The following is a 72089-nucleotide window of genomic DNA, read 5'->3' as shown; positions in this document are numbered from 1 at the left end:
TAACCCTCTAATCGAGCTTCGTAGTACAGGCCCGGGGCCCCTGGATTGGGCTTCGCGGGTTTGTTTACCGGCGTTGCTATTGTTACCGGTCTTGCATGTTCCAACGGTTTATTAGGTATCTAATAAATCGCTGTCTAATCAAAACTTCATTCACTGCCTCTTCCGTGGTCATTACAATATTATGAATAGACTGGTATAATAATAATAATTATACCAGATACATTTTCAGTCGCACCGGTGCGCCCAAATAAAATATTTGGTCGCACTACCCCGAATTCTAGGCGCATGTGCGCCCAAATTAGGCGCACTCTGGAGCCCTGTCTATGCATACAAACACTTAAATATATATATATATTGACGCTACAAGTTGATCAGCAGTGAGCAGTGTTGCAATGGCCGTTCGTTATGCGGAAATCAGAAAGCCGTTGTCAGTCCTGTGTGTTCAATGTTCCATACGTCACCCGACCGGAAACGGAAAGGGGGGTGGTTGTAGTCTTTTCCCTTGGTTCTCCGTATCAACAGTAGGGCTAGAACCGAATGTAGACTACAACCAACCCCCCTTTCCCTTTCCGGTCCGGTTTCATTTACGAAATGCCGATTTTACCAAATAAAACACGACAAACTGTATTTCGCTACGATCCTTGATGAGGAACATCAACGAACACCACTAACCACTCCATGAGTTTCACAATTCTGAAAACGAAGGTTAAGTGGTGTTTGTGAAGGCCCATAGACAGCCATTGTGAAGCAGGCAGGGGTGATTTGAAATTAGCCAAATACTGGAGACAGGACCAATATAATTTTTTTTTTTGTGTTAACCACTCTATTTCATCCTAGACATACCAGAAAGGGGGCTCAATGTTAAAAATACCGGAATTGTCCTTTAAGTCACCACTAAAACTACTACAACTGCACTAAATATATGATTTATGACTTAATTTTGTGCCATCATTGAATGATGTATATGAGCCATTTGTACTGGAAGAAATACTACCACTCACGTGGCTACAGGCATATATATTTATGCAAATATTTTTTTATTTAGAATTATTTTGTAGCTTCGGTTAGTGAGGTCCCCCCTTCACTTTAGGCGTCTTTGAGTGTTATTAATTATTATTATTCTTCATGTTTAACCTCTGTTTTCCTATTATTCCTAGTCTGTTTTACATAGTTTTGAATGATGACTATATGCTCTGTAAGGTGACCTTGGGTGTCTTGAAAGGCGCCTCTAAATTAAATGTATTATTATTATTATTATTATTATATCCGATTAGTTGAAGTGTGTGGTCATGTGGCCTTCTGATGGTGATGATGAAAAATCGTGGCCCTTTTTATCATGAAGGCTGATCTAAACTGTGTTTGAATCTAGACTCTGTGGATCTTGACTCCGTCTTCGGTTTCAGGTGCAGCAGCGGAGGCAGGAGCTGGAGCAAGTGTTGGGCATTCGGCTCACTTGAGCACATGGCCGATCCAGCGTTCTAGATTTCTCAGGCCTTCACTTCCTCTTTTTGGGATTTCCACACGTTCAGTGTTTCTGCTAGATTTGTTCTTTTGTGTAATCCTTAATCCGATTTTTGCTTTAAATTGCCAAACAAGCTCACGTTTTATACGATTATCTTGTGGAACCAAGGGCCAGCAGCGTTTCCGTGGTTATCTCGCCCGTTGCCATGGTTTCTAGTCCCATGATAATAATTTGACCACATACTTTTTGGGGGCCATTCTGTGATATTATATATGAAATATATAAAAAATAGTTTGACATGCTTTATTCACTTTTTAATGTTGAACCTAAGCCAGGTTCAGGCCGACTTGGCCTTGTCTCATATGTATGTGGTACGGTGTGCTGAGGCAGTGGTGCTTCCTTTCCTGCTATTTTTGTGCGTGTGCGATCAGCAACAGTTGTCTTGTGTTGGTCCTACTTTGGAAAAGCCATACTCTGTAGAGGGAAATCCAAGCCAACATTTTGTCCTATCAGTGAGTGAGCGGGTGGGATGAAATTGGTGTTTCTATCAGATATATCCATTTTATTGCAATGTTATGTACATGTTTGTGATTGGTTAAACAGTTTGGTTTATCTACTGATTTTTTAATTTCTTATGCAATATGCAACAATAATCAAAGGCATCTATGGAGGGTCTTGTTTATTTGTATTCTTTGTGAAAATCTGTTTTTAGGGGGGTCCACTTGTGTCCAGCTGTTCTGACTCAATAGAGTGGAGGGGTTGAGATTTTTTTGTACCACTTGAATGTTGCCGTGCTGTTCCAGTGTGTTGTGTTGAGTGTCCATGTCTCCAAGCCAGGAAAGGGAGTTCATGCTAGGCTAAGTCTGGGGGGCTTCCTGGAAGCTGTAACGCTTGAGTCGTATCCCCTGAGGTGGAACCGCTTTTGATTACACAGGAATGTAAATGCAATCACATTGTAGTAATGAACCATCTCGATCCGTGGTTCGCCGTGTTTTGGAATCGTTCTATGTTTGGGGAAGAATTGTGAAGCTAGCCGGACCCTTGGATGGGTCTAAACAGTCCATGTTGTAGCACTGTCTAAAACTGTTCTAATGAAACCGTTTGGACTTTGTGAAATGGTGCTGTTTAAGTTCTTTATTTTTCATATAAATGTTAATGAGAAATGTTTGCGTGTTTTATGGTTCATCAAATGAACCATATTATCTTTTTATACCTTTTTGATATATTTTAATAAAATATCCAACAGAATATTCTGTCACAAATTATTATGAAATTGACTTATATAGGCTATACTGTTTTCTTTCGCAGGTAACTTTGCAGGATTCTTTGTTGGTGCAATTCCAAAACGTTAATAGATGTAAAATAGGGATGATGAAGATATTAATGACGATACTTTTGTGGTTATTTTCTTAGGTTTTTCTTACTTTATTTTTATTCTATTTCTCATTTATGTTGCTTTCTGATGTGTATTCTCACCCTATGAGAGTAATACCTGGCGTTATAAAGATTCAATGTTTAACCACTAAAAAACATTACCGTCTAACACTGTTTCTATGTGCTACTTGTTGTAATATAATAGGCTTTCATGTGGCAGTATTCATGCCCAGACTAGCTGTTTTTGGAGGTTTCAGAGGACAGTTTTAAATTGGCTAGACTGGTCAAACCTGTATCTGATTCTCGTTACAACTAACAAAGGCTTTTCTGTAATTGCATGCTGTACACATTCCATTCTGCACTTAATGCATTGGATTAATCTTGATTAATCAATACACTACAATTATACACTTCTATAAAAAAAAAAAACTATTATATAGTATGCTGCATATATTCTGTAATACTATGGGTCTGTGGGTGGGTGCGAGACCCATCTGAGAACGTGAAGGGTATCACCGCCTGTAGGGGGCGCCGTGGGCAACAGTCAAAGTATGTCATCGGAAGGATAAAGCGGATGTACGGGTCTGCGGCGGAAGTAGAACCTTCAAGATGAAGATGGACGTGGACGGAGTTGATCATGTAAGCGTCTTTATTTTATTTAAAATGCATCATCCTTGCTGATTTTTCTCCAAGCCAGGCCAGACATGTAGCGTTACACAGGAGGCGGCGGACGAGGCGTTACGGGACGGACTGTGTGTTAATAGGGTTAATGAAGGCAGCTCTACGCTGTTTGCTGTATCATGGTAGCTATCAGGCTAGTGTCAACACAGGCTAACACCTCAGAGCCACTGGTCATGTTTCTGCTGTACAGATCAACCTTTTGTAGAAATGAAACGTATTGAGTGTACACAATATGTGTGTAGGTGAGTCTGGTTGGTCCTGCTGTCCAAAAACAACCCGTCTTCCACGTATGACGTGATCTCAATTCATTGTACCAACAAGTATACATCACTATCACTTTTATACAATTCTACATCACTGACTATACCAAGAATACATCACTATCACTTTAATACATGAATACATCACTATCACATTTTATACCAAGTATACATCACTATCCCTATTTATACCAAGTATACATCACTATACCAAGTATACATGACACCATCATCACTTTCATTATTTATACAAGCCTTCAGCACTATCGATATTTATAAAAGTCTACATCACTATACAAGTCTACATCACTCATTATTTATACAAGTCTACATCGCTATCTATACAAGTCCACATCACTATCACTTTAGTACCAAATCACATCACTATCGCTATTTATAAAAGTAAACCTATAATCCAAACGAGTTTTCTGATTTCCAATGCGAGTGCCTGAAGCTCTGTAGCGTTACTGTTCAGAGATGAGGAGTTTGGGGGGGTCTTAATCTGCTCCTTCATTATTGCCTTTTTTCACTTCTGGCAGATGGAAACGGGAGACTGCAAAGGAGGGTCCGGCCTCCGACAATATTACCTGTCCAAAATAGAAGAACTCCAGGTGAGCGACACGTGAAATGTATTTGTATCCCTTCTCTTGTGTGAATTATTTGACGTGTTGACTCAAATATCAATTTTAACGCTAATCCTCGCTGTCAATCCAGCTGACTGTGAACGACAAGAGCCAGAATCTGAGGCGTCTGCAGGCACAGAGAAATGAGCTCAACGCTAAAGGTATGTCATACTGCTGAAACTCCAAATAGTTTGTAACGCAGCGTTCTTAAGGCGGTGCGAATAATCAAAAAGAGCCTTTATGGTCTAGGGGTGTGAACTGAGTCTGTTACCAAAAATTGTCAATGGTCACACAACCCCTTTTTTTTTCGTGTACACGGTTAACCGTTTTTATTTTTTTTAAAGTGGACCGCAGTCGAGCTATAGGGGGATTATTTGTTTATCAACACAGCGGATGTGCGAGCAGAATGATCGCAAAAAGAAAATTTGTTTGATCGGTTGCCATGGTTATCTCTGTGTGATTAATTTGCAGTTGCGGTGTTAATTAGGATGTTGTCCGCTTACTGTTAGATTAAACTAATCAGAAAACGCGGTTATATGCTATAGACCCTATAGTATCTGTGGTATAAATGCTGGGACGTATTTCGAATTCTAAATATGTGAACTTTATGTTGAAAGTATGGGCCGTCGCGATTCCCCTTGAAACAATGGTGTGGTTATTATTATTTTTTTACGGTTTTCGTTTACTGATTTTTCCTAAACGGTTATGATTTACTAACCGGTTACACGTGTACCCATGCACACCCCTATTATGGTCTGCAAATGGTATTGTATCTACATGAAGATACTGTCTCACGTGATGCCCAAATTTGTAGGACACGCCTATTTTAGAGAAAGGGAAATTAGTTTGTCTGATGCCATACTTTACATAGCCAGATACTTCAATGTATTGATTTTCTGTTAGGGTGCACTCACACTAGGCCACCTGGCCTTGGCCGTATTCACACCTAACCGTGCTCAACTGGCCCCATTTTTCTCTGGCCATCTGGCCGTGGCCGTTGGCCGTCGCAAATGCGGCCTGGCAACGGTAGGCTCTTGTACATGCGTCATCACGTCGTAACACGTCATCACCAAGCGTCCGCTGCATGGACCATAATAAAGTCTGCCGCCGGTCAGAGTTTTAACAACAATGGACAACAACACAGAGAACACAGTTCGCACTTTGCTGAGTCTGTTGCTTATCGTCTGCCCAAATGGCTAACATACACTCGACTTCTCTATGGGACCAACGTGAACCAACAGTTGAACTGCTTGACGCCATGTTTACCGTTTAATGGGAAAGAAGGCTCGTCGCCTTTATTATGTCCATGGTCGTCGCATGGACTATACGTCATCCAGCTCAGGTTGCGTAGCCGTGCGTGTGCGCTAGGGCTGGCCCGAATGCCATTTTTCAGGCTTTGAATATTCGTTGGTTTTTCCGAGCGAATATTCGAATACTCGTTCCAGAAAAAAACACCATCAAAAACAACATTAATAATCCCTATATATTCCATGGAACCGATTTTGACAGTATCTGCATATTTTGTTGAAGATTTAATAGCTTTTAAACGTTAATTAGTAGGCCTAAGTAGGTTGAAGTTCCTTAGTTTTTCCCTGTGAAAGCGAACAGCTGTTGCTCCATTCCAAATCAGCTGTTCTCTGCCATCTCAGCCCTTACGGGAGCTTTTCAATTCATCCTGGAACGTGCATCTTTTCAGGGAATTTGTACAATAAATCCATAACAAATACCGAATATTGATTGTCTTATGTGTCCATATTATATTGACCGGGCATTCCCAAGACGCTCACGCTCTGCAGCAAGCCAGTCACAGTTGATTGGTGCGGCGCTGTACAGCGAACGTAAACAAACAACTAAGCTAAGGTTTTAAGTATTACTTTTCCTCCAGAGATCCCGCTAATGTTGTGTTATAAAGTAAAGGGAAACAAGATATCTATTCTTCTTCCACCTCTCTCGCTTCTCTGCTTGGTTTCGCTGACGCTTATAGTTTGCCTCCCTCGCTCTGGTAACGTCACGTACGTGGAAAAAAAAAAAAAAACGAAGCTCCGAATACTGATTTAAGCTTTGAATACTAACTTTCCAAACAAGTATTTGAATAATTCGGGCCAGCCCTAGTGTGCGCGTGTCGGCTCATTAGCATTTGTACCGTGGCGGCCCGGCACGCCATGATAAAGAGAGCCACGATAATATAGAGATATGTATCCAGCTGTTCTGTCGAAAAAAACTATTACGTTAATATTGTGATCGTTTGATGCTGAAATCGCGATAACAATTCGATTAATCGCTCAGCCCTACGCTGTGTTACAGTGTGTTTGCTGCGCTAGGCTAAGGGTTTTGCCTGCTGTATTAGTTTGTTTTCTGCGCTAGGCTAAGGGTTTGGCCTGCTGTGTTAGTTTGTTTTCTGCGCTAGGCTAAGGGTTTTGCGTGCTGTGTTACAATGCGTTTGCTGCGCTAGGCTAAGGGTTTTGCATGCTGTGTTACAGTGCGTTTGCTGCGCGAGGAGCTGCAGCTGCTGCAGGAGCAGGGCTCATACGTTGGAGAGGTGGTCCGTGCCATGGACAAAAAGAAAGTGCTCGTCAAGGTAAGGATCAATCCCTCACATATTTTTTTATCATCTAAAGCATGACTATGTGTGAGCAGTGTTTGTAATAACGCTGTTTAAAAGAACAACCTTTGGTAGCGGCGTTATTTTTTCAGTAATGGGATAATCGATCTAATAACTGTTTCCGTCGTTACAGTGCCGTTACTGTTACTGTACGTTAAATGCAGTTCTTTACTATGAATTGATAGAATAAACTGCGTAATCCCTGGCTGGAGACCGGGCGGGTTAACAACGAGATAAGTGATTATGATTGGCTAAGGCAAAGTCATGTTTATGGTAGCTTGTGTGTTTTTACAGCTTGTGTATTTTTACACACAAGCTAGGACATGCGTGCCACACACGCACACACCAAACAGATTCAATTAAGCAGCAGAAATGGCGAGTCCGGAGCAATTCAATGAAAGTTGGCATTTTCTGTAGTATTCCGGCATATGTTCCAAAGCCTTTCCAACCAATCAAATATCTTTTAAGTTGGAAGTATGTCAGGGCCTTGAATGGGGAGTTCAGCCATTTAACACATTAAGGCCAAGTGAAAACTGCTCAGAAAAATCCAAATTCTTAACCTTTCTTTCAGTAGCGCAAATAGTTACTTTCCCTGGTTAAGTGTTACTTTCATTATAGAGGTAATTCAGTTACAAACTCAGTTTCTTTTTGGAATAAGCAGTGAGTAATTAACGAATTACTTTTTTAAAGTAACGTTCCCAACACTGTGTGTGTAATGTGTAAATATGTCGATTTAGTCCATTAAAATACTGGTTGGCTTTGTAATCTATTTCAAGTAGAATGTTTATTGCATCAGTTTTCAACCGTCTGTAACCATGTGGTTTGGTTCTAGGGAGAGGACTATCGTGTATTAACTTTTCTCTCTTCTCCCCCGGCAGGTGCATCCAGAGGGCAAGTTTGTTGTGGATGTGGACAAGAACATTGACATCAATGATGTAAGAGCTGTTCTTGTGTGGATCTTTCTGGAATGTAGCTGTGGTTTTTATTCACATTTAGTTTAACGATTTAATCTAATGTGACGTACAAGTTAGGCTGAAAACAAGAACAAATGTGGAGTAGCTACAAAATATATTTTGTATTCCGGTTCAGTTGATATCACGATTTTTTGGTCCGGTTCGGTACGTTTCTGGTGATATATATATATATATATATATATATATATATATATATATATATATATATATATATATATATATATATATATATATATATATATATATATATATATATATATATATATATTAGGGGTGTGACGATACACTCGGCTCACGAGACGAGCCACGATATTCGGTTCACAATCGAGACGAGATTTTAAGAAAACTACAATGACAAAATATATGACTGGACCAACAGACTTTTATTTAACCGAGTTGCCCATGCATTTTGAAATGTTTTATTATAACTCTTAACATTCATGAAATTGAAACTAAAACAAAAATTTATAAAAGTTGAAGTAAAATAAATTAAATTAAATAATTCTCTTTTTTTTTCAAGTGCAAACAATATTATGTGCAAAACCAAATCAAAGTTCTACTCCATCAATACAGAGTGCAAATAGTGCAAACAGTCTGACCAAGTATGTCACTGACAACTTGGTATTGTCCGTGTCTTATCAGTCACTCTACTGCCATTCATAATTTCCGCCGGGTACCCCAAATGCTGCCAAACAAATCATTTAAAAGTGGCGGGGGCATCTTCGACGGTAATACGGGTATTTTCCGACGTCATTCTGGCTGCCTATGGCTGCTTCCCCTCCTTCTCCTCCTCTTCTTCTTTCCTTCTCCTTCGTGAGAGTTTCTGGCAGGCGAGATGTATCAAAGGCGACTATTACTGCCCCTACCAGGCCACAAATAGATAGTTTTGGATAGCTCAGAAATCTCGCGAGACAGATTTTTACGCGACGGGTAATATCGTCGAGGTTAATCTCGCGAGAATCTCGTGGCACGAGATCTTGTCACACCCCTGGATATCTATATGTAATTTATATACTATATAATACTATATATAATATATATATATAATAATATATATAATAATATATATAATATATATATATATATACCTATATATATATATATATATATATACTAATAGATATAATTATAAGATTATATATATAATATGCGTTATATTGACAGCACTTTTTTTTATCACGCGATTAGCGCTCCTTTGGCTTGGCAAACGTTGTTGTTTTTTCACCTGCTGTCTAGCAACATCTAGTCACGTTAGAAAAACTACAACACCATACCAGATCTAGCTACACCGGAAACAAAACAAAAAGCACGGCGCACAAACTTGTTGGGGCAAGCAAGGATACGGAGCGGCTGAAAAACTCCTTAAAAGTGTGTGCGTGTTTGTGTGTCACTCTGTTCGAGCCTGCATGAAAGTTCAAAGTCGTCATTAGCTTTTAGTTCTTTCTGACCAATCGCAGTTCAAGGCCCACCTGGTTTGTACACCTTCGGGAGTGGCCACTCAGTTACTCCCCTCTAGACAAAATCGACTTGGTTGGGATGATGACAGTTTGTAAGTGTTGCGTCTGTTAAGTAAGTGAGAGGTTGCCGGTGCACAGCTCAGACTACCGGACGGCGCTGCAAGGAACTTTTATGAACGCAATATTGTTATCCCGCAGTAATCAGCCCGACAGCTCCGAAACGCTAACGGCCCACTGGGAATTCTCCCGACTCTCCCGATTAACACTGTCAGTATTTCCGCTAGAAGAAATTGGTGCCGGTCATGTGACCGGGAAGGTTTCAATGTTTCATTTTAAACAAATCGGTCGAATTTTGTCCGTGTTTATTGCGCTTAAAAAAATTGATAGGCAGGCTATCTAAAGAAGTGTGCGATCATATTTTGATTCACCATGGTTGTTAAATACCGGTACTCCGCAAAGCTTGCCGCCGGCTTTTCGGCTAAACTTGCGCCGCCGTTTAGTTCATAAACCTACGGTAGTCTATAGCGATCAATTTGAGCGAGTGCACGAAATGTAACAACTTATTTATTTATCACACAGGCTACGCTACAATCAAAACCCTCATTGTTTTACATGAATTGGACTAAACAAATGACCACTGTAGCATATTTAAACACAATTCAAATGAAACACATTCAAAGTATTTCTGCTCAATGTAAGAGGTTGAATCTTCCCCACGTGACTGAAGTTTGTATACAGAGCGCATGCCTGTATGCGTGCAGGGTTGATGCGCTCCACTTCTTTCTGTGGAGAACCAGCGCCTTGAATATTCCGCATAAAACGAAACCGGATCGTTTTCGCCCGTTTCGGTTCCGTGTGGACGGGGCCTTATTTCCAATCGGTCATTCTGACCGGAGACATTTAGAATTTTCGGTCCTCCTCATTTTTTTCCGGTCAAAGACCAGTAATTACCAGACAACGGGAACTCTGCTGTGTGTGTGTATGTGTGCTTTATTGACTTTAAAATAGAGCTGTCCCGATGAAGACATGTCATTGCTGCAGCGGTCTGATTGGTTTAATACCGGTGTTGAACCACAGAACCGCAGCAGTGACTAGGTCCTGTCCTGTGTTCAAAGAGGTGATGGTGCTGCCATATGGGCCCCGGTTAGGTCCTGTCCTTTGTTTTAAGAGGTGATGGTGCTGCCATATGGGCCCCGGTTCGGTCCTGTCCTGTGTTTTAAGAGGTGATGGTGCTGCCATATGGGCCCCGGTTAGGTCCTGTCCTGTGTTTAAAGAGGTGATGGTGCTGCCATATGCGCCCCGGTTTGGAGCAGGGCTGGAAGTTCTAGCGTGGCGCATACTAGGAAATGCTCTATTGTAGATGAAGGAACGGAGGAGGTGGAGTGGGAATAGTTGGTTGGTGAGGACTAGGGATGTGTCGGTCGCGACTGATTCGTTACAACGAACGAATCCCGAACGTGAAACGACAAGAACGGGTTCCCAAAACAAGAAGACGACTGGTTCTTTGATTCTTTTTTTTAACATCACCAAACATATTGGTCACGTAAATAAAATATACAAACGAACAGGATCTCCCGCTCGCCCGCGACTTATATTGATTGAGTCTACAACTTCCCTCAAAAGATTCAGCCAATGAGAGGGTAGCAATGGTGTTGGAATGGCACCTGGGTAACCAATGACAAGGCGGTACCGTCGAATATGCGCGCTTTCTCTCTCCTCCTGACGTATCTTGGGTCATACCATGTCGACTCCCATATATTCCCCCTACATTTTTCGAAAATAGACATTGACCTCCATCTGTTTATTGGATAAACGCATTTCCCAATCCCAGGAGTCTTTGCTCCATTCTACGTCAATTTAAGAACAAACAAAGAAATTATAACTGCAGTTCGTATTTTTTATTTATGACCATGCAAGTTCTGTAATGCCTGAACAATGAAGAATTAAATGTAAAGTAAAATAAAATTATCAATGTAAAACCATGAATGAAATATAGAGAGTAAGCAAGTGGTATAAATATTGGTGGGACGTTCGACATACTATATAGCAGCATCTCCAAACGGCGGACTGCGGTCTTGACGGTCCTATCCGGACCCACGACCAATCAAAAAAATATATATATAAAAAAAAAATTTTTTAATTTTTTTTTAAGATGTAATCTGACGTAACGAACGAATCAAAACGAACGAATCAAATAAACAAATCGTTATAGTGAACTGAACTGAAAGAACTAGTTCCCGGAAAAGAATCATTTTGCCCATCCCTAGTGAGGACAGATGTCCAGACGTTCGATGTAGAAGAAAAAAGGAGCAGCGGCAAAAGCATTTGAGAATGATTTTAAATTGAGTCAATTTTTTAAAACGACAGATGGATGGTACATGACATGGCATGACGGAGCCGAAACGGGCGTACACGATCCGGTTTCGTTTTATGCGGTTCAGGAATATCCCCGTAAAGAGGAGTCATTGAGAAACCGCATCGAGCTGTAGAAACGTTGTAGTAAATGATTATGGCGCTGGTTCTCCACAGAAAAAAGTGGCGCGCATACAGCCTGCGCGCTGTATACAAACATTCAGTTACGAGGAGATTCAACCTTTTAAATTGAGCAGAAGTACTTTTTAATGTACAGTTAATAATTACATTTATCAAGGGGGGGGCCTTTTTTCTTTAAAGCTACAAAAAGAATACAAATAAAATTATAAATAAAAAATTCAACGCAACTCTGACGTCACCCAACTGGTGGGGGGCTAATGACGTCATCGTTTGCATTTCAGCCGTCCACACGAATCCTAGGACGAAACCGGATAGGTCCGGATAGTTTTGAAACCACCTCCGAGGATGGTTTCAGAAATGTGCGGTTTCGGGCTCCGGATCCGCCGGCTCCGTCTGGACGGTCGACCGAAACCCTTGTGCGGTTTCACCCAAAAATCGGCTCCGTGTGGACGGGGCCTAAGAATCGGCGAAAGAAAATGGGAAACCAATTCTTTCAGGGTGCAACCAAATAAAAAAAGTTAGTCTTGAGCTCTGCTTGGACAGCGACAACACATCCTCAGACACAGCGACCCAAACGGTTCGGATGATGTACCGGTCCATCCCTAGTTTGTATTATTCCTAGATTTCCTTTAAACGCATCAGTAGTTCCTAATGGACCCCCCTTTGCCCAGGTGACCCCTAACTGCCGCGTGGCTCTGCGTAACGACAGCTACACCCTGCACAAGATCCTGCCAAACAAGGTAGACCCCCTGGTGTCCCTGATGATGGTGGAGAAGGTGCCCGACTCCACCTACGAGATGATCGGGGGCCTGGACAAGCAGATCAAGGAGATCAAGGAAGTGATCGAGCTGCCGGTCAAGCATCCTGAGCTCTTCGAGGCGCTCGGCATCGCACAGCCCAAGGTCGGTGAAACGAAGCAGGAAAAAACCTCAGGGGCTGGGGGGAACTGACAGCTTAATAACTGACCGTTTCATAGTGTTACTAGAGCTGGGGGGAACCGACAGCTTAATAACTGACCGTTTCATAGTGTTACTAGAGCTGGGGGGAACCGACAGCTTAATAACTGACCGTTTCATAGTGTTACTAGAGCTGGGTTGGACTGACGGCTTAATAACTGACCGTTTCATAGTGTTACTAGAGTTGGGTGGGACTGAGAAGTTAATGCAGTAACTTTCTATTTCATCGTGTCACTAGAGCTGGGCGGGACTGGCTAATAACTGTTAAATTTTGTAGTATTATGAGGGCTTAATTACCGTTATTTAGCTTAACGACAGCTAAATAACTCGGCTACTTCTAGTCTTGGTGGTATGGATGCGAAACACCCTCTAGGTGCGAGCCATCCCATATAGTCATGCATCACTTGGTCATAGCGCTGCTACGGGCTACCGCTATTGCCCTGCAGTGCGGTGTTGACCGCAGCATAACGTCATGCGTGTCTCTTCCCCGACCCCAGGGAGTGCTTCTGTACGGCCCTCCTGGCACAGGGAAGACCCTGCTGGCCAGAGCCGTGGCCCACCACACGGACTGCACCTTCATCAGGGTGTCGGGCTCGGAGCTGGTCCAGAAGTTCATCGGAGAGGGTGAGGGGTGGTGTGATGTCAAGCACCTGGTTTATTACAAATAGTTGGAGTTATTAATGTGTATCTCCAGTCATTTGGTCACAATTTAAACCTCAAAGACATTCAGACTCCTGCCCACCAGTCGCCATATTCTCTAACAAGATATTCAGATTATTCTGACAGAATCCTCTTTCCAGAGGATGTTAACCCTTGTGTTTCTCCTCCCAGGCGCCCGCATGGTGCGAGAGCTCTTCGTCATGGCCCGCGAGCACGCCCCCTCCATCATCTTCATGGACGAGATCGACTCCATCGGCTCGTCGCGTCTGGAGGGCGGCTCGGGGGGAGACAGCGAGGTGCAAAGGACCATGCTGGAGCTGCTCAACCAGCTGGATGGCTTCGAGGCCACCAAGAACATCAAGGTTCACACACACCTGCACGCACTCACTTACGTGTGTTAGAGCTGGGACGATTAGAAAATCTTCAAAAATTCGTCGACATGAATAATTTGCGTCGACGCGTCGCCTCCCCCCCCCCCCCCCCCCCCCCCCCCCCCGCCACTCTCACTCCAGTCGTGGCGGTAAATATGCACCAGAACGCTAGTCGCCAATCGTTTAAATTCATAACAATGGCGGCGGCAAGCAGTAGCGGGAGCACAGAGGCTGGTGGTATAAAACTCGGCCAAAAGCCGAGCTCCGAGGGTTTGTTTACCAGCGTTGCTATGGCGACCGGTCTTGCGTGTTCCAGCGGTCTATTAGGTATCTAATAAGCTGTCTAATCACTTCATTCAATGCCTCTTCCGTGGTCATTACAATATTATGAATAGACTGTCGGGTTCGGATTTTTTACTCTGGTGAAAAGAGAACTTTTGTCATGTTATGTAGTTCTAGTCTAGCTGTTGACTGTCGGAATTCCACGATCTAGCAACCAGTTCTAAGTAGTAAGAGAACTTTTGTCATGTTATGTAGTTCTAGTCTAGCTGTTGACTGTCGAAATTCCACGATCTATCAACAAGTTCTCAGTAGTAAACACACACTACAAGTTGACAATTTAAATTACATAAATCCTTTTCGAAGTTGGGTCTCTGAGGTGGTGTCACGTTAAAATTGTACCGGGGGCGAAAATTGTACCGGCCTACGTCATCGTTTGTTTACATCCTGACAACCTGCCCGGCAACAGACGACGCGATGCAGAAAACATGTTTCCAAACGACGAAATAACATAATACAGATAGCGGATCGCTATCTGTATTATGAAAGATAGCGATAACACTTGTTTTTACTTTATATTTGTATTGTATGTAATTGTTTAATCGAAACAATACAAAAAAATTGCCCGCGAAACGGGCGATCGCGTCAAATGACAAATGTTTGGCCCGCGAAACGGGCGATCGCGTCAAATGACGTAGGAGGGTTCTTGAAACATAATACAGATAACGGATCGCTAGATAACACTTGTTTTTACTTTATATTGTATTGTATTGAATTGTTTAATCGAATTTAGCTAGTAAACTGAGTGTTTTAAGCAGGTTTCATAGTCTAGAATGTTCAAGAACCTTCCTACGTGATTTGACGCGTCATTTGACGCGATCGCCCGTTTTGCGGGGCAATTTTTTTTATTGTTTCGATTAAACAATTAAATACAATACAAATATAAAGTAAAAACAGTGTTATCGCTATCTATCATAATACAGATAGCGATCCGCTATCTGTATTATGTTATTTCGTCGTTTGGAAACATGTTTTCTGCATCGCGTCGTCTGTTGCAGGGCAGGTTGTCAGGATGTAAACAAACGATGACGTAGGCCGGTACAATTTTCGCCCCCGGTACAATTTTAACGTGACAGTGGCAGTGCATTATTTTTCAGTTTGCACAATGAGAGAGGGAGGAAGGAGTAGAACAGTATTTTTATAGTTGGTATATTCCTCCTGATTGACTTATTTTGTTCATTTGTTAGATACTACATATGGCATCAAAATGCGCTATTTTGCAGTTTGCACAATTTAAGTGCCGTGTTGCACAATGTTATTGCACAAAAAAGTGGCATGTTAAAGAAATGTTTAATAAATGTTGATATTTTAACAACAAATATTTTGATATCCATATTGTGTGAAAAGTTACATTGATGAAGTAATGTGAAATAATCGGTAACTGAAAAAATAATCGTTAGATTAATGGTAAAATTAGTCGTTAGATTAGTCGACTAATCGAAAAAATAATCACTAGAATAATCGTTTGAAAAATAATCGTTTGGGACAGCTCTAGTGTGTGTTTACTCTCTTTTTAAAGTCTGCTCTCCAGACTAACAGTGATGTAGCGTGGTTGGACTAAAGTCTGCTCTTCAGAAAGTGATGTAGCGTGGTTGTACTAAAGTCTGCTCTCCAGACTAACAGTGATGTAGCGTGGTTGGACTAAAGTCTGCTCCTGTAGCGTGGACGACTAAAGTCTGCTCTCCAGACTAACCGTGATGTAGCGTGGTTGGACTAAAGTCTGCTCCAGTGTCGTCCCCATGGCGGTGGGAGTCCGTCTGTAACCACCTCCTTTCTCCTCCAGGTCATCATGGCCACCAACCGGATCGACATCCTGGACTCTGCTCTGCTGCGGCCTGGCCGCATCGACCGGAAGATCGAGTTCCCCCCTCCCAACGAGGCTGTGAGTTCCGCCCACCAACACACCTTATAACACTGCCCACAAACACCAACTTACGCTTAGGCTATTGTTTACATGTCATACATGTCATTGTGTACATGTCATACATGTCATTGTGTACATGTCATGAGGTACTCCCCATCAGTGGGCAGGGTAGCCGCGGGGTCTTAAAAGTCTAAAAAAAATCTTAAATTTCATGTTCCTAAATTAAGGCCTTAAAAAGTCTTAAATTGCGTTACCCTAGTCTTAATTTTTTAAAGATGGTCTTAAATTTCCTACTAAGATATGTTTTCGTAGTCAACCGGACTGTAAAACAAGGGGAAAATGGGGGGCGTTTTGCGTATCGGGGTTTTGCGTAACGTCAGAGAGCGCTTCATTTATTGGAGTATGCGCGAACATTACTTTGGGTTTTCGCGCCGGCAACCTATTTTATTAAGCCTGATACATGTTCACATTGAATTTGCGTTGCGTTCCTCTGGGTCTGTCACAAACTACTTAAGCTACACCCTCCCCACCTCAGTTCTGTTCGCTTTGCATTGCTGGAAGTGAGTAGGGGGAGTGGTTAAGTAGAGCCTTCAGATTGGACGGTTTGACTTTAGAGTTGCCGTCATGTTTTGTATTTTTATTTTTGACATTATTGTTTTATACAGGGGATTGATAAAGTTCTATCTATTGAACAGAAAGAAACACTTGGTCATACCTTTACACACTTTACCACAGCATTGGCCTACTGAATGCCACAGATATATTTTAAGCATTGGACTGAATGCCACATAAATATATAATTATGTTTTTGCACTTTTACAACGTTTAAAAGTTCAGGGAAAAGTATAGCCTCTACTGGTGTTGCTTAGGCCAATATCCTTTTGAGGCAGTGTTGTTTCCGAATATAAGTGTTCAGTGTTTCCCGCAGGATTTTTTTCAGCAGCGGGGGTGTGGTCCCGGAACCCTCTAGGGGGGTCCGGGGGCATGCTCCCCCAGCCGAATTTTTTTTGTACCCTTCACATTGGAATGCATGAATCTGGTGCACTTTGAGAGGAGAATATGCACTTAAATCCTATTCAAACAGTCCTGTGTATTACTGTAGATGGGATTATTGGTGTTGTAACTTTGCCTTTTGTGTCTTCATTTACAGATTTTTATATTTTGTATAGTAATATTTAAACAAAAAATGCCACAACGCAAATATAATTTGCACAATTTATTTACAGATTTTTGCCTAATGCTTAAACACTAAACATGGTTGCTATGCCCAAAGCATAACTGTTTTTTACATAAGACACTTAGTTCAAAATGAAATCTCCTGCAACAATGGGCAAAACACATCTTTTTAAATTATAAACCTAACTAAAATTTGAAAAGAACACAGACTCACACACATGAAAAATAAAAAAGAAAGCTAATTGAATACCAATCAGTGTGAGCCTTAGCACTACAAATAGACCTCAGGTGAGCTCAGCTCCTTTGTGAGACAGTGAGAGTCAGGGAAGAGGACAAGAGAGCGACAGGAGGATGAGGACAAAGAAGACAACAGACGGAGAACTGTGAAGTTTTTGCTCATCCACAAAGGCTACATCCAGCCTGGGAGCATTTAATTCTCCTTGGCTTTTTAAAGAAGAGCTCCAGGGCTCTTCTGTAGGGGAATTCGGTGGTGGGGGGGCCATTGATGCTGACTCTCAAACAAGTCGCCAGATGCTAATGACCACATGCTTACAGGCGATTAGCATAAATCCCTAACTAAGATACGCGATGAAAACGGATTTTATATGGCAATAAAGAACAACATCGGATCTAACAGTATGGATTCATTTTTCTAAGTTCCCGAAAATACCTATAGGCTATAAATTCTTGACTGGATATAAGCTCCTGTAAAGGCTATGAGTGATCCCAAAAAGAGCGACAACACGCACACACATACATAGGCCTACACACACACAATACTAGAGGAAAAACGGCACGGAGGTTGCGGTTTATAGATGCAATAAAATGATTGGGCTCAGAGGGTTTTTAACACTGGTGGTCATGTAGCGACACATTTTAGCAACTTACTTTCTCTCTCTCTCGGTCTGTCTCTCTCTCTCTGTCTGTCTCTCTCTCTCAGTGTCTGTCTCTCTCTTTCCTTCTTCCTTCGATCTTCCGCTTCACTCGCTACTGCTAGAATCAATGTAACTTTGCAACCGTGTAAGGTAACCTACTGCCAACAACTATTTTTCTTCTTTGATGTTGGTTACGTGACGCGTGCTGCGCAATTGACGTTACGCGCTGTACATTTTCTAAAAGGAGCTACGTATAAAAAAATTTTAGAAGGATTTTTATTGCAGCGGCGGCGAAAATTCAGCAGCGGCGGCGCGCCGCTGCTGTGTGAACGTGGGGGAAACACTGGTGTTAAGGGCCAATAATGCTTACTATCATACATTAGTCACCATGTCTGTGGACGGGTTAGGGTTTGGGCTGGCTCCATACATTACGAAGGAGTTAGTAAAAGAGGTCAACGAGGCAAGGGGAGGATTCATTGAAATGGTTGAGGAAATTTGAATGCTGAGAAACTACAGCAATTTGAAAAGAGTTTGTTTATATTTTATATTGTGTGTTGAAAGTTTGATATTTAAACCAAAAATACAGCTACACTTTCACACCATGACTTTGTGTATTGTTTTTTTAATCTTTTATTATAATTTCTGGGTACATGGTCTTAAAGGTCCCATGACATGAAAATCTCACTTTATGAGGTTTTCTAACATAAATATGAGTTTCCCTAGCCTGCCTATGGTCCCCCAGTGGCTAAAACTTGCGTTTGGTGTAAAACGAGCACTAGCTGTTCTGCTCGCCTTTGAAAAAAACGGAGGCTCAAGCGCGCTGATTTGGAATGTCTGTATTCATGACGTCATCAGGAATCTCAGCTTCTCCCCTAACTCTGCCTGGCCCGCCCAGAGACGTTGGCCCGCCAATGACTCGACCGTGTGTGTGTGTGTGTGTGTGTGTGTGTGTGTGTGTGTGTGTGTGTGTACACACACACTTTAACGCAAGTGTTTCTTGTCGGTTCTTTGACGTGTCTTGTATTTCCACAACGAGACTGTTGTGGGGGTTATCTGAGCAATGGTTGAGAAGGAATTGGGGGAAAGGAACTTTGGCTTTGACTTGCTGAAGTACATGAACTGTGTCATGCCGCCGGTTGCCGCGAGGCACCATCGCCCGGCAGCAGGCAGACGGCAGCAGGCAGCCGGCAGCAGGCAGCGCCCGGTTCAGTCGACTTCAGGTTGATGTGAAAGTGGAAGAACCAGAGACGTCGCAGAACCCGACAAAGTCGTTTGTGATTCATAATATCGTCTGGAGGCGCACACAGCTTTTGGCCGCGATATGTATTAAATGATATAGATTTCTATGTATTATATGTTATTTAGATATAGAGCTCCAGGACTGTAACGCAAGTGTTGTACACTTCCTTATTATTTGGATAACCGTTCTGCTTTTGGTGTTATGGCGCATAACACGTCGGACTCTCGTCTCTGGTATTTCTACAACGAGACTCGTATTGGGGGTTATCTCAGCCAGGGATGGGCCGATAGTCGATACTATCGACGATAGATGGAATCCATCGTCGATCGTCTCAAGTAGTCGATAAAAAGGCGATAATTATATTTTAATAATTCATTTATTTATTTTTTTAAAAGCGCTGTGGTAGCTATTTTTTCAACTTAAAAAGCCCCGCAAATTGTAATTGAAATTAACTGGCACCGGTGGAAAACATACTATGTAGCGCTGACCTGCCGTATTCACTCACTGCTGCGAGAGGAGAGGGGAGGGGCTCGAAACCTACCGGTCTGCTCGCACGGCGAAATGACATCACACCCCGCTGCACCATTTCCGGGTTACAGCTGTGGTACATGAGCTGTGTTCGAAATCGTTCCCTATTCACTCACTCACTATTCCCTATAGCAGTGGTTTTCAAACTGTGGGGCGCGCCCCCCCTGGGGGGCGCCAGAGTTCTTCAGGGGGGGCGCGACGTGAGAAAAAATAAACCCGAAGAAAACCCTGAAAGACGATGATTCAAATCATCAGTCGTACTTCAACTGTAGAAGTAACATAACTAAATCAATTTTCAACCGTTTATCTTCGTGCAAACCATTTAACAAATCTACACACTTGTATCTTCAATAATATCGAAACAGAATTTCGATATCATTTAAAATGTCTTTACAGTTTTAGTTTCATACTGCTTCGTTTTCAGCTGTTTTCATTGAAGAAGTCAGCCCATTCTGATACACCTACTTCTAGACATCGTAACTCATTCCTTTTTCAACCGTTTACCATCGTTCAAACCATTAAACAAATCTACACACTTGTATCTTCAATACTATCTAAACGGAATTTTGATAGCATTTATACTTTTTTCAGAATCACAGTTTTAGTTTCAAACCGGCGTCGTTTTCAGTTGGTTATAATAATTGAGGTCACCATAGCAACACCGGTAAACAAACCCCGCCGAATAGTCGAATCTCTGGACTGAAAAGGCAGATCTGATTCGACTCAGAAAATTCAGAGTCGGGGACCCTGAATGAATCTGTAAACTGGCAGTTTACACAGATTAAGATGTTCAAATGTATTTAAAAAAGGTTAAGCTAAAACATGCTTAGATAAAGTTGTTAAATTTTGTTGTTTAAAAACGCAAAAAGATGTAATGTTTCAGAAATATGTTTAAAAAATATGTTAAAAAATTTGTTTCAAATGTTTCAAAAATATGTTCCAAATGTTTTAAAATTATGATCGGAGATGTTTGAAATGTGTAAAATAATTAAAATAGCTTTCAAAACACAGGTATTTAGAAAAAAAAATTGGGGGGGGGGGGGGGCTCAGCTGAATTTTTTTCTCTGAGGGGGGGCTCACACTCGCACACTTTGAAAACCCCTGCCCTATAGTGTTCATGATATAGTGCACTACATAGGGAACGTACAAACGAGAATTCGGACACTACGCTGAACATTTCTAAACGTAATTTGCGTCAGTAAATGCGCCGGGTATTTGTGGACGCAGACGGATGCGCCCAGATTGTGTAAACTAACCGGGCACTCGAGAGGAAAGCTGGAGGTTGTATTGATGTTGAATGTTACATTTCCTTGAACAAGGTTTTTCTTATTACTTTTGAATGTTTCATTTTCTTGTTAAATCCCAAATAAATTGTTGATATTTCTAAACGAAAGCCGGAGACTCCATTAAATGTAGTCGTTTTCGCCGCTTGCGGTTATTGAGCTTCTTCTTCTCCTCCGGAAAAACACGACTGCATTGCATTGGGGTATATGGGAGTAACACGTAGGGAACATCATATGTACACTCACATTTTGGGTATTTTAAGTGCATATAGGGCATGAAATTAACCAGTGAGAATTCGAACAACACTACAAAATAGCAAGCACCCTATATAGTGCACTATATCCGTGATAGGGAACGATTTCGAACACAGCTACGAGCTGTGTGTCATCAGCGTGTGTGACATGACAGCGCCGCCGGCGCCGACGCATCGAAACTTAAATCAGCTGAGGCTCACGCTGGTCCAAGGGGAAGACCATCGTATCTGTTTTTAAGAAAAAAATCGAAAAATAAAAACGCGATTTTTTTCAAAGTGATAAATTATTATAAATAATTAATATTATACAATTATTATAAAGATGACCCCCCGATAGTATCGACTATCGGCGATCGCTAGGGGGCGCTATCGGACGATGGAACCTTGTAGACGATTGCCCAACCCTAATCTCAGCCATGGTTGAGAAGGAATTGGGGGAAAGGAACTTTGGCCTTGACTGGCTGAAGTACATGAACTGCGTCATGCCGCCGGTTGCCGCGAGGCACCATCGCCCGGCAGCCGGCAGCAGGCAGCGCGCGGTTCAGTCGACTTCAGGTTGACGTGAAAGTGGAAGAACCAGAGACGTCGCTGAACCCGACAAAGTCGTTTGTGATTCATAATATCGTCTGGAGGTGCACACAGCTTTTGGCCGTGTTGATATGTATTAAATGATATAGATTTCTATGTATTATATGATATTATTTAGATATAGAGCTCCAGGACTGTAACGCAAGTGTTGTACACTTCCTTGTTATTTGGATAACCGTTCTGTCGGACTCTTGTCTCTGGTATTTCTACAACAAGACTCGTATTGGGGGTTATCTCAGCCAAGGTTGAGAATGAATTGGGGGGAAGGAACTTTGGCTTTGACTCCCTTAAGAACATGAACCACGACATGGAGGAGAAAGGGATTGTTGGCGGCGAATGTCTCCCGCTTGAGACTAGGGCTGCACAATATATTGAATTTTTATCGCGATGACGATATTGGCGTCCCACGATGACACGTAGTGTTCCCGCGATATTTTTGCGATATATTTTTTTATTTATTTTTAATTTTTTATTTTAATTTAAATGTCAATTTTAAATAATGCACCCGCAAAAAAAAGAAACCAAGCGCTCCCTGTACACCTGTCTGCGACTGCGTGAGTCCGGCGCGAAGCGTGAAAAGAGGGGGGGGGGGGGGGGGGGGGGGGGGGGGAGTGGCCTGGCGCTGAGCACAGTGTGTGGCTCCTACCACAAGGGGGTGGTAGAAATTCGAAAGATTTTTTTTTCAATGAATAATCGTGGTAAATAATCGTGATATCAATATTGATCAAAATAATCGTGATAATCATTTTGGCAATAATCGTGCAGCCCTACTTGAGACCCGCTGAAGGACCATAAGCGCTGCCCGGCAACGATCACTTTCTCCTCCTTGTCGCGGTTCAGTCTACTTCACATTGATGAGGACGTTGAAGAACCAGGAACGTCGGAGAACCCAACGCGGTCGTTTGAGATTCATAATATCGGCTCACACAGCTTTTGGCCGTTATAATATATATTATATGATATAGATATCCATGTAGGCTATATGATAATATTTATATATAGAGCTCCAGGACTCCCGTGTGTTCTAGAATATTTACAGAACACGGCTAAAGGCTGTGTGCGCCTCGCCATTGCGATACATCCACTGTAAACAGAGCGCATGGTACCGTGGCTGCAAGCTGCTCAGGGCCACACCCCCACCCTCCTCCTTGACCCGCCTCGCTCCTCCTCATTTGCATTATAGCTACAGACACCAAAACAGCGCATTTGGGGGAAGCTCAATGTGCGACTGGCTCGGAGTGGCTGTAACTCTGCACCACGGCTGAATTTCGGGAACGTCTTTGAATACTGTGTTAGTTGCCCACTAATACCTATATTAAAGAATACATAAAATAGCATGTCATGGGACCTTTAAGAGACATCAGGCCTCTAGGCTTTGAGTTAGGCCCTCCGTTTGGCTCTTTGATTGGTGAGTGCACACATCTTTTGGCACATTCATTAATGTATTGACATGAATGTTTAATGTGTTCCAACCGCTTAATGGGTGCGATGTAGGTCTTAATTTTCATTGAAGTGGTCTTAAAAAAGTCTAAAAAAAGTCTTAAATTTGGGTTGATCAAACCTGGGGAAACCCTGGTGGGATCCCCAGATCAGTGTTTCCCATACATAGACCAATGTGGGGCGCAGCGCCACAGATTCAACACCGAGCGCCACAAATTGATTCCGCTTATTTATTTATTTTTTGCAATTTTTAAATATAAATATCATTCCGTTCATTCATCTCCTCATAGCTCTCTTTCTCCCTGACATTCTTGTTCACACAGACATACGCACACGAACACGCACACAAAGAGACGAGCGCGCATTCATGCCAGTGGTGAGCGGGTACACTTATAAACAGCTGATTTGCCCGCTCCTCCTCTCAACGCACCCATCAAAAGAAAACCCAAAGCAGCGGGATATAAGGCACGGAGAAGACGGTCGGCGACCGTTTTACCAAAGTCTAGTATGATATACTGTGCTCAAAAACACCTGCCCAAAATTATTGTTAACTCAGAAAAGATAATGTTAGCCCTTATGAACTCAACGTTACTGATATTGAACATCCCGCACCCTAAGTCAGCACAGAAAATCTTGGTAACGCAGAAAACGATACGATTTAATATGAAGTGGGTGGGTTCCCCATCGCTAACATCATTGGGTGTTGAGTGAGTCTGATGTCGTCGTCCCCCTCCCCAGGCTCGTCTTGACATCCTGAAGATCCACTCCAGGAAGATGAACCTGACCCGGGGCATCAACCTCAGGAAGATCGCAGAGCTCATGCCCGGAGCGTCCGGAGCCGAGGTTAAGGTGAGCCCACGACGTACATGGACCCAGACTGGGATCAGACCCAGACCGGGATCAGACCCAGACCGGGATCAGACCCAGACCGGGATCAGATCACGATTAGGGATCAGATCACGATTAGGGATCAGATCACGATTAGGGATCAGACCCAGACCGGGATCAGATCACGATAAGGGATCAGACCCAGACCGGGATCAGACCACGATTAGGGATCAGACCCAGACTGGGATCAGAGAGGGGTCAGCTCCATGGAAGTTCCTCTTCAGGGTAATCGCATAGTCTTTATAGAGTATTAAAAAAGTATTACTTTTCATTTTCCAAAATTAAGGCCTTAAAAGTATTAAATTTCATCTTAATTTTTTTAAGGGTTTTACATTATCAATAGATAGCATAATTCAAATATTCTGCGTAATGTCCATGAAGCCAAACATTCTGGAGTCTTTGCTACAAATGTCAATTCATACTTGGAGTGGTGCTGTCAAAAATATAAATTTTTCAATGGATTTTTTTAACTGTTTCAATAATAATTTTCTGCAGTATCAATACAAGAATACCAGCTGCGCTTTCTCGCTCTCCTCTCTCGGATAGCGAGACACACAGCGCCAACATGGCCCCGCTTCCAGTCAATCTCTCGCGGTCTCTGGACCCGCCTCCTGTCATTCAATCGCGTTCTTTGGCAAAAATCGACCAAAACTCTTTTGCCACTAAACTTGGTGTTTACAATCAATAACTAGAGAAGGTTTCTGTGGAAATTGGTAAATTGCCTTCAATCATAGCGCTGAAGACATGTCCTTTAGCGCTATCTGGTGGCCATATTGTTTATTTGCGAGTGGTGTTTTTCGAGTGGTGTCAAAATTGTACAAGAGATCTACCTGTTTGTGTCTCATAGTACTACAGGGTTACAAACTGATAATGACCAACTGATCATTATTTCAGGTGGAAATGTAATTTTCCACTTAGTATTCTAGCTTTATGCCCTCTTACCTAGTAGTTTCCTAATTGAATATTTCCCTTGCACAGGATCCTTCTATTATTTTCCCTGTGGTATTGAAATGGTATTGAACATTGATACTTTTCAAGGTTTTGTATCGAAGTTAGGAAATCCAGTATTGTGAAAACACTACTTCGCAGTCACGTGACTACTGCTACGTCGCTTTGCGTTGGAACTGCGTCATTGCGGACCCCTCTACGGTCGACGCATTGGTTACGACTCATGCCCGCTATGTCACGTGAGCGCGAAAGCATAATATCCTTACTGTGTAGCATGCGCAAAACAGTGGGGAAAATTGTAAGAAGTCAAGAGAGATTTTTGGGAAGTGTATCAATAATAAAAAAATAATTACATTGCAGTTTAAATCTATTTGATTGTTAGGTAAGGGTTATGCCGTTTGGGCCTTGGACTGGAATGGTCAAACACTTGTTAAATGGGACATATGAAAACAACACTTTGCCTGGGATTTGGGTTGTTTTGGGTCTCTGGTGCTCCCACACGCATACAAACTTTGAAAATAGTCTGTACATGATTTTTTGAGTGAGATATGCATTTCTGAATGTACCCCGCCTATACCAAACAAGCGAGTCAGTTTCGGCGCCCCCTCTTACGTAGGAAGGGGCACAGTTGAGTGATCGTTCAAATGAACCACTGATCAGTGATGCATACACGTGATTTATGATGTGGAATATTGTTTAAGGTATAAATGAAAGACGTAAGTGGATCTTTACACTCTTCATGTATTTGGGGTCAGGGCAGCTGACCTCAGCTCTTCATCCTGTTGTACTGCGCTTGCAACTAGACAGCTGGTTGACCTCTAGCTGGTTAGGTCGCAGACGTGTTAAACTGGCGTCCAGCAGGGTGTGATGAGAACATGTGTGTGACGATAACCTGTGTGTGTGTTGTAGGGAGTTTGCACAGAGTCCGGCATGTACGCCCTGAGAGAACGAAGAGTCCATGTCAACCAGGAGGACTTTGAGATGGCCGTGGCCAAGGTCTCACTCACTCACTCACACACTCTCTCTCTCTCTCTCTCTCTCTCTCTCTCTCTCTCTCTCTCTCTCTCTCTCTCTCTCTCTCTCTCTCTCTCTCTCTCTCCTCTCTCTCTCCTCTCTCTCTCTCTCTCTCTCTCTCTCTCTCTCTCTCTCTCTCCTCTCTCTCTCTCTCTCTCTCTCTCTCTCTCTCTCTCTCTCTCTCTCTCTCTCTCTCTCTCTCTCTCTCATATTTATATATATATTGTTGTTGTTTATACTTGACCCAATCCTTATGCAAAACATCAGCTGTCCCTTGTGACCCTTTGATCTGAAGCCCTTTTCAAACCCTCTGTCCCCAGGTGATGCAGAAGGACAGTGAGAAGAACATGTCCATCAAGAAGCTGTGGAAGTAAACACCTGTAGTGTTGAGGCCTCGTGCAGAAACGCCTCCGCCAACAAACTAGTGTATATTCTCCTTACCTTTTGTTTATGCTTTGTACTCGTAGCCTTTAAACCATCGCAAATTAAAGTTTGTCCCGAAGTAAAGGATGTGGTCTGTCTGACTTATTAAAAGAATGCAGTCCAGAGACTTGTTCGACTTTTGTTTATTGATGGAACACGTCCACGATTGGAAGCCAGATTAATCATTTGCAGAGGTCCATTGTTACCATTGTACATTGATTGATTATGCATATTGTTTATGGCACAGTATAAGTTTCCTGATAAATAGTGGTACATTTGCTCGAATCAGACTTTTGAACACTTAATAGAAGTCCTCACTAATACATGCCAGATACACAACATTCAGGATATGATTCATAGAGCAGGGTTACATTAAAACAAGAAACCGCTGCTAAATCAATCCTCATTCACACAGATGATTCGGAACGGAAGTTTGTAATGGGTTAGGGTTAGGGTCAGGTGATGTCATTTTCAAGTTAGTATGACATCACCAGTTCAACAAATAAGAAACGTCCAGTTAACTTGTTTTTTTGGTTCGGGACAGGGTTGATGTTTTCGGTGTTTGGTGACAAGGGGAAACAGTCAACATGATGCAATGAAAGAAAACATTGTTCTTATTTCGGTAAAAACTGTCGCATTAAGCCCAGTTCAGACCAAAGATCAAAGAGGCATTCGCAAGGACAGCTACGTGTCTGGTCCCGATTTCCAACAGCTGACGTAGCCACGACAACAAGCGACGCATCCGGCTAATGGTCACCAGTTAACAAGGTCACGAGTTGAACTTAATAATAATAATAATAAATGAAATTTATATAGCGCTTAATATGGTAGGCCTACTCTAAGACGCTTTAAAACACCACACCAAGTGCCACCGCAATTTCGCAACATGCTTTCTTCTTGCTGTCCCTGTTGCTATACCCCTTTCTGCCAACGTCGTAAAGGACATGTTGCTCCTCCAGCAAGCGAATTAAATTCCCCTCCCTCTCCTCGGACCAGAAGTCTGCCATCTTCGGATGGTGGAGTGGACAGTACGGTACCGGGACGGAGTAAAGCCGTGACGTACAAGTTCTGTGCTGTGATTGGCTGAAGAGAAATAGTTAAATCGCCGTGTTCTAATCTCTGGCAACTCCTTGCAACTCCTTGCAACGACCCGTTCACACCGCCCCTGCGACATTCTAAAACCGTCTCGTTGCAAGTCGTTGCAAGGTGAATCTTAGGTCTGAACTGGGCTTTAGTTGTAAAGATTGCGCAGGCTACGATGGTAGTGATGTAGATCCAGCAGTACCTTAACTTCAAGCCCCCCCACTGCCCTACTTGGTCTCAATAGTCCTGCTGCAGTCCAGTTCCGGTCCCCCGGTCTTGTTTCGGACCCAGGAGACGGGGACCCAGTGGGGCTCGGTCCCCCCTCCCAGTTCTAGGTCCTGACCCAGGAGACGGGGACCCAGTGGGGCTCGGTCGTTACCCGCTCCAGCAGGCCCTGCAGCTCCAGCAAGGCCCCGGCGGGCTCCTCCTTCACCAGGACGTAGTCCACCCAGTGGCCGTGGAGATCGTCCATCTGCTCAGCCGACTGCCTCATCTCCTCCAGGTCCTCCTCCTGGGGGACAGGTCAGAGGGTAAGACATGGTGGGGATAGCCACACGGGTGAGACATGGGGGGCACTGACCACGGGGTGAGACATGGGGGACAGAGACACGGGGTGAGAAATGGGGGGCACTGACCACGGGGTGAGACATGGGGGACACTGACCATGGGGTGAGACATGGGGGACAGAGACACGGGGTGAGACATGAGGGGACACAGACCATGGGGTGAGACATGGGGGACAGAGACACGGGGTGAGACATGGTGGACACTGACCATGGGGTGAGACGTGGGGGACACTGACCACGGGGTGAGACCTGGCAGACACTGACCACGGGGTGAGACATGGGGGGACACTGACTACGGGGTGAGACATGAGGGGACACTGACCATGGGGTGAGACATGGGGGACAGAGACACGGGTTGAGACATGGGGGGACACACATGGGGTGAGACATGGGGGACAGACACATGGGGGACACTGACCATGGGGTGAGACATGGGGGACAGACACACGGGGTGAGACATGGTGGACACTGACTAGGGGGTGAGACATGGCGGACACTGACCATGGGGCGAGACATGGGGGGACACTGACCACGGGGCCAGATCCTTATTGAATTGACATGAATATGATTAAGTAATAAAGTAAAATAATGCAGCATGTGTCCCAAACGTTATTCCGAACGTTGTAATGGCCTGGAGAATCGAGTTCAAACTAATATTGTACGTCATGTCGTCAGGTGACAGATAATGCCTTCATGCATTTACTTTCTGGTGGCTGTTGAAGGATATTGCACAGATGGATATTGCACAGATACATCTTACTATGAAACTACTTCTTTGAGTTTAACTCCCGCTGCATCAGCAATCGGCTAGTTGGCAAACATCAGGGTGAGTAGAAAGGGACATTTGTTTACAGACCCGCCGTGGTTTAATTAGCAGCTTGGAAACATAGATCTGTGATATCGTCGGAGTAATCGTTTATACACTTTATGGTCGGAGTGCTAGCTTGTGGAGATTGACATGACAGGGGCTGATTGACATCGGAGGGTTAGTCAGTTTTAAGGCTGCCAGCCATGTATTAAGGGCTGGTTTCCTATTCAAAGGTAGCCTGTGGAAATGTATGATTACCCCAGCTGCCTTGGCCCTATATAATTCATTACTGCAGCCAGGGGCAATGCAATAAGATGATCCTCCTGTAGACCTGGTTGTTTGCTTTTCCGTAGCCATTTCAGCGAGCCTCAGAGCCTGACAAATTACCTGCTATGGCTGCTAGAGCCACAGAGTAGTAGGTTACCATGCCAGTGACGTAGCTGATTGTTGAAATCCAACATGGCGGCGCCCTGTAACTCTTTCACCGTACAATTTAATCCCCTTTAGCAAGTTCAGCCGTTTTTTGTTGTTGTACCAATGAGAAGGCAGACAATGCATCTGTTATATCATCCAAACTTTCAAATTTCAGTTCAGTTAATCTTTAAGGGCTCCCCAGGACTAGATAGTGCCCCCTCTGGATCCTCGACCCACCGTGATGGTGGTGCTTAGCGAGGAGGTGGAGCCCAGACGCCTGCAGTGGCTGCTGGGAACCCGCGGCCTCACAAACACCACGTAGGGCCTGAACTCGGCCGTGCGAAGGCTTTTCAGCGCCTGGGAGAGAGAATAAAACACATGATTAAGAACGCGTAGCGCTAGGTCAAATAACAAACTTATGTTTATGACACACACAGTTGGCATTGACTTATGTATACATACACTAAAGATGTGTTTTAGTGTCTGTTTTCGAGTAATTGTCATTAATTTAACAAAATGTCGAATGCCTTTAGTTGAAATACAGCTTCAGCTCTATCATCAACCATATCAACCATCTCAAACGAAAACCAAGCTGTACCGGATCCCTTATCCATTTAAAAAGCTGTTAATTTACATATCAGCAACATGTTTTCGACCGTAAATCAAACCCCTCGCCACTAGAGGACGCTGTCCCGTGCGCGCTCACTTCGGCATGCACGTCCACCAGGCAAACTTTGCTGCGGTCCAGCACGCTGCGGATGGATTCCAGGCTGGTGCCGTAAAGGTTGTCCTTGTACTCGCCAAACTCGATGAACCTGGGGAGGAACGTTGTGATCACATGCTTCATTACACCACCTGGTTATTTGTTTTGTGTAACAGTGGTCATACAGCGCGGTTCGGTCCTGCACACGCCCGGACTCCCATTACATCAGCTATCATCATGATCTCTATAGTAATGCTAGTATAGTAACACAATCAAACATGGCCGATAGCATGAAAAAAATAACACATTTTGTTTCATAGCCCGTTTTCCTCCTTCCTCTTGCTGTTGTTCAGTTCCAGCTGTCTCCACGAAAAGACTGTTGCATTTCAAATACAAAATATACAGGCCTAATTAGGCCTCTGCACGCGATCTCTTTTCGCGTTGCCTGGGCCGCTGTCACGGTGCCCGCAGTTTTTTGACCATTCATTCATTCATTCACGGGGCACGGCGGGAGACGCGGGGGTGCAGTGGCCGCGCTCACGGTGCCCACGGTTCCCGGGACGCGGCGCCCACGGTTCCCGGGCCATTCTTTCATTCGGCCCTCACCTTAATAAACAAGGCCTCATAATTGAAAGTGTAGCTTATTGTCTGCCCTTGCTTTGGGTTGTAACCAGTACCGCGGGAAGTGGTACTGAGACTATTCCTGACACTCCTCTGCCCCGCTGTGTTCGCTCTGGCTGTGGTCGCTCCGCACTGTTTCGGCCCGTGGCAAAGTTAGTCATCCTCGCTGCTGTCCAAAGCATTTTGAGACGCAGCATTTATTTAATGCTCATATGACCTAGTGCTGAAAAAAGTTATATGAAAAAGTGTGAGGGGAGCGGTGGTGCGCTAAACTTGTTCTGTGAGCAGCTGGATGTGAACCATGGTGTGAACACAACGATTGATTTTCGACTGTGCGAGCATGCACTGGTGTAAATTGAGCTGCACTGTATGGCGACACATTAGTGCCATAATTCACTAATGTGATAAAAGATGCATTCGGGCGTATTATATTATTCCACACGCGTAGATATGAACTGCGAGTGCGCAAATGATCTCTGCGCGCGCGCAAATTACCTCTGCGCACGCAAAACAGCCTCTCGCACGCACAAATTACCTCAGCGCGCAAAACAGCCTCTCGCGCAAGATGTTTTTACGCTCGCTCGAATTTAATTTTGGCACTATGGGGGAGGGAACCAAGGCAGGGCGGTCTTTCCTATGATTGGCCGTTTCTGAAGCGCGATATTTGATTGACAGCCCTCCTCAGCCTTCTTCTCATTCAATTCTGAATTTTACAGTAAATGGCTGAAACGATAGTTACGTATTGTAACTCTAGATTCTATGAGTATAGGCGCAGCCTTTTAAGGCTATCGCTATTGGGTTATCCCTAGGCGTGAGCCGTAGCACTGAAAAATTTGTAATCCCCAACCACCAACAGCGTGGGCCTCAAATACGTCCGCGTGCGGCGTGCCTCAACGACGTCCGCATTTCACAGATATAGTCGGGCGCCGGCGGACGTTCTGCTCCCAATAAACAGCTTTTCTTCAGCTATTTAAAGGACAATGAGGCTGACACTTAAAAGGCTGCGCCTATACTCATAGAATCTGGAGTTACAATACGTAACTATCGTTTCAGCCATTTACTGTACAATTCAGAATTGAATGAGAGGAGGGCTGTTAATCAAATATCGCGCTTCAGAAACGGCCAATCATAGGAAAGCCCGCCCTGCCTTGGTTCCCTCCCCATAGTGCCAAAATTAAATTCGAGCGAGCGTAAAAACATCTTTCGCGAGAGGCTGTTTTGCGCGCACAGAGGTAATTTGCGCGCGCGCAGAGATCATTTGCGCGCGAGCAGTTAATATCTACGCGTGTGGAATAATATAATACGCCCGAATGCATCTTTTATCACATTAGTGAATTATGGCACTAATGTGTCGCCATAGCACTGCCATATATCTTTTTTATCAATGTAGCGAGTTGCGAGTCTAGTGCAGGCTGAGGTTTTTTTTCTGCTGAGAATACGTTCCCGCGGCTATGGTTGTATCTGTTCCTTTTAGCAACGATAAAGGAGGTAGTTAAGAATGGGGTTTCATCTTGTGTGTTTAAATGACTTCCTTCAATTTGTCTTCTCTCCCTGTCTTTCTTCACCTTATCTTCTGAGAGCCAGACTTCAATTTATTTAACTGTCTTCAATTTATTTAACTGTGGCTGTAACATATTGCCGCATCTCCATCCAGGTAAAAAAGTTCACCGTAAGAAGTCACAGCAGTCTTTGCTTTTTATTACAAATTTATTAAACTAATACTCTAAGATCGTATTTAGATTGATATTCATCATGACATTTCGTGATGTTGTTAAACTATTTGAACAACAATCAAAAAATACGAAAATAAATAATAACTAGAACTGCAAGCAGTTATGCAGGGGTCCAAGAAGTGTGCATTTCGCCGGCACAACGCGACAAGAAATGTGCATTTCGCCGGCACAATGCGAAGAATGTGTTCAAAACGCTACCCTGAACCTGTGGATACAAAGGATTTGACTGTGTTAGGAGTAGCGGGAAGTCAGTGTAGCGTTTTCGCGGCGAAATTTTGTAGAAGATATACAATTTCCTCGTTTATTGCGCCCCCTAATGGCGAAATTTTCGAAATTTTTATCGAACGACATTAAGGTTAGCACCAACATGTGTGTACAATTTGGACTCGAATCCGATGTCTAATTTTTGTTTTTTGTGGATTTTTGATTTTCCACGTCAAATTTTGCTAATAACCAATATTCAAAACGCTACCGTTTCGTCGTCGAAAGTCGGATCAAAAAACTGTCTATCATTTCTTTGCTGTGTGCGTCTGAGATGTCGTGTGCAAAGTTTGGTGTTGATTGGTCAAGAAATGTGGGAGGAGTAGGGAAAAAACAGTTTTGCGGTTTTCGCGATTTATGCGTAAAAATATTCAATAGACGCAAATGGGCGTGGCCTAGGCCAAAAGATGCAGCGACTCCAGTGCATCTGTGTGTACACGTTTTTGGACCTGGGAGGTTCGGTGTGGGAGTTAAGCCCCAAACGTGTTTCTCTCTTGGTATAGCGCCACCTAGTGGCCGGCATGTCTGGATTTGGTTATCTGAGTAGCGTGCCGGTACTGGTTCTAGTCATGCAATTGGCGCGTGTGCACCCATTTACGGTTTGGGCTGTAGTCCAACAAGTACGGGGGGAAGAATAATAATAGGAAAAATCCTTACAAAAACAATAGGGATCCAACCTGTTGGCTTGGACCCCTAATAATTGAAACTTCCCATGGACCCCCTCTGCCTTGGGCCCCCCCAAGCATATCCCCCCTTACAGCCCCAGTCCGTCGGCCCTGGGTATGCCCACTGTGCTTAGCCAACATTAGGCCCATGATTTTGTAGCGAAGTATTATCCATGCTGTTGCATGTCCTTTCTACTAGATGGCAATAAGATTCTAAAGCTGGGGGGCTTTTGAAGTGAGTTTCGGAGCTTGAGTCCCGAAAGCCACCCCCAAGCTCGCGCCTGTTGCGTATTGTATCCTGCCCTGCCTATGAAATTGTATTTCTTTAGCTCAAATCGTTATTGCAGGAATGCGATGTCCTGCATACTACAGTGAGGGTTGCAGTGCGCCCTTACACTGAATCCCCTGCCCCTTCCCTTGTCTGTTCAATTGGGGAACATGTTTTGTTTCATTTTCCTTGTTTCGTATATTTTAATTTATTAAGGGTGCCACCAGAGGGCGCCTCAGACACATATGCCGCCCTAGGCGATCGCCTACGCCGACCGCCGGCCCTGCTCAGAATGCACCATGTTGGACGTTAGAAACCCTCACTTGTTGTTCTGCACGTCGAGCTCGAAGGCGGCCTTGGTGATGAAGTGGTACTCTACGCCCTCACGCTCCTGGCTCTTCCTCGCCCGCGTTGTGTCTGCCGACGCCGTACAGACACCAGGAAACAAAAGGAAATACACATTTCTGGTTGCTGATGCTCCGCCCCCCGGCACTGTGGGCCCTGGCCCATGGCTCAACCGCACAGTGGGCCTCCCCGCGCCACGGGCCCCGCCCCACCGTGAGCCACGGCGCGGTAGGGCCCGTGGCGTGGCGGACCCCACCGTGAGCCACAGCCGGTGGGGCCCGCCGCGCCACAGGCCCCAGGCCCCAGGCCCCAGGCCTCTGCTTGCGGGATGCCTGGGGCCACATCCTGCGTGTCATCAGGCATCAATTGAGGAGTCAAATCCCTGCGGGCTAGGATTAACGGGCAGCCCAAAAGGTTTTACCAATACAGCGGTACTCTGATACACAGGGCTGTGTCAATGTATCAACTGCGTCTCCGCCCCCTTACTGTTGAGGGGTTTGAAAGCTAAGAGTGAAATCATCCACCAATGGCTCAGTCAACAGTTATTATTCTGGGAACTTCAGAATATTCTGAGGAAAATCTGGGAAATCAAACTGCCAATCAAGTTATGTCTTTAGTAAATGGACTGCATTTATATAGCGCTTCTTCTGTACCCAGTGGCCACCCAAAGTGCTTTACAATATTGCCTCACAATCACCCATTCATACACACATTCACACACCGGCAGCGGAGTCAGCCATGCAAAGGCGACAGACAGCTGGTCGGGAGCAGTTAGGGTTAGGTGCCTTGCCCAGGGACACTTCGACACTCTGAGCTAGGAGGAGCCGGGGATTGAACTAGCAACCTTGCGGTTACCAGCCAACCCGCTCTACCTCCTGAGCTACACTCCATATTTAAATACATGTAGTGTTATAAATAAACATGTAGGTATTCTGAATACCATTTGGAAAGTTCACTGTTAGAAAGCGCAGTACAAACTCCATGAAATCGGTCGGACAGTAGTACTCACGAGGCACAGCCAGACCGTAATGTCTGGGGTTCTCCGCTATAACCTTCTGCTTGAGCTCATTGATCCGGGCCCCGAGGGATCCTGAGGGCCACAACACACAGGTAGACACACAGTGAGTCAGCACACAAGGTTTAAAAATACTACTGACGCATGACTTTATTTTCAAGTAAATGTCTGAAAGACTAAATGAGGTCACAATGGAGCTGTGACATTACGAGGTAAACTGAGGATATTGAGGTTCGACCCCCAGAGGGACCCTAGACCTCCTACCGATTAGCACGATGAGCCGCGCCCGTTCCCCGCGCCGCGGCTGGTACCGCGTCACTTCCTCGTAGATCAGGAAGTCTGTGTGGGCATCGGGCGAGCGGGGGTCTACCGGGGAGCCCCCCTGTCGGTCCCTCTTGAGACGGAAGCTCCTCCGCAGGCCGGCTGCCGTTAGAAGAGGATCGGAGGGCAGGGTTCAGAAAGGGTTGAAGCAAGCAAATGTACGCCAAAACAAATCTAATAGAAATACCAGAAGCTGTCAAAAAACAATAACAGCAGAAAAAAACACCAACAGACCTGACATTTGTCACCAATATTGCAAAGAAAAGACAAACTGAAAGCAACCAAATAGGCACACTAACAAACGGCAGCGGTAGAAAGGTCACTGAACAGTACCTGAGTAAAAATCCCATGAGAAGGCATTGCCGCAGGAGACGGAGGCCTTATTGGTGGGAGAAACTACAGCTAATGTTAGCGGGCCGCTCAGCGCTACAGCGCTCCACCACAACAAAGAGCTAGGCTGAAAGACATGCATTACTGCCTCTACCTTCTCAACATAATGACTGGAGCATGTAGCATGATTACACGCCTGTAGCATGTAGCATGATGACATGCCTGTAGCATGTAGCATGATGAGGTGCCTGAGGCACGATGACATGCCTGTAGCATGTAGCACAATGACATGCCTGTAGGATGTAGCACAATTACATGCCTGTAGCATGTAGCACGATGACATGCCTGTAGCATGTAGCACGATGACATGCCTGTAGCACGATGACACGCCTGTACCAGGGACCGCCTTCATTCCAACATGTCCCCACTCCGACATTGATGTCTAATTGTGAGAGTGGCGGCACTTCCATTGTTTTCAAACGTCCCACCACTCCGACAACTTCTGTTTCCATTGTCAGAGTGGCGGTACTTAACCTTATTTCAAACGTCCTGCCACTCCGACATGAGGTCATTAATATAAATTTCATTACTATTATCATTGTCTCATCTCATTTTCGTCCGCTTATCCGGGGTCGGGTTGCGGGGGGAGCAGCTCAAGCAGGGGGCCCCAGACTTCCCTTTCCCGGGCCACATTGACCAACTCTGACGGGGGGATCCCGAGGCGTTCCCAGGCCAGTGTTGAGATAATCTCTCCACCTAGTCCTGGGTCTTCCCCGAGGTCTCCTCCCCACTGGACGTGCCTGAAACACCTCCCAAGGAAGGCGCCCAGTGGGCATCCTTACCAGATGCCCGAACCACCTCAGCTGACTCCTTTCTAAGTAAAGGAGCAGCGGCTCTAATCCGAGTTCCTCACGGATGGCTGAGCTTCTCACCCTATCCCTAGGGGAGACGCCAGCCACCCTTCTGAGAAAACTCATCTCGGCCGCTTGTACCCGCGATCTCGTCCTTTCGGTCATCACCCAGCCCTCATGACCATAGGTGAGGATAGGAACGAAGATCGACCGGTAGATCGAGAGCTTTGCCTTGCAGCTCACCTCTCTTTTCGTTACAACGGTGCGGTAAAGCGAACGCAATACCGCCCCCGCTGCTCCGATTCTCACGGTCCATAGTACCCTCACTCACGAACAAAACCCCGAGGTACTTGAACTCCTTCACTTGGGCTAAGGACTCATTTCCTACCCGGAGTAAGCAATCGGTTTCCTGCTAAGAGTCATGGCCTCAGATTTAGCGGTGCTGATCCTCATCCCAGTCGCTTCACACTCGGCCGCCAGCCGATCCAGTGAGTGCTGAAGGTCACAGGCCGATGATCCAATGAGGACCACATCATCTGCAAAAAGCAGTGACGATATCCTCAGACCACCGAACTGCAACCCCTCCCCACCACGACTACGCCTCGATATCCTGTCCATGTATATCACAAACAGGATTGTTGACAAGGCGCAGCCCTGGCGGAGACCAGCACCCACTGAGAACGAAACTGACTGGCTGCCGAGGACGCGAACACAGCTCTCGCTTTGGGAGTACAGGGATTGGATGGCCCTGAGGATAGACCCCCTTACCCCATACTCCCGCAGCACCTCCCACAGTTTCTCCCGGGGGACCCGGTCATACGCCTTCTCCAGATCCACAAAACACATGTAGACCGGATGGGTATACTCCCAGGCCCCCTCCAGGATCCCTGCGAGAGTGAAGAGCTGGTCCGTAGTTCCACGTCCGGGGCGAAAACCGCATAGTTCCTCTTCAATCTGAGGTTCGACGATCGGCCGAACCCTCCTTTCCAGCACCTTGGAGTAGACTTTACCAGGGAGGCTGAGAAGTGTGATACCCCGGTAATTGGCACACACTCTCTGGTCCCCCTTTTTGAACAGGGGAACCACCACCCCGGTTTGCCACTCCTTTGGCACTGTACCCGACTCCCACGCGATGTTGAATAGGCGTGTCAACCATGACAGCCCCTCAACACCCAGAGCCTTTAGCATTTCTGGCTGGATCTCATCAATCCCTGGGGCTTTGCCACTGCGGAGATGTTTGAATACCTCAGTGACCTCCACCAGGGAAATTGACGAGGAAACACCATCAACCTCGAGCTCTGCCTCCAACATAGAGGGCGTGTTATTCGGATTCAGGAGTTCCTCAAAGTGTTCCTTCCAACGTCCGACGACCTCCTCAGTTGAGGTCAACAGAGTCCCATCCTTACTGTACACAGCTTGGATGGTTCCCCGTTTCCCCCTACTGAGGTGCCGGATAGTCTTCCAGAAACACTTTGGTGCCGACGGAAAGTCCTTCTCCATGGCCTCTCCGAACTTCTCCCACACCCGCTGCTTAGCCTCATTGTCATTGTACTTTAATTAATTAATTCATGCGCTCTAGTGTCCTACACTGGCAACCCTCATTCGTTGTGGATATTTGGCCCAAGACATAAGGCCCTTTTCCAGTCTATCCCAAAATCCCCACTGACCCAATTCTTGCTTGGACTTTTCGATTCTGTTTCTTAATGTTGGGACTGATGGACAATGTACTCTGGGGGTTATTTGAACATTCATTGTGAGGTGGTTTACTGTAAAAGGAGCTTCAGAAATCATTCTTGCGCACTGAGGCCATTAATTAAGGGAATGCTGAGAGAATGCTGTAGAGTCGAGAAAAATAAGACAAAATATGAAAACATGTTATGTGCATCTAACAACTGCACGCAGGCCTATGGCACGAGAAAAAATAAAACTGTCGTTAATCTGTGGTTCAATCAATTTCACCTTACCGGCTGTTCTGAGCATCTCTGAGGTTGGGGGATATTGTTTAACAGTCGATGTTTAAAGGATTTTCTTTCTATGGGCAAAATATTTTTTTTTTTATTGCTCCCCTTCGAGAATTTGTTTGAAAAGGGCTGGGTCTAGGCTATATTCTCGCCTCTCTCTTTTGTAAAGGGCATTGTATTGCCTTTGAGCCGATATGAAGTAAACTGCGCCCATTCCTTGATTTGTTCTGTCGCGGCACTCCAAACAATTAAATTTGTTCCAATGTTCGTCCAATCCACTCAAATAGTGGCCCTGCATTGAGTTTAAATCCAACACTAAGAAATAAATTGTTGTTTCATAGATTATTTAAATGTTCCCATTCTTTGAAACCTTTCATACCAGGCATGTTAAATAAGTGCACGCCCTGCCACTCGTAACACACTTATAAAATGCAGTCGTCAATTGATGGAATGGGTTATTTCGTACATCATCACAACCAACATTTGGAATTAATGAAATAAATGACAGACAGATAATACTGAAATAATTCATGAACTACTGCTCTGAACCTCAAATTCTGAAAGTAGTAATTTAGAGAAGTGATGGCTACTTTTTGTATATATAGCCAACAACATGCCTGTATCATGATGACTTGTCTTTAGCATGTAGCACGATGCTGGGCTGTGGCATGTAGCACGATGACACACCTGTAGCATGTAGCACGATGACATGCCTGTAGCATATAGCATGATAACATGCCTGTAGCAAGATGACATGCCTGTAGCATTTAGCATGCTTATAGCCAATAACACGCCTGTAGCTCGATGACACGCCTGTAGCATTAAGCACAAAGATTTGCTCGTATCACGTAGCATGACACACCTCTAGCCTATAGCATGACACGCTTGCAGTATGGAGTGCGACGACACGCCTGTAACATGGTGTGAGTTAAAAGCTAAATGAGCTGCAGTGAGCTAGGATGAGCTGTAGCATGAAACACCATGTCAGAATGACTACAGTTTACTGTAACCTTGTACCACAGCTGTACAACTATGTACTGTATAAATGAACATACTCAATATGCAATAATAGATAAAAACATTGCAATACAAAATGCAATGAGCATTGTTTTTTTGCCCAGAAATGATTAAAATCAAACCTAAACAATGAACAACAAATATGTCGGAGCTTGTGGCCCAAATCCATCCCACAGCAAACAATCAGTCTCTGGATGGTGGGTGACAAGCTTGTTGATGCTATCAATCATTTATACACACAATAATACATCTCAGGTTTAAATGATAGCCGTGACACAGTGTAGCAGGGATTCACAGAGCATTCATCCATTCCTTCTTTGAATTAATCAAATTATGAACAAATATCGAAAGTGGCAAAATTAATCAATCAACTATTTTAATTAGCATATCTGTGAATTAATCAATCAACCATAAATGAATTCATTCCTCACCTATGTCCTGACCCCGGTCACTGTCACAGTCTTCTGTAGGGAGGCAAGGGGAGAGGTTAGGGGGGAGGAGGGAGGGACAATGGGAGGAGTGATGGGGATGATTGTGTTCATTGTCACGGGTTCGATGGTGGAATGGATGAGAGAGGTCCATGCATGTAATCCTGTATGAAAGAACCCATTGTGGGATCATAGAGAGGATTGAAACACCATTTAAAGATCCCGAGCACAGATCATTGATGTATATTAGCATATCAGATTGGGATGAATTCCTCTAGTTTCATTTTACCAATCAACCATTTAGAATTGCGGGGTTTTGCAGAAGACCCCTCTTCACTCTCTTCAGTGGATGCAGATACGATCTCTCAATAAAAGTATCTTCATGGTAGACTTCAAGAGTTCACCACAGCAAAAACTTTTTTCTGATGAGCCTGTCTTTATTCTGTGTTTGAGGATCTAAAATTGTGCTTAATATGGATTGTGACTTTTGACATACACACCTTTATCAGCACGGACGCCTGGCGTAAGCAAGGTGAGGAATCAAACGGGTCATTAGACAGAGGATATCACAGGCATCACACAGTAGAACAGGGATACCATCATATAGGATAACATGTGGTGTGATGGGAGCTATGGGGTCAGACCTAGGGCAGAGTGAACCGGTGTGTCTGGTGATGTTAGTTACGGGCCCTGGCATGCAGACCTGTTCAGTGTTGCCAGATTGTGCCAGTTTTCCTTGGCCCATTCTGGCAACACTGAACCTGTTGGTAAGGTAACGAGCGACACCTGTCTCCATCCCTACGGTTAGAACTCTGAGATAAAGGGATCCGATCCAATAATCCCAGACATTACGTCCTATCCGTCCTAGCCATCCTTTCCTCACCACCTCGGTGATGGGATATGTCACGAGATCAAGCGAAGAGGAGACTTATGGCGCGTTTCCACTGCAGGGTGCGGTACGGTTCGGTTCGCAAAAAGGTGCGGTACGGATTGCGTTTCCGACGCCAAAAGTGGGCGTGACCCGGACTGAGCCGTACTCGTTTTGCCCTCGTCTTCAGTACTCCTCCGTTGGGGTACTGAGACGCCTGAAAGGGTGCCGGAAAATTCGAGCTACACACCCCCTCCGTTGATTGGTCAACAGAATCGTCACTTCCGGGCGACGTGGGGATAAAAACAAACAATCAGTAGCCTTGAGGTATTATTCTTTACAATGAACATGTTGCGTAAAAGCTTGCTTGGGCGAACAAGGAGTTGGAGACGTTCCTCTGCATACTTGGGGAGGAAGACGTGCAGAGGGAGCTTGCTGTCGCGTTCAACTTTTCCATTGTTTTTATTGAGCAGGCTACACTGTGTCGCGCTGCTATGATGTCACGATTATACGTAGCTGCCGCGGCAATCGACATCCGGCCTACCATAAAGGGTACTGTCGGCGGTGGAAACGCGACCTCGGAACTGAGCTGGGCTATACCGCCCCCCTCCCTACCGGACTGAGGCGAACCGAACCGTACCGCACCCTGCAGTGGAAACGCGGCTTTAATGAGGGCTAAACAAGGTGGTGCTCAGAGAACCAGACTGGTTCTGCCATGGGGGTCCAATGGTATTCATGCAATATAAATGTGGACAACCCCAGGGAAAAATCACTTCACCACCACAGTCGGAATTGAGTTACAAGTGTTGAGAATAGCTGAATACAAGTGTTGAGAATAGCTGCCCTACTCTAAATGGAGCTGCATAAAGAATAGTCAAGTGTACCGTGTGCTAAAGTAGAAGAGTGAGGAAGCTCTGAAGCCACTGGTGGTGGAGTCTTCTTGGTCATTTCTGGATTCTTCCTAAATCAAAAAGACTATTCCACCATAGCCCGCTTCTCTTCAAATGAAATCTTAAACCGAGCAGTAAACCAAACATTTCCGTAGCGTGTCTGAACCCAGATGATGAGATAAAGATCTCATCGTCAGAAAACTTCAATACATTACATAAATGCATTAAACAAACATCAGTCATGAATTGAGGAGTCAAATCTCTTCAGGCTACGATTAACGGGCAGCCCAAAGGGTTTTACCATTACAGTGATACTCTGATACACAGACCAAAAGGGTTATACCATCACAGCGCTCTGATACGGAGACCAAAAGGGTTTTACCATCGAAGAGAGCTGAGCCACAAGACAAAGCTCTCGATCTACCAGTCGATCTTCGTTCCTACCCTCACCTATGGTCATGACTCATGATGGATGGTTGATGACCGAAAGGACGAGATTGCGGGCGGAGATTTTTTTTCTCAGGAGTGTGGCTGGCGTCTCACGGAAAACCTCAGCCATCCGTAAGGAGCTTGGAATGAGGCCGCAGCTCCTCTACTTAGAACGGAGTCAGTTGAGGTGGTTCGGGCATCTGGTAAGGCTGCTCACTGGGCGTCTCCCTTGGGAGGTGTTCCAGGCATGACAAGTGGGGAAGACCCAGGACTAGGCGGAGAGATAATATCTCAACACTGGCCTGGGAACGCCTCGGGATCCCCCCGTCAGAGCTGGTTAATGTTGCCCGGGAAAGGGAGGTCTGGGGCCCCTGCTGGAGCTGCTGCCCCCGACCCCCCCGCGACCCTTCCACTGATAAGAGGATTGAAGATGAGGATGAGCCGCTCTGATATACAGACCAAAAGGGTTTTACCATTACAGTGATACAGAGACCAAAAGGGTTTTACCATTACAGTGATACAGAGACCAAAAGGGTTTTACCATTACAGTGATACACAGACCAAAAGGGTTTAAAATCACAGTGATATACAGACCAAAAGGGTTTACCATCACAGTGATATACAGACCAAAAGGGTTTACCATCACAGTGATATACAGACCAAAAGGGTTTACCATCACAGTGACATACAGACCAAAAGGGTTTACCATCACAGTGACATACAGACCAAAAGGGTTTACCATCACAGTGACATACAGACCAAAAGGGTTTACCATCACAGTGACATACAGACCAAAAGGGTTTACCATCACAGTGACATACAGACCAAAAGGGTTTACCATCACAGTGATACAGAGACCAAAAGGGTTTTACCATCACAGTGACACAGAGACCAAGAGGGTTTTACCATCACAGTGATACAGAGACCAAAAGGGTTTTACCATTACAGTGATATACAGACGAAAAGGGTTTTTACCATAACAGTGATACAGAGACCAAAAGGGTTTACCATCAAAGCGCTATGATACAGGGTGAGGTTAAGGGTCAGACCGTTGGGGTGAGAGGTCATATCCCCCTCTACTCTCCTTTGGCAGTCCTTCTGCCAAACTTCTGAAGACTTGTTTGAATGTGCACAGCCAATAGAAAGTGGAGGAAGGGTGTCGCCGGGCAAATGTGACGGTGGGTGGGGCCAGATGGTTGCCATGGAGACTTACAGTATAGCACCCTGGGGGACAGAGCCTTCGCCATCGCCGCCCCTACCCTCTGGAACTCCCTCCCTCTGGCCATCCGAAACTCTCATACACTCTGTTCATTCAAAAGTCAACTTAAAACCTATCTCTTCAGGACCACCTACAACATTTGACAAATCATCCTCCGCCATCTTCCACTCTCTCCCGCTCTCTTAATGTGTTGCCTATTGTTGTGGTGTTGTTTATTTTTTTTATTTTTTTTCCTTTTGTTTGAGTGTCTGTATTGTCTGTATGTATTCCTTTCTTATTTGTAAAGCGTCTTTGAGTACTTAGAAAAGCGCTATAAAAAACTGATTTATATTATTATTACATGGGGCTATCTTTGGGGAGACGGCCGTCGGGTAGGTGCCCATCTTCCTCCTGTACCTCAGCCGCCTGCGGGCGTAAGAGAGCAATGGAGAATCAGAAGAAAGAGGAGAGAGAGAGCACAGGAGGCGTCAGAGTACAACCTTATTGAAACAACGCACATTGTTTACAGTCAGAGTACAAACTTATTGAAACAACACGCCAAGTCTGCTGTGATTGTTCAGCATGCTTTACGCGTGCGTCGGCAAATTCATACCCCCGACAAGTTTTAGAAATTACGGCAGGAGGCAGGACTTCTGTCTGATGTCACACTGAAAAGTTTGAGGGCAAACAAGCTGTTTCAGGCACTTATTGAGGGGCGTTCTCGGTGGGTAGTAATACTCCCCCTTGCTCAGACTTACGTCATATAGCAGTCTAAAACAAAGGGAAAAGTCAAAAAGCATGATCACTTAAAGGTCACCCCTTTAAGAGGACAAGGGGAGCGGTCCTCACCGCTCCTGGAACTGGGCCGAGGGGACCAGGGCGGCCCGCAGGCTGGGGTCGCCCACCTTCTTGGCCTGCCACCAGATGGCGTCGTCCTGGCTCACCACCTGCAGGACGTCCCCTCGTCTGAAAGGAAGTCCCGCCTCCTGGCAGGGCGTGGCCTTGTCCTCGAAGGGGGTGTAGTCAAACAGAGCCCGCAGGTACACCTGTGGGGGCGAGCACCAATTGAAGCGAAGCCACTTGATTTAATTCATCCAGGTCCATAATGAGCGGGTTCTGGGGGCGTGGTGGAAGTTGAACTAGGGCTGGGATCCTTATCGCCTGATATCATGACTTCGGTTCTGATTCCATCTGTATTGGGATTTTGAACTACTGTGAATCAGTATTGAAGCAGCCATGAACAAGAGAATCGGACTGAATCACCAGGATCCAAAACAAACTGAAAGAAGCAGAACCTGTTGGCCCTCGACAGTTGGACACATCTGGAGGTCCTAACCCTAACGAGAGAGAGAGAGAGAGAGAGAGAGAGAGAGAGAGAGAGAGAGAGAGAGAGAGAGGAGAGAGGAGAGAGAGAGAGAGAGGAGAGAGAGGAGAGAGGAGAGAGAGGTGGAGAGAGGAGATGAGAGAGAGAGAGAGACGAGAGAGGAGAGAGAGAGGAGAGAGAGAGAGAGAGGAGAGAAGAGGGGAGAGAGAGAGAGAGAGAGAGGAGAGAGAGAGAGAGAGAGAGAGAGAGAGAGAGAGAGAGCGAGAGAGGAGAGAGAGAGAGAGAGTTTTTTTACACTACCAAAAATGCACGCCTTTTTCCCGGCATGGCCCGCACGTTTACACTGCCCGAGGTAAATTGAGAGAGAGAGATTTTAATGAATAATAAAGTAGTCTCACCCGACTCTCTTTCAGTTTGTCTTCTTCTGCGGTAGCCGGAATGATCTTGAGGGTGATAGACCCCTGGGACTGAGACTAATAAAGGTATTGATTATTATTATTACCACGTGATGAAGATCTTGATGATCATCCAAAGAATATACCGCACATGCATATTGCATACAAAAAACATACCCACACAAACGCTCACACACACACGGACACGGACACACACAGTTTACCAGAATCTGACTGATTTCATCCGGCCGTTTGTGGATAATCAGATTGCCATTGACCTCCCTAAGCTCATCTCCGACATGAACCAGACCTGGGAACACACACAAACACACGTCAAAAGGCAAACAAGAGATAAATCAAAATGTAAGTACACAAGCTGAACACAAATACTGTTGCATTTACTGTTTCACTGTAAATGTTCAACACTATCACCATGGCAACGAGCACAGAGACTCTTCTTGTGATCTCTCTTGGGAGACAATCTTGTGTCGCTAAGCCCAAGGATTTGTGGCAGACAGACGGTCTGAGTCAAACTTTAGCATTGAGGTTTAGTGTGACACATCCCTGTGTTATAATCTCTCTCTATGTGCCTTTTTACACTACTGAGTACTTTTTACCCTACTGAGTGTAGGCTAAAAACGTGATTTACTATTTACATGTGCAAAAACGCCAACATATTGTACACCTCTAACCAAGTCCCACCCCTGGAACCGCAATGCTGTCTAATTGCATTTACATCTGAATGAAACCGCCAATGTGTGAAGGGTCCGGGAGGGTAAATTGGGGCGCTAGCTCAAGCTGGCAATTTACCTCGGGCAGTGTAAACGTGCGGGCCATGCCGGGAAAAAGGCGTGCATTTTTGGTAATGTAAAAACGTCTCTCTCTCTCTCTCTCTCTCTCTCATGTAAAATCGTTGTTTGCCATGGCCAAAGCCAAAAAAAAGGACAAATAATATACCAGATAATAATGATAATAGTAAACATTTTAAGGATAAATTAATATCAAAAATACAACATATCACATTTGTGATATATTGATATATTTCAAACAGTGCTCTGATACAGGGTTAGGGTTAGACCGCTGGAGTCAGAGGCCATATCTCTCTCTACTCCCCCTTGGCAGTCCTTCTTCCAGAGTATAAAATACTGGAAGAGACTTATTTAAATGTGCACAGCCAATAGAAAGTAGAGGAAGGTGTCGATATAAATTCAAATTTAAATGTGTATACAGCGAAAAAGTGGCTATAATATTAGATGATGAGGTATAAGATAGAGGAATTAATAAAACAGAATCTCTTGTTCTGTCGAGGACAGTTTCAAACATGTTCCTGTTATCTCCAGGAGGAAGGTGTAAAGCCGGTAGCCCGGCTCCTATCTACTGTGTGCAGTAGCTCTTTCTGATACAATGAGGTGAGTGACCTGTCCAGCCCCTGGTTGTATTCGGCAGGTTATTTTATGGGCTTAGCGCTCGAATGAGTCACAATTGGCAAATACAAACATTCAAACACATTGTTTATTGATTATCTATCCTTTCTTCATACGTTTTTTGCAGAAATGTCTTGTCTCTATTGTTGTGAAGATATGAATCCCTTCTATCTTGTGGGTTGAACCGTTTCTTTGATACAAATAATCAAATGTTTGTTTGTGCTTGCATCTGTATGAGTGGTTGTGTGTCTATGGGCTAGTGCGGGGGTCGGCAATAGGCGGACCGCGGTCCGGACCCAACTGACGTCCTCTCCGGACCGAGACACAATTGCAACAATAATATTAATAATGCGATTTCTTTTTTATATATATAATTTTGATCAAGAGATTTTAACAACTAATGTTTGGGTGACTTTTATAAACCCCTTAAATACATTAAATTAACTATAACTTTATGGTAGGCTATGTTTTTGTTTAAACCTTATAATGCCAGTAGCCAATCAGATGATAGCCTGCCCTACGAGCTGTGCGACTGGTGCACGCAAGCGCTGCAAATTGACAGAAGAAAAGAGTGCCTTCAGTTGAGAGAGAAAGCTTCATTGCAGTTCAAGAGAAAGATGGCGTTCTCTAAGAAGAGAAAGGTAGATTGTGAGAACAGAGCTTTTAAAGAGGAGTGGACAGACTTATTTATGTTCATTCTGCCTGCATGCGGCTCTAAGCCTGTGTGCCTGATCTGCTCCGAGACGGTGGCGCTCGTCAAAAGCAGCAATGTAAAACGCCACTACGAAACGAAGCACAAATAATTTGGCATAAATTACCCTCTCAAATCCGAAGTGCGTGCACAAAAATTAAGGATCTTAAAGCCCAATATGCCCGATCTACAAACATGTTGACTTATTCATTCACTGCCCAACAACGAGCAAACGAGTGTTCATTCCGAGTAGCATGGATTTTGGGTCAGAATAAAAAAGCTTTCACTGATGCAGAGGTTGTGAAGGAGTGCATGAGTGCTGTGGCTGAAACTTTGCTAGAGGGAAAACAAAAGCAGGACATGTGTGAGAAAATCAAGCAAATACCTCTGTCAGCACGAACAGCCACAAGAAGGAGTGAAGCATTATCCCAGGATGTGCTAGCACAGCTGTATGAGGCCATTCAAAAAGCACCCTGTGTGAGTTTGGCAGCAGATGAGTCTACTGATGTGACTGACAATGCTCAGCTGCTTGTTTGTGTGAGGTGTGTTGTACAATTGTGTCAGTTCATCCATTCCTTCATTTAATTAATGTAATTCATTTAATTAAATCATTCCATTAATTCATTCAATCATTCATTTAATACACCATTATTTCATTCATCATTCAGGTTCCTGAACAAGGACAAGAAGATGTTCCAAGAAGACCTGTTAGGATTAACAGCCCTGAAGACCAGCACAAGAGGAGAGGATATCTACTTGGCCATAAAGGAGATGCTGAGGAAGAGGGGAATAGACCCCAAACAAGTGGTTTCAATAACCACAGATGGAGCTCCTGCCATGGTAGGGAGAGAGAAAGGAGCAGTGGCAAGAATGAAAGAGGACAATCCCGAGCTCATCTCTTACCATTGCATCATACATCAATCAGTCCTGTGTGCTGCCCTGTCAGATGAGTATGTTGAGGTGATGACCACAATGATGAGAATGATCAACTTTCTCCGGGCATCTTCCTATGAACATCGCATGCTAAGGGAATTCCTCCGAGAAGTTGATGCCGATTATGATGAGCTCCTGCTCCACAATGATGTTAGATGGCTCAGCAAAGGCAGGGTGCTGGAGCGCTTTTGGTCCATTCGAAAAGAGATCTCAGCTTTCTTGGCACAGCTGAAGAGCCAGAAAGCAAAACCCTTTTCTCTTTTTTAGAAGATGAGAGGAAGATGCACATTGTGGCTTTTTTGGTTGATATCACTTCTCATTTGAATGGACTGAACCTGAAGCTACAGGGCAAGGACAGTTCAATTGGTGACCTCATGACAGCTGTCCGCTCCTTCCAGAGGAAACTTGAGGTGTTCAAAGAAGACCTGCAGGGAGAGTGTGCAAACTTCCCAACAGTGAAGGAGGTCCAGGGTGAGAGAGATCAGACTCCTTTTGTTGACTTTGTTGACAAGCTGATTGTCAACTTTGGCAAGCGTTTTGACAGCTTCAGCTTTGGACAGCAGCTCACCCTGTTCATCCAGAACCCATTCCTGATCACAGATATGAGGGGATTCACACAGGAAGTCAAACAGCTCTTCAGGTGGGCAAACGCTGGGCCTCTACAAATGCAACTGTCAGATCTGCAAGCAGATGTGGCGCTGAAAGAGCATTTCCAAAGAACTGACCCGGCCAATTTCTGGCTCCAACTGGTATCTGAGACAGCCTACCCAGGTCTGAGGAAGGTAGCCCTGCACATCCTGACCATGTTTGGCTCAACATACAGCTGTGAGGCCGCTTTCTCCACAATGAACATAATAAAAAATGAATATCGTAACAAGCTCACTGATGAGCACCTACAGATGTGCATGAGAATGGCCCTAACACCACTCCAGCCCAGATTTAAAGCCCTGGCAGGAGAAGCTACAGCTCATTTCTCACACTGAGCAAGAGCGATAAGTTTAGCACAGTCATATCATTTTTTTATTGCTAAGTTCAGCTCTTAATTTTAAAGGAGCGTAGGTTTTTTATTAAGCCCTCCGGTTTTTATTTTCTATTTTATGTGCAGTTGAATAGCAAAAATTTAAATTACAATGTTTAATTGTTATGTGGAAATAAGTGCCATTGTTTGTTGGATATTATTGAATGCACTTTAACACTTATGTGGCCCCCTGCTGGACAATATGTTTTAGGTTAATAAACACTGTTGAAATATTATTGAAATGAAGACCTTAATTTGATCTGATAGTCAGTTTTTGACCAAACAGACACTGATACTACTAGCGCCTTAAGTACTTATATTGGCTAAATATGCCTCTGAATCATAATGCACACCTTGACTGTTGGTACATAAAACACATGCAGTCCTATATCAGTGAAAACAACGGTCATAAAAAATGTGTGATAGACCCCCGGACCCAAGCTTGAGGATTTTTTTTTAAACTGGACCCATTAGGATTTTAATTGCCTACCCCTGGGCTAGTGGATCTCTGTGTGTGTGTGTGTGTGTGTGTGTGTGTGTGTGTGTGTGTGTGTGTGTGTGTGTGTGTGTGTGTGTGTGTGTGTGTGTGTGTGTGTGTGTTCACTCCTTACCGCTGCGGTCGGCAGCCCCTCCCCTCATGATGCGTGCCACGATGACCGCGCCCGTCACCTCGTCCCTCCGTATCGTAGCTCCCTGCAACACGCAGCCAATCAGCTCACAGCATTACACCCTGGAGAACCCAACCAGCCAATAAGCTCACAGCATTACACCCTGGAGAACCCAACCAGCCAATCAGCATACAGCATTACACCCTGGAGAACCCAACCAGCCAATAAGCTCACAGCATTACACCCTGGAGAACCCAACCAGCCAATAAGCTCACAGCATTACACCCTGGAGAACCCAACCAGCCAATAAGCTCACAGCTTTACACCCTGGAGAACCTAACAAGCCAATCAGCATACAGCATTACACCCTGGAGAACCCAACCAGCCAATCAGCATACAGCATTACACCCTGGAGAACCCAGCCAGCCACTCAGCATACAGTGGTGGTTCCCAAGCTGTGCCGGAGGGGGCCTGGCCTCTCACCAGGGGCTCCTTGTTCTTCACCAGACGGACGATCTTCACCGACTCCTCCTCCAGCTCCTCCTCCAGGTCCTCGGGCAGCGGGGGCAGCACCGGGTCGAAGCTCTTCTGGGCCACCGTGTCATGGGTGGCCAGGACCGCCTGGGTGCACACACACGCACGCACATTAAATTCTTTATTTGAATCCACCAATCACATTACAAGAGACAAGATTCAAATATTTCAGAGATAAGATAAGTCATTGTTCAAGGGTACAAAAAACATCTCCTGCGCCACACTGCCAGGCTGCTTATCACTGCTGATATAGAGCTGAACTTTGCTAATTGTTTAGATTTTCTGCTGGAGAACCCAGCCAGCCTTAACCCACTGAAAACACGGTTGTGGACATGCCCCAAGCTTCCAAAAATAAACACTATTAGCTTGCATTGGTAGCCTAGGTCCCTTAGTATTTCCAGAATGGGCTGGTATTTAATGATTTTATTGTTGAAAGCAATTTCCATGTACAGATCAAATACACAGCCTATCTCAAGTAAGAGCACTTCCCTTCTGTCTCTGTTTAAAAACACAACATCAGAGGTATTTGGGATGTTACACATCACATCAATAGAGCTGTTAAACCATTCCGGCATGATGCGTGAATGTTTGTACATGGTCACATTTTCTAGAGATACTTCCTTAACATTACTGGAAATAAGATCGACATGTCGGTCATGGCGTGCAATATACAGTCCTTTGTACATAGTACAGCCATTCACAACATGGGCAACTGATTCAAGTTGATGGCCAGAGTGCATTATACAGTGTGGATGGTGGTGTGCAGGATACCATAATGCCAGATTGTATTTGGTAGGTAGCACCTGCAGCCTAGCTTTGGCAGTGAAACAGAGGATGTCCTCCCCAACAGCAGCATTTTTGTACATGGAGTGGGAAGCAGAGTGGTCGGCAAAGTCTAGGCATGCTAGCTTTCCCTGCATTCTAAGTCCAGTCCAGTGTTGTTTGGTCTCTGTTTGTTTTACGTTGAGAAGGAATCTCCTTGCTGTTGTGTTCTGTAATATGTGTTGTGCCTCTTTGTGATATACAGTTGCCTCTGCGGTTACAGAAGGGTCGGTGACAACTGCATCAGATGCCTGTGGTGCTGTGTGTGAGTTTTGTTGTGTCCATTCCAGTTTGACTGACATTCTGTTGCACAGATCATTTAGGTCCGGCTAGTCCGACCAAACTCCAAAGCCTGCAGCTTGTGTGTCCAGTTTCCCGCTGCTTTTCCTCCCAAAGCCTAAGAAGCTGTCCTGGCCTGCTTTGGCCAGAGGGACCTTCCTCTTCCTGAGGTCCAGCATGAGGGAAGCTCTGGCAAGCTCTCTGACAGTGGCATCATCATTGTTGAGCATGCTGAGGAGGTGTGTCAGCCTGGTAGCAGTGTAACCCATTCCACGTTTGGGACACCCAGCCCCCCCTCTTTACGTGAGAGGAAGATAAGGTCCCGGGTAGAGTGTGAGTTCAGCCCTAGCCATTTTCGGACAGCCTGAACTGTTTTATTGTTCATGTCCTGTAAGACATTTTTCAGGATGTGGACGTTTGCAAAGAGGTGTTGAATCTTTGCAAGGGCCACCTCTCTGATAGCGTCCAGTTTCATGACTACAGGGAGTGGGGAGGAATCAATTAGATAGATTCTGTTCTTATAGGCACTACATAGCTCCTGTGCCTGCTCCCCCCACTCACCCGCAATGTTGATGTTATGGCCAAGATAGGTGTATGACTCGTGGCGTGAGTAGACCCTGATAGGCTGCCCCATTATTGTGAAGGAGGGCGGTTTGTCCGATTTGGCTTTATACCAGCGGTTGCCACCACTGCGTCGCTCATAAAGAGCTGCACACTTGGTGTGCTTCACCTCCAGCTTTGACCAGTGAAGAAATTCATCTGTTCTGGCCAGCATGTTATGTACGACACTCTCGTCTATGGAGGACACCTCGACATCATCAGCGTAACCCTGAACAGGGTTTGGGGATCTGATATCAGGTGGTGCACACTGACCCAGCCACTTGAGCCACTGGTTAATGGCAAGGATGAAGTTCACCGCACTGCCTGTTTTAATCCCAACCTGGAGCGGAATGGGCTCTGTGAGTTGGTGTCCACAGATCACCTGCAGAAAAGATCCCTTATATACATCCGTTATGATGTCTGCAAAGGGCTGAGGTAGATGGATCTCCTTCAGTGCATTCAGCATAATTTTGTGGGATAGTGTTCCAAAGGCATCTCTAAAATCTAGGAATACAGTAAAAAGTTTACATGATTCATGTTTAAAATCATCAACTCCAGTTTTAAGGCAGAACACATGCTCGTTCATACCCTGTCTGGCTATGTAAGCTTTTTGTTTGGGTGAGAGGATGCCTGTGTCCACAAGCCCTGGGAGGATGCGGCCAAGCAGACATTTCATAACAATTTTGTAGACAGTGGGAAGGAGAGAGATGTCTCTCCATGTGGATGGGTCGCTTGGAATATTGTCTTTCTTAGGTATTCTATGGATGAGGGACCCCTTCCATGATCCTGACACCTTACCATTAATCAAACAGGTGTTAAATAAATATGTTAGTATTTGGGTGGACTGGGGTTTTCTGGCTTTGATGGTCTCATACGTCACCCCATCGTATCCAATGGCACTGTTATTGGGCAGGTGAGAAATAACTTTATCTACTTCTTCAAAAGTGAATTTAGCAGTGGATGGATAATAATCTGGGATAACCGTCTCCAAGCTTGTGGACCAAGGGGGCGGGGTCAGCGTTTGCGTCGGGGGTGATTGACATTTGGCCATATAGTACTTATAGACGTCAGTAGTATTATTGACGGTTGGCGGGGGGGAGGGAAACATGCTATTATTTTCAATTATGTCAATAGCAGTAAGCAGAGACAGTTTGTCTCTGCTTACTCTCCTTTGGCGTTTGTGGCGTTCGTCTGCTGCCCCTCTGCTGAGTGATGGTTGGATGACGTCTCTCACGAAGATCAGCTGTCTCTCAATCCAGGAAGTAATGGAAGCTGGTGTCAACTCCGTTGGATGTTTATCGCTCAATGGAAACTTCTTTAGAATCTGTGTTGCGTATTTCAGTAGTGGTAATCCGAACTCTTTCCCGTTGATATTTCCTGTGCGGAATATTCCATTTTGGAAGAATACTCCGGTTAGGATGGATGCCACTTTACTCCACTTCGCAGGATCGCCGGAGCAGGCAAACTGCGCTCTTTCTTGGAGTAGTTTGATATCCAATGATTTCCTGAATTGTCTTTCATGAGTCTCGAACATTGTCCATTCATGGCATTGAAGTTGGCGCACGTAGTTATTAAAATCCACGGGGAGGTCTTCACCGTCCGATGGTGGTTGCGGGACGGGATCATGGGTTTGCCTCAGTTGTTTGTAGATGCGGCCACTGGCCAGGGCTTGTTTGAAGGCGATCCGTAGCACTGTGACTAGGCACATGTTAGATACTAATGTCTAAAGTATATCTTTCTCTGCTGCATTAACGATGGCAGTTACAACGGGCGAGATGTTATACTTGTATGTTTGTTGGTGCGGCATGCTGGCGTGCTGCCTACCGGCGTGACGCATGCACACACACACACGCGCGCACACACACGCACGCAAGCACACACGCACGCAAGCACACACACACAGCAGGTACCTTAAGGTGGGCTGTGTTCAGTAGTAGCAGTATACTAGGGTACCTTAAGGTGGGCTGTGTTCAGTAGTAGCAGTATACTAGGGTACCTTATGGTGGGCTGTGTCCAGTAGTAGCAGTATACTAGGGAACCTTAAGGTGGGCTGTGTTCAGTAGTAGCAGTATACTAGGGTACCTTAAGGTGGGCTGTGTTCAGTAGTAGCAGTATACTAGGGTACCTTAAGGTGGGCTGTGTTCAGTAGTAGCAGTATACTAGGGTACCTTAAGGTGGGCTGTGTTCAGTAGTAGCAGTATACTAGGGTACCTTATGGTGGGCTGTGTTCAGTAGTAGCAGTATACTAGGGTACCTTAAGGTGGGCTGTGTTCAGTAGTAGCAGTATACTAGGGTACCTTAAGGTGGGCTGTGTTCAGTAGTAGCAGTATACTAGGGTACCTTATGGTGGGCTGTGTTTAGTTGTAGCAGTATACTAGGGTACCTTAAGGTGGGGCGTGTTCAGAAGGTAGAGCAGCTCTCTCTCATCACTCTCCATGGGTCCGCAGTGCAGCTCGTCCGCCAGCTAGTCAGATAAATAACCTGTTTCATTTCTCCATACGTCTCCATGATCGTACATGTTGTTAATGTTGTGTGATTTGCTTTGTCACAACAAACTGTACTTACGTCCTCCACCAGACAGGAGGCATTGTGGAGGACCGGCACCGGGCTTTGCTTCTCATACAGCTTCAGCTTACCATGAATCTGGATGAAGTAGAGCAGACAGACAGGGGGTGAGGCACGATGTTATGAGTTGAGCTTGTGACGTATTCCATCATGTTTCAGCTGGATATCAAACCACCAACAGTTTTTTTGTTAATACTATGTGAACTACTTCATCACCTTGGATTACAGCATTTGTTAAATTACTCAGAGTAATATCAGTGTAAATGTTGAATAACTAAATAACCAATTTTGACGCCCTCTTTAAAAAACCCTGACCCCTCCTTGGTTCGACACTTTCAGTTTTGAGCTGAGCTGTTTTTTCATTAGACCAACTAGATCCCTCTTTACTGTTCTTCCTTGGTTAATGAGCACGAGACAATCGCATAAACGATGACGATTGTCTGAGGTACAGTAAAGTTTCATGATAAGCCTATCAGAGGTAGTGTTTGGCGGGTGTTGTTTACACAACTTTGAAAGAGCACATAGGCGGACACACAACGACACAAGTGAGTCAACGAAAAACAGGAATGGTGAGCCCAAATAATCCCAAAAAAGCCTTCTTTAAATGGAAGGATAGCCATTACTTTTCCCTCCAAGAAGATAAAGGAACGAGTGTAATCATGAATGCCTCTCCACGTTGTTCTCAAGTAATTCAAACTTATTCAAACATCTTTCAAGGTAACATGCTTCCATGCATTCAATGCTTCCTTGCATGAACATGCACATGTATTTTGAGTTCCGTTAAAGAGGGGTGGAGGTGGGGTCCAAGTTCTTTGACACATTTGAGCATTTAAAAATGTACTTGAAAGTAACGCAATAGTTACTTTTAATTTGTTGCTCCAGCCAGGGCTGGAGTAACTAATTGAGTGAATTTTTGGGAGAAGTAACTAGTTACTGTGACTAATTACTTTTTTTAAGTAACTTACCCACCACTGTGTACAACATGGGGACCATACCTTCATGAGGTAAGCAATGCTTCTCTCTGAGAACACGTCCTGGAGGAAGAGCAGGTCCTGGTCGGGGTTTGCGTCGGGGTGGAGCTGAGAGGTGAGCAGAGCCAGGGTTTCATGGAGACCTGGAGACAAACCTACAGTGATTAGGTTCTCAAAGTCCAAAATGACTACATATATATCAAGTAGTTATATGTAAATAATTATCATCTTATACTACATATCTATATCAGTTGGTATCTTGGCCAGAGAGAGAGAGAGACGGCTTAGAGCAGTTGTCTTGTTCCTGAAAGGTTGCTAGTTCGATCTCAAGCTCCTCCTAGCTGAGTGTTGATGTGTCCCTGAGCAAGACACTTAACCCTAACTGCTCCCGACGAGCTGGCTGTCGCCTTGCATTGTTGACTCTGCCGTCGGTTTGTCAATGTGTGTATCAACTGATGTAAGTCGCTTTGGATAAAAGCGTCTGCTAAATGCCCTAATGTAATTGTAATAGAGAGAGAGATATCCAATCCATTTCACGCCCTGTGGAAATGTGACCCTTGGCCCAACATAAAGAAAATGGATTCCCAAAAGCCCAAACCCATGAGTCTTGTGATGTTCATCCCACACATGGCTAAGAAATTGATGCAGAGAGCAGTCATGGTGGGGCTGAACTCTGACAATGACGGGAGATAGCCTACCTGGATGAGGTGGCGGACCTGACACTCTGGTGTCTGGAGAACTGCCTCTTCATGAATGTCACAAAAACCAAGGAGATGATTGTGGACTTTAGGAAAGGACACCAACTGAGGATGAATACCCCACTGTGGATTAATGGGACTACCGTGGATAGGGTGAGCAGTTTCAAATACCTGCTAGTCCACATTCCAGAGTTTACCTCCGGCCACTAGGGGATAGTGTTGTATTGCAGACCGCTGACCGGCTGAGTTGGCGGTCTACCTTGTTGTGCTCGCTAGCATTGCAGACGTTCCCGTTGCATAGCATGTTGAGCTGCTGGCATGATTCATGTGAGTCTTTCCTGATTAATATAATTGTTATTGTTAGATACTTGAGATGCTTATGTGTGTATGCATTTATGTGCATGTAGGAATTACTGTTGTTATTACGTTTGTAGCTTACATTGTTATTGTGTGTGATTGCTTCAGGACTTCTTCATCTTTGTCATTAAACCCAAACTCTGACATCGAGGAGTGTATTTCTTCATGAAGAAGTCATGGTTGTCGTTGGATGTACTGTTCCTGGCTGCGCTTTCGAGACCGGAGATGTGTCTGAAGCACTCGCCATTGCGCTGTTGACGAATCACAGACTTGTCCATCGGAACCCGCCGGCCCAGATCCCGACTACGCATGGTCCGAAACTTGATCGGCCTAAGGTCGATGTTGGCGTGACGATAGAGGAATGGAACGTTTTCATCCGTCGCTGGGACGTCTTTCGCACCGGTTCAGGCGTCGGGGCTGCCCACGCCCCTTTCCAGTTATTTCAGTGCGCTGGGCCTGAACTTGGAGATAGCATGTTGAAGGCCAATCCCAACATCACCTCCGGACCCCTGGTGGATCTGATCGCTGCCATGCGTTCACTAGCCGTCATTCCGGTTGCCACATGTGTCCTGCGCACCGAGCTGCTTCAGTTGCACCAGGAGCGATGAAGCATTCCGTGCCTTCACCGCCATGGTGCGAGGGAAGGCGGAGACATGCGCCTATGTTGCAGTATGCGAGTGTGGCAAGGATGTGGACTATACCGACCACATCATCCGTGATGTTCTGATCAACGGGATTTCCGACTCAGACATACGCCGCGGACATACGCTGGGGATACCTGACATTCTGACAAAACCAGTGAACGATGTAATTGCAGTCGTTGAGAACAAGGAAATGGCCCGCAATGCTCTCCCATTGGCTACTAGAGAGATACGCCTCATCCACATACCTGACATTCTGACAAAACCAGTGAACGATGTAATTGCAGTCGTTGAGAACAAGGAAATGGCCCGCAATGCTCTCCCGTCGTCCACTCTATCAGCCATGTCGTCATTCCAGCGCCTACGGAGAGATCAATAGACGGGCCCCGTCCCGACCCCAGCCCCAACAGACAGGGCTAGGCAAGCCTCGTGCCGGGGCTGTAAAAGCACCTTTAAGGTCTTCACGGAGGGACCTCGCGATTGGAATACCAAGCCTCACCAGATTTGTGTCGGTTGCTATAGGGCCCGCCGACAGAAGAGGCGTCAACAGCCATCCAACGACGGTCAGCAGGCTGCCATGGAATCGGTGCCGATCTCCCAGATTTCATCGGTTCAACTCAAAGCACGCCCTGGCCGACGCTGCGGGGGCCGTCGCCGCACTCAGATGACACACAGCACTATCGGTGGTCCCACACCCATCAGGCTCGGGCACCACATTTTCTCCAGGGGGGAATGGAGGCGGGCCAAGCTAAGAGACCACCCCGAGTCTTAATCACCATCTCGGTCGACAGGTCAGTCGGGCCGCGGGGCAGCATCAACCACCGAGGCTCGGACAATGAGGTGAGCATATCCGCGATCGCAGACACTGGCGCACAATCTGATCTGTGGTCTCTTGAGGAGTTCCTCGCCTGCGGATTCTCGCGTGATGACCTGCGTCCTGTTAATCTTAGCCTGTCAGCTGCCAACCGCTCCCCCATAGCCATTGAGGGAGCATTCTTCGCTAGGCTCTCAACAGCCCCCAGCGACAGTGGTGTTACGTCCTGCCGCTCGATGGTGTACGTGAGCAGCTCAGTTCGAGCGATGTACCTCTCCTACGAGTCACTGCTTAACCTCGGCCTCTTCCCTGAAGACTTCCCATCAGGTAACAGTGGAGGACCCAGAGACGAGCATGGCCCTGGCGCACATGACATACCAATCAAGCCCTTGTTTGTGAATGCTACGAGGTCTGCCAACAGTGGCTGCACAGACCAGAGTAATCCCCAGGACGCTCAGTGCTCATGCCCCAAGCTTACAGCCCCTCCACCACGGCCTCAGGCGTTACCGTTCCCCTGCTCACCGGAGAACAATGGTCGGATGAAAGATTGGCTACTAGAGAGATACGCCTCATCCACATTCAACACTTGCCCTCATCAGGCTTTGCCTTGCATGGAGGGGCCCCCTATCGAAATGCACGTGGACCCAGCAGCCACGCCGAAGGCATGCCACACCGCGGCTAATGTGCCTTTGCACTGGCAGCAGAAAGTCTACGACGACCTCCTTCGGGACGAAGCCCTTGGATTCATTGAACGTGTGCCATACGGTGAGCCAGTGACATGGTGCCATCGTATGGTAGTCACAATGAAGCACGACGGCTCCCCCGCAGGACCGTGGACCTTTCACCTCTTAACAAGTTCTGCCAACGTGAAACCTTCGCCACTGAATCCCCATTCCACCTTGCACGTCGCATCCCGGGGGACACCTGGAAAACCGTCATGGATGCCTGGAACGGCTACCATAGTGTGCCCCTGCGTGTGTCGGACCATCGTCTGACCACCTTTATCAAGCCCTTCGGCCACTGGCGCTACATCAGGGCGCCGCAAGGTTTCCTGTCATCTGGGGACGGCTACAACTGTCGTTTTGACGTCATCCTCTCGGACTTCGAGCGCAAGGAACGTTGTGTGGATGACACTATCCACTATGACACTGACCTGGAGCATCACTGGTGAAGGACCGTCGACTTCCTGAAACGTGTCGGCCGGTCGGGCATTGTGTTGAACCCAGATAAGTTTCAATTTGCGGAGAGGTGTGTAGACTTTGCTGGGTTCAGGGTGTCAGAAGCCACCATAGAGCAGCTTCCGAAGTACTTGGACGCCATCCGGGACTTTCCCACCCCGGACTCCACGACGGATATCAGAAGCTGGTTTGGCCTGGTCAACCAGGTGGCGAACTACGCCCAGTTGCACGACACTATGGCACTATTCAAGCCGTTCCTCAGCCCTTCCCAGATCTTCGGCGACCGCACACTAGATGAGATAACAAACTCACGCCTGTTCAGACTCAAGCAGCGTACCCTCCCTTGGCGCTTTGACATTGTGTACCTACCTGGCAAGAGCAACCATGCTGCTGATGCGACTTCGAGGCATCCTTCCCTCTCGGGCTCTGCGAACGGCCTCTCATTGGGATCGCCTAGCGTACCTGACACTGTAGAATCCGCACTTGGCTTCCATCCGCGACGATGCGAAGAACGCGAAGAACTAGGAGCCATCTCATGGTCCCTTCTCGCACGAGAGACGGCAGCTGATGCGTGCCTCGGCCACCTTCTGTCCTGATCGAGCATGAGGGTAGGGTTGATGTTAATGACCCTGCCCTAGCGAGTCTGTCCAGTCTGTGGGTCAATCTACGCGCAGGATGGCGTCCTCCTATATCACGACCGTGTCGTGGTTCCACCGTCCCTCCGTGAAGGAGTCCTTCGGCACCTCCATGCCGCCCACCAAGGAGCTTCTGCGATGGAGCAGCACGCCCGTGCCATAATCTTCTGGCCCGGGATGTCGAGGGACATCCGAGCCACCAGGTATGGATGCACAGACTGTAACCGCAATGCTCCGTCACAGGCAGCCACCCCGTTTGAGGCGGTGTTTGCTGACTTCTTTGATTATGGAGGCCGCCACTACCTGGTTGTCGGTGATCGACTCTCGGGTTGGGTGGAGGTCCTCTGCTCCACAGCGGGCACTGATCTGTCAATGTGTCTTGACCATGTCAGAACATCTGTGATGTGTGAAGAAATACACTCCTCAGAACCATGTGTATGCATGGTTCTGCCCCAGGACAGGAGGACTCTGTAGAGAGTTGTACGGCTGGCTGAACGTACTACAGAAACTACTCTCCCTCCCCCAGCAGGAGTTAAACACCAGGAGGTGCAGAACCAGAGCCTGTAGGATCATGAAGGATTCTCATGACCCCAATAACGGACCGTTTGTAGTGCTGCGATCAGGCAATCGCCTCCGCTGTCATGCAGCGAAAACAGAGAGACTGAGACAGTTTCTTTCCCCAGGCCGCGCGTTATCACTGCCCGAGGTAAATCGCCGACTTGAGCTAGCACCCCAATTTACCCTCCCAGACCATACACCCATTGGCGGTTCATTCGGAAGTAAATGCGACAAGACGGCTCCGTGGTTCCAGGGGCGGGACTTGGGTAGAGGTGTTGCTGCATTGTCTAGACAGAGAGTGCACTATCAATGAAGTCAAACGGGAGCGTGTGGAAAAGACCCAAACGTCATCTGTCACGGCACGCAGGCATAACATGATACAGGACTGTAAAAACGGTGACAGAGACCACCAGAAAGGAAAATGTCCCGCCTATGGAGAAAAATGCAAAAAATGTGGAAAGCTGAATCACTTTTCAAGCAAGTGCATGTCCAAAGCATATGCAACAAAAATGCCAGTGCACATGGTAGAAGAAAAGTCTGACTTAGATTCAGAAGAAATGTTTTAGACATGGTAAAAGCAAAAAAATGGTGAAGACTGGGAAGTAGACCTTATAATAAATGACATAAAATATACACAGGAGCAATATCGAAGAAGTGATGGCTCGGATGGCAGGAGCAAAAGTGTTCAGCACACTATATGCTCAATGTGGATACTGGCAGGTCAGGTTGGACAAAGAAAGTTCAGCGCTGTGCACTTTTAACACCCCTTTCAGTCGCTATGCATACAAAAGGCTACCCTTCGGAATGAACACAGCAGGAGAAATATTTCAAAGACTCTTGACTATGATGTTCGAGGACATGGAGGGAGTAGAGGTGATCGTTGATGACATCCTCGTATGGGGGGGAAATGAAGAGCAGCACAACCAGAGGCTGGAAAGGGTGTTGTAGCGAGTGAGAGAAAAGAACATAAAACTCAACTCAGAAAAATGCACATTCAATGCAGAAGAAGTCACATACATGGGGCACATCCTAACAGCAGAAGGAATTAAGCCAGACACAAAGAAAGTGGAGGCAGTCAGGAAAACGCAAAAACCCACCAACAAGACCGAGCTACAAATATATTTAGGGATTGCGTGGGAGTCGGGTACAGTGCCAAAGGAGTGGCAAACCGGGGTGGTGGTTCCCCTGTTCAAAAAGGGGGAGCAGAGAGTGTGTGCCAATTACCGGGGTATCACACTTCTCAGCCTCCCTGTTAAAGTCTACTCCAAGGTGCTGGAAAGGAGGGTTCGGCCGATCGTTGAACCTCAGATTGAAGAGGAACAATGCGGTTTTCGCCCCGAAGTGGAACTACGGACCAGCTCTTCACGATGCAAGGATCCTGGAGGGGACCTGGGAGTATGCCCATCCGGTCTACATGTGTTTTGTGGATCTGGAGAAGGCGTATGACCGGGTCCCCCGGGAGAAACTGTGGGAGGTGCTGTGGGAGTCTGGGGTAAGGGGTCTCTCCTCAGGGCCATCCAATCTCTGTACTCCCAAAGCAAGAGCTGTGTTTGCGTCCTCGGCAGCCAGTCAGTTTCGTTCTCAGTGGGTGTTGGTCTCTGCCAGGGCTGCACCTTGTCACCAATCCTGTTTGTGATATACATGGACAGGATATCGAGGCGTAGTCGTGGTGGGGAGGGGTTGCAGTTCGGTGGTCTGAGGATCTCGTCACTGCTTTTTGCAGATGATGTGGTCATCATTGGATCATCGGCCTGTGACCTTCAGCACTCACTGGATCTGCTGGCGGCCGAGTGTGAAGCAGCTGGGATGAGGATCAGCACCGCTAAATCTGAGGCCATGACTCTTAGCAGGAAACCGGTGGATTGCTTCCTGGATAGGAAATGAGTCCTTAGCCCAAGTGAAGGAGTTCAAGTACCTCAGGGTCTTGTTCGCGAGTGAGGGTACGATGGAGCGTGAGATTGGCCGGAGAATCGGAGCAGCGGGGGCGGTATTGCGTTTGATTTACCGCACCGTTGTTACGAAAAGAGAGCTGAGCCGCAAGAGCTTCTCTCCCTATCCCTTAGGGATAGGGTGAGAAGCTCAGCCATCCGTGAGGAACTCAGATTAGAGCCGCTGCTCCTTTACTTAGAAAGGAGTCAGCTGAGGTGGTCCGGGCATCTGGTAAGGATGCCCACTGGGCGCCTCCTTTGGGAGGTGTTTCAGGCACGTCCAATGGGGAGGAGACCTCGGGGAAGACCCAGGACTAGCTGGAGAGATTATATCTCAACACCGGCCTGGGAACGCCTCGGGATCCCCCCGTCAGAGCTGGTCAATGTGGCCCGGGAAAGGGAAGTCTGGGGCCCCCTGCTTGAGCTGCTCCCCCTGCGACCCGACCCCGGATAAGCGGATGAAGATGAGATGAGATGAACATACTTAGCAAAGTTCATACCGCATCTATCCACTGTAACTTCCCCACTCTGGATCCTGTAAGAGAAGACCACAGAATGGAGCTGGATGGAGGAACAAGACAAGAGCTTTGAGAAGCTGAAAGAGAATACAACATTACTGTGAAATACAAAGGAAAGGAACTTCACGTGGCTGATGCCCTGAGCAGGAACTATTTAAAGGATACAGATGAAAATGAAAATAAGGATGATATACAAGTGTGTACTGTGCAGTGATGTGCTTACCCATAGCACCCGCCAGACTCCAGGAAATAATCACAGAAACCAAGAAGGACTCAAACCTCACAGCAGTAAAAAAAAATCCTCCTCCAAGGATGGCCAGGTAAAAGATCAGAAACACCGGACGAGGCCAAAGTGTACTGGGACTACAATAGTGAAATGACAGTTGAAGATGGACTGATATTCAAAGGCAACCAAACACCCTGAGAAGAATGATGCTGAAAAAAGTGCACTCCAGCCATCAAGGGATCGAAAAAACGAAGAGGTTAGCAAGAGATGTCATATTCTGGCCTGGGGGGATGCAAGCCCAGATAGCTGACACAGTCTCAAGATGTGCCATATGCAACATATACAGAAAATCCAAACCCAAAGAAAGCGTGAATTTGTAACAGAGAGACTGAACTTATAACAGATAACCGAGAACAGTTTAACTCCTAACTTTTGTTATTCCTTTGCAGGTTAACTCGGAACATTCTTACTTAAATACGGCCTTACTGAATATAACATTTGTTATAAATGTTATTACAGATACCCGAGAACAGTTTAACTCCTAACTTTTGTTATTCCTTTACAGGTTACCCGGGAACGTTCTTACTTAAATACTGCCTTACTGAATGTTACATTTGTTATGAATGTTATTCCCTAAGATACAGAGAACAACCTGACTTTTAAATGCTGCTATTGTGTAAAGTTAAACTTTACACAATACTGTTGCCCTTTATTCCAGTTGAGTCACCTTAGAAAAGGGATGATGTAATGATATGATGAGGTCCCCAGGACACAAACTGATAGGGTAATTCTCTGATATTATTAATCTTAAAGACTGCGGCGGGTTCTCCGACTCTCTGGTACTTCCACAACAAAGACTCGTAGTGGGGGTTATCTCGGCCATGGTGGAGAAGGAATTGGGGGAAAGGAATTTTGTCTTTGACTCTCTGAAGTCAAGATTGAACCGCTACATGGAGGACAAAGGGATTGTTGCCGTATGCGGGACAGCCAGGGCTGGACTGGCCATCGGGCTGGCAGGCCCTTTTTGGGCCGACGAGGTTTACTTGAGGTTTCCTTGGACCCAGCCCGGCCCAGCCATGTCACACAGCCGAGGGCCGAGGTCCGTTCCTTCCCTCTCGGTTGTGCGGGCTGTCAACTTAACCTGAAAGTTCAATAAAGCTTTGGCCCAGGCCATAACTCATTATGATTGGTTCTGGGCTGGCCCTGGCCCTATCACACACACAGCAGAGGGCCGAGGTCCCGCCCCTTGGGCCTCGGCTGTCAATCAGTCACTTCACTAACTGACAGAAAAATGGAGAAGAAACGTTAAGGAGGCGCGGAGAATATCTCTCTCTCTCTCTCTCTCTCTCTCTCTCTCTCTCTCTCATACTTTAGGGTGCCACTTTGACTTATTGTGTTATAATTTGTTGTGTTTTAGTTAGTGTAGGCCTTAATAAAATAATACATATATTTTGTATTCTTCCTGTTGTTCTGTGTTCTTGCATTTTTTGCTGATTGTGAGACGGTTCAAACAGTACATATTATAAGCATTAGTAATTTCAGAGGGGATTTGACCTAGCTGCAAAAGTCTCTACAAGTATAGTGAAAGAGCGTATCCATTTTTTAACATGGTTACTCTCATCCATGTAGGCTACTGCGCTTTATTTTAATTGTTGATGAAACAGCACAATATGCGGATATATCCTCTGGTATGTTGTGTGCCTCCGCATGTCGTATAAATAATCATAGTGGGCTGCCATGGCCAAAAATGCCAGGGCCATTTTTTGGTCCCAGTCCAGCCCTGGGGACAGCTGTCAGTTCACTTCGGGTCCATGTCATTTCTCAGACGCTCTGTTGTTCCTACCTCTCGGTCTGACAGCGTGAACTGACAGCTGTCTACTGAAAACATCTTTCTCGAATGCCACCTGTGTTTATTGTTGCTGGGACGAAGAGGTCAACCGGAAGTGACTCTATTTCCACTTGTTGAAAGGGCTACAGGGTTATAGGTTAGCGGATTCAGCCATGCTCCGGCCACTATCCAATCTCTTAAAGGCCATGTATGTTCAGACAAGTGAAACGGTCCGTTCGAGTAGCAAAATCGGTATAAGGCTTAGTCCGATCTAGCTGTCCCATGTAAACGAGTGAAATCCGCGAGTTGCTGATCATGTAGTGGCATTAAACGAAGACGGGGAAAGATGAGATCTACGAGAAAGACCTTTTTTATCCTCCTAAAAAACAACTGGTCAGCGAAATAAAGAATATGTTGACGTTTTTGAACTTGGAAATAGTTAATCGCGTTTTTAGCCTTAACTCAGATGTATGCTCATTCTTGCATGCGAGTCTCTTGAATTATAAAAAAAAATAACGCTCTGTGACGACGGGGGATTTTACCCCCTTGGCTTTACACAGGCAAGTTCGGTCACTGCCAAGCCGCGACCAAACCTGCTTTGCAGTGTGAAAAGGCCTTCACACACACACACACACACACACACACACACACACACACACACACACACACACACACACACACACACACACACACACACACACACACAACAAATGCATAAACACAATTACACAGACATGTTCCTGCACACACCCGTGCACGCTGAGCCGACGGGCATGGCTCCCAGCCGTGAAGGAGCAGCTTGGGGCACCAGAAGGATGGCTGCAGGGAGGTCAACAAAGATGGACCCTTATCCCGCCTTCTGCCTCCTCCTCCCCTGGCGCCTATCGGCCGCAAAGCTGCGAAAAGACCACAGCCATGGAAGAAATGCAGAGAGGTTGTTTTGTAATTTACTGACAGATAAGGATTTGGTCTAGGATTAGGAAGAAACATTGTCGGTTATCCTAGATGTGCCTCATCAACTCTTCTGTGTGTGTGTGTGTGTGTGTTGTTGTGTGTGGTGTGTGTGTGTGTGTGTGTGTGTGTGTGTGTGTGTGTGTGTGTGTGTGTGTGCGTGTGTGCGTGTGTGCGTGCGTGCGTGTGTGTGTGTGATATACAGTTTCATCATGAGGAAACTGTCTTTCTATTTCTATTAGGCCAAGCAGCCCTGTTTTATAAACAGTGACAGCAGCTCTGGGGAACCCCCACACATCTAGGCACGGGTTAAAAAAACTAGACAGACTTCCTGCCTTGTTATAAACAAACGAGAATAAGTAGAGCTTTATGTCATGCTGTAAAAATAAGTATAAGTTATTATCTTTTAGTTTGGTCGAAAAGGTAAAAAGACAAAGTTTGGTCCTTGTTGTAATGAATAACTTTTAAATAAAGGTTGAATCTTGAATAGGACATGACGTTCCAGTACAAGCAGCAGCTAAAACAGAACGTTAATGAAGAAACGGGAGTAGAAATATAGAGAGACACTAATGTATGTACTTGTGTACGACTGCAGGGTCTGAAGGATAATCGCCCCATCGTCTGAAAAACTGGTGTTTCATTATGAAAACTAGCCTGGAAATCCTTGGACAGAGATGAGCTGGGAGAGGAGCCATTATCATTACGGATATCATTACACTAAAACACAGCGCATTATGAACAGGCTGTCATGTGCCTGTGAGTCAGTTTTTCTTCCTAGTGGATGTAGGGCGAAGATGATGATGATCAGATACTCCATTTATCAATGAACACATGCAGAGGTATGATAACAATGAACACACACACACAGACACACACACACACAGACACACACACACACACACACCACACACACACCACACACACACACACACACACACACACACACACACACACACACACACACACACACACACACACACACACACACACACACACACACAGAGGCATGTCTTTCCAATGGCACAGAGATAAGTCAATACATAATATATGCATGTCTTCGGTTACTATTTAAAAATAATCATTATTAATCATATTATTATAATAATAATAATTATTATTATTTGTATTATGTGTGAGGACGTAAATTACTCATGGTTATATTTAAATTTCTTAAAATATAATATCATAAACTCAATTATTTGTTCTGTTCCAAGTGCTTTTCAAAGTGTGGCGATAGCATTTAGCCCATGTCTCTCTACATCCTCATAGTGGCCAACGTTGCATCTGGCCGTAGTGCTATGTTTGTTATTTGTCGATTCAGCGCCATACAGCAAAAATAAGAGCACATCGTAGCATTTTCATATATATACCTGCACTGCAACAAACTATACTACTGTGTAGGCCTAGCATAGAGCTAACTGAAGCTATGCTATTAATCCACGTCTAACCTGATGTGAACTTTGACGTAAATCCGCCTGAATTAAAAAACCACACACACCCACACACACACACACACACACACACACACACACACCACACACACACACACACACACACACACACACACACCAGTCATTTCCCAGATTGCATAGGTTAAGCTGATCTCGAACCCTCCACACAAGACCACCATCGCCTCTTCACCAGCCCTATAGCTCTCAATCCATCCTCTCGCTCTTTATCGATCCATCTATCTCCCTAACCATCTAACACGTGCTTCTCACAGCTACACAAAAACAAATATAGTAGCTTTTCAGTTTTATTTTCTCCGGTTCGGATCAATGATGAACTAATAACTTGATCTGCTCGTCAGGTCAATCCACAGTGACTATGAGACGCTGCTCAGAGTTCTGGTGACTTCTGGATCAGCATTTCCATTATATTTCAAATCCCTTTTTATTTGTAAGATTCATTTTGTTTTGTTTCTTTGATACAAGCTCATGTATAGTTCCAGTTAAGGTTTGTGGTTTGATTCCCACTGGGGCCGCCCGCAGGCTAAAACATAAGCACCGAACGTATTATAACGTTAACAGATTTGATAAAAGCATCTGATGTGTGTTCTTCATGAGTCATGTCTTGGAGAGAGAGGCATGTCTGACAGAGCTCTGACCAGAGAGACACACAAGTTCACATTCACTCACACTGCGAGAGGCTTACTGTCAAATCAACTCTCCCACACACACACACACACACACACACACACACACACACACACACACACACACACACACACACACACACACACACACACACACACACACACCACCCACACACACACACACACGTTTGCAAGACTCATTTCCAGCCGTTGAATTCCAATGAGAGGGATGGAGACAAGGTCACGACCACATGACCAACACCATCTGCCTCCTATTCTGACTGGAGTGTGTGTGTGTGTGTGTGTGTGTGTGTGTGTGTGTGTGTGGTGTGTGTGTGTGTGTGTGTGTGTGTGTGTGTGTGTGTGTGTGTGTGTTGTGTGTGTGTGTTGTGTGGGGGGGGGGGGGGTCAATATAAGAAGGGGAGTGTATGCCTCATCAATACTTTTCTGTTCTGATATTAATTCTGATCCATCCTGATCTATTCATGAGCCTCCAAGGAACATTTCACAGTTCATTCCACACCTGTGCGCGCGCGCGCGCGCATGTGTGCGTGTGTGTGTGTGTGTGTGTGTCTGTTCGTGCGTGGGTGTTTTTCCAAACAGTGAACTCTTTGCCCCATTCCTTGTTTTATCAGCCACAGCTCCCACTGACTTCCAAGCTCATCTTCCTCTTCATCGTGACATGAAGAAAAGCCTTATGGCCCCAAGTTTCTTTTGATAAAAGTGGTGATGTTGGGATCTTAAATTCATTTGCAGAGTAGTGTATTGGAAATGAATATGTTTTATACATACCCTGAAATGTTTCATTTCCAATGCAGCATTCTGCAAAGGAATGTAAGATAAGACACCATGAGTATAATGTAACACTAGTATGTGTTATCAGGTTGTATATTTGTTTCAAGCAACATAAATTGTCCAAAGGTCACGCCAGGCACGGGGGTTTGAATCCTTCGTCACACGAGGACGAGACCTCCTAACATCAGTATTAACATATAGCTTTATAAATAACACAATCTTCCAGACAGTGGATTATCTTTCAAAAAAAAAAAAAATTATTTATAATTACATCGTTTGTATTTTCTGGAAACATGTGCACAGGGTAAATAGATTTAAAGTAGGCACCTTAACGCTTAAGATGCACCCGCCCAGAAGACATGATTGATCCAGGAGCAGAGAGATGCACCCTGACGGCGCCCAGCAGCACACCCAGACCCCCTACCTGGTTCAGCCTCGTTGTCTCCACTCAATGCGCGGCTCTGGTCGCTCTCTCCTCCTTTATTACGCCGCTCCGCGTTCCTCTCTCACCATCACTTCTGGTACCAGTGCTCCCTCTCCTCCTCCTCCTCCTCCTCCTTCCCTCCCTCCCTTTCTTTCCCCCCTCTTTGTTTATGGATTTCTTCCCGTGGCCATCCCGCTGAGACGCGTGCCTTCCCTTCCTCGCTCAAACAACCACTCCCCCTATTGTCCAGCCGGAATTCTATCTATGCACACGCACCCAGGAACACGCACAAAGACATGCACACACAAATGCAGACAAGCGCGCCATGCTTCTTTGCTCCGCCCCCTTTCTGATCAACCACTACCATGCCCCCCCTTCTCCCTCTCTCTCTCTCTCTCTCCTTCCCTCTCCCTCTCTCCTCCTCACCTCTCTCTCTTTCTATCTCTCTCTCCTCCTCACATCTCTTCTCTCTCTTTCTATCTCTCTCTCCTCCTCACCTCTCTCTCTTTCTATCTCTCTCTCTCCTCCCCACACCTCTCTCTCTCCGTCCTTCTCTCTCTCCCTCACTCCCCCCCCCCCCCCCCACCCCCCCCCCCCCCCCCCCCCCCACACCCCCCCCACCCCCCCCACACCCACCCCACCCCCCCCCCCCCCCACCCCCCCCCCCCCCCCCCCCCCCCCCCCCCCCCCCCCCCCCCCCCCCCCCCCCCCTCTCTCTCTCTTCTCTCTCTCTCTCTCTCTCTCTCTCTCTCAAGCGTGCAATGCTCATTTGCTCCTCCCCCTTTCTGATCAACCACTACCGTGCCCCCCCTTCTCCCCCTCTCTCTGTCTCTCTCTCTCTCTCCCTCTCTCCTCCCCACCCATCTCTAGTTCAGGCATGGTAGAGAGCGGTTGAGTGGGGCTCTTGATGCTGCAGAGGACCTCTAGTTATGGGAGACGGAGAGAAGAGAGCAGAGAGGGTGACCAACACACAGCTCAATCAGGAGAGACTGTTTGGATCCAGAATGATAATTTATTATTAAATCTAATCGTCGATAGGACTCCATGAATGCAATAAAGTATTTAAAGGTTGGAGTTGATGTGGAGATAGATGACCATGGGGTTGGGGAGGGGGGGGTCAGATGACACAGAGAAGAGCAGCAGTACCATGGTGATCGGTCAGATGGAGTTCTTCCTGAGTGGAGATGGGGAACGGTCTTTGCATTTACTTAAGGTGTGTCAAGCTGAGGTCTGCAGTGTCAAGGCTGCAGAACAATTCTTTCAAAGGGCATGTAGTCTTCCAGTCTGACCTTTTGCTATAGCTTCATTACTGCAGTAATAGGGTAAAGATATATGTATGGATATGCAGGCACTGAGGCTAGATAGATTGTGTATGTGTGTACCGGTCAAGTCCGCAGGTGACAAGGCTTAGTAGGTTCATTTTATGGGATAAGTTATCCCCAGCAGTAACAGTGGTTGATGATAGGTGGCAGGATAGTGGATAGGGTGTTAGACTACAAAACAAACGGTATGGTTGAATAACAGCACTCCATAAACCTATAACATGAGATCATCTGATACAAACAACACTGCTTTCATTCCCCATGTATACTCTCTTAGCTCAGCTCATTGTTTTCGCTCCTGTTCATGCCTGCTTTTTCTGTAAGCAGAATATCTCAATTGACATTATACTTACCTTGTTCTTCTGATTTCTATGGCAACGCTGCCCTCTGTCCAGCTGTTTCCTTTACTTAGTTATGCAGCACTATAACTTTCTTTGTAGCTAGTATACAATGTCAAAGAACAATACACAATACAACCATATTATTAGTTTGGATGGTATGTGTTGACGCGTTGACCAAAACCCTTCATATCTAGCGTAAATACATTTTCTATTTCTTTCTTGTGGTGGCTAAAATAACATAGACGTGTAATATTAAATATATACTGTGTAATATAACATAGATGGTGTAACATAAAATATAGACTGTATAATATAACACATAGGCTGTATAATATAACATAAGGACTGTGTAATATAACATATAGACTGTGTAATATAAAATAAGGACTGTGTAATATAACGTATAGACCCTGGCAGTCTGAATCTATCCCCATGGAAACTTCCTCCATCTATAACTATGCGCAGACCGTATAAAATTTGCGCACACAACACAACAGTAAGGGGTAGTAAGGGGGTAAGGGGGTCTATCCTCAGGGCCATCTAATCTTTGTACTCCCAAAGCGAGAGCTGTGTTCGTGTTCTCGGCAGCCAGTCAGTTCGTTCTCAGTGGTGCTGGTCTCCGCCAGGGCTGCGCCTTGTCACCCAATCCTGTTGGATATACATGGACAGGATAGCGAGGCGTAGTCGTGGTGGGGAGGGGTTGCAGTCGGTGGTCTGAGGATCTCGTCACTGCTTTTTGGCAGATGATGTGGTCCCTCATTGGATCATCGGCCTGTGAACCTTCAGCACTCACGGATCGGCTGGGCGGCCGAGTGTGAAGCGGCTGGGATGAGGATCAGCAAACCCTAAATCTGAGGCCATGACTCTTAGCAGGAAACCGGGGATTGCGTACTCCGGGGAGGAAAATGAGTCCTTAGCCCAAGTGAAGGAGTGCAAGTACCTCGGGGTCTTGTTCGCGAGTGAGGGACTATGGAGCGGTGAGATTGGCCAGAGAATCGAGCAGCGGTGCGGTATTGCTTCGCTTTACCAGCACCGTTGTAACAGAAAAGAGAGCTGAGCCGCAAGGCA

At 45.7% G+C, this 72089-nt stretch overlaps 3 protein-coding genes across 3 annotated transcripts in view; 2 read left to right on the top strand and 1 right to left on the bottom strand.

The window, feature by feature from the left end:
* LOC130371374 (SWI/SNF-related matrix-associated actin-dependent regulator of chromatin subfamily D member 2-like) overlaps window positions 1–3272 on the top strand; it is a 14248-nt gene extending 10976 nt beyond the window's left edge. The window contains exon 4 of the mRNA XM_056577138.1: window positions 1404–3272. Coding sequence (XP_056433113.1) covers window positions 1404–1457 — 54 coding nt within the window. The 3' untranslated portion in view covers window positions 1458–3272. The remainder of the gene's footprint in view (window positions 1–1403) is intronic.
* Window positions 3273–3370: 98 nt separating this feature from the next.
* On the top strand, window positions 3371–26895 carry psmc5 (proteasome 26S subunit, ATPase 5). The gene is made up of 12 exons (XM_056577135.1): window positions 3371–3475; window positions 4317–4388; window positions 4492–4561; window positions 6881–6978; window positions 7881–7937; window positions 12598–12828; window positions 13380–13506; window positions 13714–13904; window positions 16036–16134; window positions 24239–24349; window positions 26246–26332; window positions 26671–26895. Exons 1-12 carry the CDS (start codon window positions 3446–3448, stop codon window positions 26722–26724), a joined length of 1227 nt encoding a protein of 408 aa, XP_056433110.1. The 5' UTR covers window positions 3371–3445; the 3' UTR covers window positions 26725–26895.
* Window positions 26896–28186: 1291 nt separating this feature from the next.
* On the bottom strand, window positions 28187–65890 carry LOC130371371 (MAGUK p55 subfamily member 3-like). Its single transcript, XM_056577134.1, has 19 exons — window positions 65844–65890; window positions 55737–55855; window positions 54742–54819; window positions 54560–54640; window positions 50425–50562; window positions 49945–50026; window positions 45492–45577; window positions 45271–45345; window positions 44398–44594; window positions 43910–43974; window positions 40664–40681; window positions 40167–40199; window positions 35910–35978; window positions 35520–35678; window positions 35250–35330; window positions 34219–34312; window positions 30351–30459; window positions 29882–30001; window positions 28187–28367 (listed from the first exon to the last, which is right to left on the bottom strand). Exons 1-19 carry the CDS (start codon window positions 65866–65868, stop codon window positions 28188–28190), a joined length of 1809 nt encoding a protein of 602 aa, XP_056433109.1. The 5' UTR covers window positions 65869–65890; the 3' UTR covers window position 28187.
* Between the last annotated feature and the right edge of the window lie 6199 nt (window positions 65891–72089).

Source organism: Gadus chalcogrammus, chromosome 18, assembly GCF_026213295.1.
Source record: "Gadus chalcogrammus isolate NIFS_2021 chromosome 18, NIFS_Gcha_1.0, whole genome shotgun sequence".
NCBI classification, from domain to species: domain Eukaryota; kingdom Metazoa; phylum Chordata; class Actinopteri; order Gadiformes; family Gadidae; genus Gadus; species Gadus chalcogrammus.
This window is presented reverse-complemented; position numbering and strand designations above follow the sequence as displayed.

Excerpts from the sequence above, each read along its gene's own strand:
- psmc5 (XM_056577135.1), top strand. The coding sequence starts at position 3,446 with ATGAAGATGGACGTGGACGGAGTTGATCAT. Across the intron at positions 6,979-7,880 it reads AAAAGAAAGTGCTCGTCAAG|GTGCATCCAGAGGGCAAGTT; the intron begins GTAAGGATCAAT and ends CTCCCCCGGCAG. Across the intron at positions 26,333-26,670 it reads TTGAGATGGCCGTGGCCAAG|GTGATGCAGAAGGACAGTGA; the intron begins GTCTCACTCACT and ends CTCTGTCCCCAG.
- LOC130371371 (XM_056577134.1), bottom strand. The coding sequence starts at position 65,868 with ATGCCCGTCGGCTCAGCGTGCACGG. Across the intron at positions 50,563-54,559 it reads TGAACACGCCCCACCTTAAG|GCGGTCCTGGCCACCCATGA; the intron begins GTACCCTAGTAT and ends GTGTGCACCCAG. Across the intron at positions 50,027-50,424 it reads TGAAGAACAAGGAGCCCCTG|GGAGCTACGATACGGAGGGA; the intron begins GTGAGAGGCCAG and ends TGCGTGTTGCAG.